Below are 68119 nucleotides of genomic sequence, written 5' to 3'. Positions count from 1 at the left end.
TTAGAATTAGCAAAGATAAGAAATCAGTAGCTAGGAAACCATACCCCAGAACCTTAAGAAAAATACTCTTGGGGTGCCAGGGTGGCTCAGTCAGTTAATCGGCTGCCTTCGGCTCAGGTCATGATCCCAGGGTCCCGGGATCGAGGCCCACATTGGGCTCCCCGCTCGGGGGGGAAGCCTGCTTCTCCCTTTCCTTCTTCCCCCGCTTGTGTTCCCTCTCTCACTGTGTCTCTCTGTCAAATAAATAAATAAAATCTTAAAAAAAAAAAAAAAAGGAAAAAGACTCTTGGTGTATAGATATAGATATAGATATATAATACCTTTAGAGTGTGTGTGTGTGTGTGTGTGTGTGTATAAAATACTTTAGAATATATATATCTTTATATATTATATATTTTCATGTAGTATCTTTATAAAATACATATATACTTAAGATACATATAATATATATATAGGAGTATTATATATCTATATCTACCTATTATCTATCTATCTATCAATAATCTCAGCAGAGAAATAGACATTTTTAAAAAGTCAACCCCAGAATTCTAGTCCGCGTTAAAAGATCCTTCAAAAATTAAGGTGAAGGGCACCTGGGTGGCTCAGCTGGTTAAGGGACTGCCTTCAGCTCAGGTCATGGTTCTGGAGTCCCAGGATTGAGTCCCACATCAGGCTCCCTGGTCGGCAGCGAGTCTGCTTCTCCCTCCGACCCTTCCCTTTCTCATGTTCTCTTTCTCTCATTCTCTCTCTTTCTCAAATAAATAAATAAAATCTTTTTTAAAATTAAGGTGAAATAAAGACATGCAAAAAAAATGCTAAGGGAATTTCTTGAGGCTGATGGATTATGAAAAAAAGTAGAAACTCAAATCTTTAGGAAGGAATGAAAAGTATTGAAAATGGAGAAGTAGGAGTGACCCTTCTTTTCTCTTAATTTCGTTAAAATATGACTGTGTTGGCCTGTACCCCTGAAACAAATAATACATTATATGTTAAGATAAAGCCTGGCAGGGACAAAAACAAGCAAACAAACAATATGACTGTGTAAAGCAATAGTTATAACATTCTATTGCAGTGGTTGTAAAGGATATAGAGGAAGGACTTATGACCACGAATCATAAAGGATAGAAGAGGGTGGGAAACATATACACACATACACACACATGTAACTGCAAATTTTAGACGTTTTACTTGGAGTGGGACAATATTCACTCTAAACAGATGTGTATTGTCAGCTCTAGAGGAACCCAAAGAAAGGGATTCTTGGGAAGCTTCTTCTAGTGGCCTCGGTCCCACCTCCGTATTACCTCCGTATGTCTGGTCCTTTGACCCTTTTCTTTTTTATTTATTTATTTTTTAAGATTTTGTTTATCTATTTGACAGAAAGAGATCACAAGCAGGCAGAGAGGCAGGCAGAGAGAGAGAGAGAGGGGGAAGCAGGCTCCCGGCTGAGCAGAGAGCCCAATATGGGACTCGATCCCAGGACCCTGAGATCATGACCTGAGCGGTAGGCAGAGGCTTTAACCCACTGAGCCACCCAGGCACCCCTTTGACCCTTTTCTGTTCAATGCTGGACCATGCCCTGATCTTTTCACTCCACCAAACAGCACCAATGCAAGTCCGCATGTAAGACAGACTTCAGGGAAAATGTGGGGCAATGACTGATTTCTCCAACACAGAACATCACAGCCAACAACTTACAAATAACAATTCAACATGTTTGTTCTTGGAATTCTTCAGTCACCTAGCCTATTTTTCTCTGATCTACTTTGTCTGGGACCCCCCGACCCCCACACTTGCTCTCACTCTCTGTGATCTTCTCGCTTTGTCCTACTGGGCAGAACATGGTTCTGCGTCTCCTTCAAAGCCCATCCTGCCCATGCCTTGGGGGTCAGCTCCTCACAATAACCATGATCCTCCAAGATGTTCTGCTACAAAAAGATAGTTTTCTCTCTGAAAAATTCCACTACTAGCTTTTAAACCCATTTTCCCTCCTTCCTACATATAGATAACACCATGGAGACATCTCCTGGCTCCCTTCTCTAGTATACCAAGCAAATGAGCTCCAACGCAAATTTGCATTCATCCACTCATCCAGGTTCTGAGCCAGACAAGTGCATTCGAAGCATCAAAACCCACCTTTAATGGCTATGGTTACTGAAGTGTCCCCCTAGGATCCCACTCCCCATCTGGCTTATTTGCTCATCCAAAATATAAATTTCTGAAGCACCTCCTACGTGCTAGGCTCCCAGGGCTTGTCATGTTACGTATACAACTCTTCCTAAGAAGGGTTTTTCAAAAAGCTCCTTGGAGGATTAAGGAAAAAAAAAATTCTAGTATCTAGTATCTCTGGGCACCATCTCCTTGTCACTGATAAATGCAGGGCCACTCAAAGGCCAGCTTAAACCATACAAGACTAACCATAAAAGCTCTGTGCTCCCGGATGCCGGGGTGGCTAAGTTGGTTAAGCGTCCGACTCTTGGTTTGGCTCAGGTCATGATCTTGGGGTTGTGAGATTGAGCCCCTTGTTGGGTTCTGTGTTCAGGGTGGACTCTCTCTCCTTCTGCCCCTCACCACTCCTGCAAATAAAGAAATCAACCTTTTTTTAAAAAAACCAAACCAAAACAAAACAAAACAACTTTCGTGCGAGCCATCTATTGCCGCATAACAAAACACCCCAAAACGGAGTGGCTTTAAACAATACTCATTTGGCTCACAGACCTGCAATTTGGGGAGGGCTTGTGGGAAACAGTTTGTCCCAGCTTCCATCACCGTTATTGGCTGAGCTTGAAGACCATGCTGGGGCTGGGACTGTTGTAGTAGTATCCGTTCATAGGTCTGGTGGTGGATGCTGGCTGTCAGCTGGGACCTCAGTGGTGTCAGGAACACCTATGACCCAGCCTCTGGAGTCCTGCAGAATCACTGTGCTATGTTCCATTTGAAATAAGTCCACATTCCAGGAGAAGAGAATTAGACTCCACCTTTTGATGGGAAAGTGTCAAAAAACTCACAGACATGTTTTAAAACCCCATGGCCTTAAAGAGAAATGTTGCTCATAACCGGGCTGTGTAAGCCCCAGGAAGCTTCCTCAACATCCTCCTTGCCAGTTTTCTCCAAAGATCAGGGTATCCTGCTGCTTATCTCTCCCTCCCCGTCCTCTTCTCCCTCCTCCTTTCCTCAACCCCATCCCCCTCCTCTTTCTCCTCCCTCCCCCTCCTCCCTTTCCCTCCTTCCTCCCCTCTCCCCTCTCCCTCCCTCCACCCAGACAGATGGCCAGTCATCCTCATTCTGTTCTCTTGGTTCTGGCACCTCCGGTCCCTTTTTTTTTTTTTTTTTAATTTTGTTTTATTTGTTTGTCAGAGAGAGAGAGAGAACGCACAAGCAGGGGAAGCGGCAGGTAGAGGGAGAAACAGGCTCCCCACTGAGCAAGGAGCCCAATGCAGGACTCGATCCCAGGACCCTAGGATCATGACCTGAGCTGAAGGCAAACACCCAACCAACTGAGCCATCCAAGCGCCCCACCCGTAGTCCTTTTTACATCAAGTTACACTTAGATGCTCCTGTGTTTCCTTTCCCTGGGCTCCATCCATTGTCAGTTTCCTCAATGGAACCAACAAAGTCTTCCCGCCCAGGGAAGGTGGGAGGGGGTCAGTTGTGACTCTTTACTATTTCTCATGCTGACCCCTGAACTGCGTGGGTCCGCTTAAACATGGATTTTCTTTTTATAAATACAGTGGAGTACTATAAATGTATTTTCTGTTTCTTACAATTTGTTAATATTTTCTTCTCTCTAGCTGACTTTACTGTAGGAAGACAGTATGTAATACATGTAACATGCAAAATAGGTGTTAATTGATTGTTTATGTTGTTGGTAAGGCTTCCGCTCAACAATAGGCTATTCACAGTCAAGTTTGGGGGGAGCCAAAAGTTACCCATGGTTTTTCTTTTTCAAGATTTTATGTATTTATTTATTTGAGAGAGAGATGGAACGAGTGGAGGAGGAGGGGTAGGGGGAGAAGGAAGCAGGCTCCCCGCTGAGCAAGGAGCCTGATGTGGGACTCGATCCCAGGACCCTGGGATCATGACCTGAGCTGAAGGCAGACGCTTAACTGACTGAGCCACCCAGGTGCCCTTACATGTGGAATTCTGACTGCATGAGGGGGTTTGACACCTCCAACCCCGTGTTGTTCAAGGGTTAGTTGTGTGTGTGTGTGTGTGTGTGTGTGTGTGTGGTATGGTATGGTATGTTTATATATTTGAAAATAAACCCAAGAGTTCACACAGTAATTATATTTGCGAGCTGAGCCAGTATTCTGGATAGACTTGACATCTTTGCATGCACATAACCCATGAATGTAAATGAAAGCATGGAATGTATGAATTCAGTGAATGAATGAATCCCTGAATGTACAGAGAGAGGGCACACCCAGGGGAGAGCTTAATGAAGACCCTGTTTACAGAGGCACAGGCAGACTGCAGAGAACCAGGGAAGGATATTGAGACACCCAGGGACCAGTCACAGCAAGAAGCCACCACCTCCCCGAGGTCCCTTGATATCCAAGGCAGTGAGATTTGGCGCCAGAAGGAGGGGTCCCTGCTAGATACAGCTGCCATAAAAGGGACCAGGAACAGCGGAGAAGCGCTTGGCTTAAAGGCACCTCTAACTCCTTTGTCTCCTTCTCTTTTGTCCCCTGCTAGTTCTCCCATTACCCAAACCAAGCAGAGGCCAGAGAGCAAGGGAGCCCAGGAGGCAGCAGTGTCTGTTAGGGGTCAGCTTCTACACAAGGGACTCACTGAGAAGGGCAGAGAATGGAGGAGCAGGAGAGTGGGCAAAGCAGCCAAGTCAGTACAACTCGTTACAAAAATGAATTAGATCATCTTTTGATGGCAACTCTTTCAAACTATACATACACTGGGAGTAAACGATGGGGAGGGGGCCACATATGCAAACAATTAAGAGAAATAGACATTGACAGTCATTGGCATGACAGCCGCTGTTAATTACATGAGCTAATGGAGTGGGATTCTTGGCATGACTTACTCCAAAGTAATTTATATTTGGCTTGGAAAGCAGAATGGTTTTTATAACAGATTTTTCTAATTATGTTTTGCTTATGTTAATATGAGGATTTGATTCCTCAAGTAAATACCACCTGATCACAAAGCAGGATGGCTCAAAAGCACGCTGGGCGCCAGGTGGAAGACAGGCTGGGATTTCACAATTTGCTGCAAACGATGCAAAAGTAAATGGAAGGTTTCGCTTTGGTTTTCCCCGGGGGCTGCACTCTCCAGCTGGTGTGTAGACGCATGAAAGGCAGCTCCTCTATCTCATGCTTCCTCTGGATTCATCGAAAAGAATAACATTCAAACGGCTATGGATAAGCATCGTCCGTAGAAGCTGTGAGAATGCATGTTCCTGGGCCTGCCAGAGCACCGGGTGCCCTTGGTCTGGATGGTGCCTGGGAATCTGAATTCCAGCAAACATTCCAGGTCAAGGAGATGCCGCTGGTCAAGGCATCACGTTTGGGGAAAATGCTGTTCAAAGTGCAGGACATAGTCATGCACAAAGGAAGCAACGTGATGTAACAAAGCAGGGAACGGTTTGGGGTCAGAGCCGGCTTCAATCCCGACTTCGCGGTTAGTTGAGGCCAGTTTTCTTCTCCGTCATTTGCAAGTTCTTTCTCTGTCATTAGGGGTATGCTTGGAAATGATGAATGAAAAGTGAAGATCATGACTGATACATGGTAGCTATCACTATTTGTACCCAGAAGCTTGTTGATTGAGCCTTTCTCAACATAATTGGGTTCTGGGAGTCCTAGCTTAGAAGACCCAGGGACACAGCACCCATGAGGTGTGCCAGGTCGGACACCCAGCCCTGCATCCCTGCGCTCACTGAGCACAGCCCTGAGATAGTAGATTTCATACATTCCATGGTTTTCGAGGCTCCGTCTCCTTGTTTCCACGCAGGAAATTATTATTCATCCTGCAGCATATGGACAACAGGTTTTTACCCATTCTCTCTTGCCTCTGGCATTATACCATCCAACAATCTGGTGTTAACAAAAAATATTAAAACTAGCCATCTTAAATTTTTGGTTCTGGTTCATAATAAAACACCACGAAAGGGAAAATCTTTTGCACAGTCCCAGTGGTGCAGAAACATTTAGAAATGATTCTAAATATAGACTCCCAGATGACAGAGGGGTTGTTTTATGTCATTCTGTGATTTCGTTTTCACAGCATGTTCTATGTGCTGGCATAAAAAATTTTAATGAAGTCAGAATGCTAAATTTAAGTGAACCTTTGCTCTCCTTCATTGCAAAGTACAGCTCGTTGCCATTTAATTGGCTGTGCATCTTGGCATCAGACCGGCAAGCAGCAAACCAAAATCAGACCTCATAAAGCAACAGTCTTGATTATGCCGCAATTCTAAGTACCACTGTGGGTCTTTCCTAATCTTTTATGTAATTGACCTTCATGAATACATGCAAAAAGTGTTTTCAATTGTTCCTCTTAAATCACCCTAATTGGACAGAAGTACGTAATAATATATAACTTGAGGAATCGTTTACATAATCTAATTACTTATCCTTGATGATATAGGATAAGCTCCAATTTTTTTTTTTTTGGTCAATAAATAGCCTACAAATACTGCTTATTATGGGGAACAGATTTATACTGCAAGCTATTCTAAGCAGGCCATTCAAAATGATCACTTATAACTTAGGTACGAAATCTACAGTAACCTGTTAGTGACTGTACAATCCAGAGTAGGTCTGCTAGAACACTAGAACTATGCTTCTCAAACTTAGGGGTACATAGGGGTGCCTGGGTGGCTCAGTGGGTTAAGCGTCTGCCTTCAGCTCAGGTCATGATCCCAGGGTCCTGGGATCAAGTTCCACATCGGACTCCCTGCTCAGCGGGGAGCCTGCCTCTCCCTCTGCCTGCTGTTTCCCCTTCTTGCGTCCTCTCTCTCCCTCTCTCTGACAAATAAAAAAATAAAATCTTTTTTAAAAAAACTCAAAACTTAGAGGTACAAAAAGATCACCTGAGGACACCCCTTCAAAATGTAGGCTCTGGGGCCACCCATAGAGAATCTGATTCAGTAGTCCCTAGGGCAAGGGAGAGATGAAAACAAAAACATGCATTTCAATCAACTTCCCAGGTGATACTGATATAGCTAGTGAAGTAACTAGTCCATTTTTCCTGGATGGGCAGACTCCCAACCTTGCCATCCTCCCCTGGCTGGATGCTTCCAGCTCTTGAACTTCTCTTGGCCTGACCCCATCACAGTCCAATCACAGAATAAGTTCATGAATATCTAGCAGGTTACTAGCTCAAGGATTGCTCAAAGAGGGTAATCCTACATGCCTTTGGGGCCAAATAAAAATGTACTGTTATATGTGTTCTTTGCTTGATCCTCATGACGGCATAGAGTGAATCTTACCCATATTTTATAGAGAAAGGAACTGAGGTTCAGGGAAGGCAGGGTACTTAGCAAAGATCACAGAAGAAAGATAGAAAACCGAGTCTCCAAGCCATGTTTTCAGTCTTCAAATGCATTCTTTCCAACTCCTTGTCAGGAGTTCGGTTGTATTGCCAGGATGTGTGGAGGTGGGTTAAACATTTTTCATAAGAAATAAACTAATTACCTCTCAGAATTAATTTTCTATGCAAGAGGAGATTTCTCTGCATTCACAGAACAGCAGCGACACAGGAAATGATTAAAATTCTAAGAAAACTTTTCCTCTGTCTCTCTATCTCCAGACCTTTTACAATGCTTCCATCTTTTGGTTATGTGTGAAAATAGAAAAACAAGTCGAGTCCTGCGTTGCCTCCGATTTTCAAACCCTCTCTCAAGGGCCCAGGGTCCCCTGGCTTGGCTCCCTGGGGCTGAGCAGAGTCGCTGCTGGAACTGTTTCCCAAAGGATCAGAAGCATGGTCCTCACAAACCTAACCCTAGAATTTCCTTTTGCCTTTTGCAGTGGGGATGGTTTTGTAGTTTTGATGGTCTGCTCAGGCTGTCATAAGAAAATACTATACTGTTCAGTTTCCGGTGAAAGCCCACTTCCTGGTTTGCAGAGAACAGTTTTCTGGGTGTCTTCATGTGCATGGCAGAGAGAGGGAAAGAGGTCTCTCTCCTCTTCTTCTTTTTAGAAGGTCGACATTCCTACCGGTGTAAGGACCCCACACTTAGGACCACATTTAACTTTAATCGTCTCCTAAAAGCCCTTCTCCACTTACAGTCCCTTAATCCCTGGGGGATTAGGGACTCAGCACATGAATTTTGAGGGGGACACAATTCAGTTGATAGGAAATGGAGTCAGTAATTTTCCAGGAAAGCAACTTTGGAAAGAGGCAAGTAGGCAGGTTTCCTAACTGAAGCCAGAAAGTTCTGTGTGAGAAGGTACCCTCCCAACCCTTACTTGGGAATAAGGGATGGTGTATGAAGAAGTCAACGTGTAGGGTTATCGGCCCTCAGGCAGAGCACAAGGAATACTAAGGCTCTGAATCTGCTTCCCTGGTGTCTCAGGCAGAGTTGTAGGCCAACGTGTCTGTATTTATACGTTTCCTGGGGAGGTTTACTTTAGTCAAAATGGCTTCCCTGCTGGTTTCCGGACATATCAAGCAAGCTCTGGCCTTAGGGCTTCCTTGGGCTGGGTTCCCTAGGAGCAGAGCCTGAGACTGGGATTCTCATGCAAGGGATTTATGGAGAAAATCCTCCAGGCATCAGGAGAGGTGGTGAGGGAATCAGGATAGGTCAGAGGAAGAAGTTGGTCAGACGGCAGTTTTTGAAGAAGTCTAGCCTAAGCCTGTCCCACGGGGACCTTGGGAAGGAAAGAGCTCCACATCACGGAGATAATCCTATGCTAGGTTAGGGCCCCCTCCTACCAGTCAGTCATTGGCCACCTCCCAGGCATCTCCAAGAAGGGAGGTTGGCCTAGGGCAATCCGCCAGAGAAGGGGACATGTGTGAACCTTTAGGAGCCAACACCTGGTGCAACAAGGGGCTGGGTGCCCCAGATGGTACAGAGCATTGGGTGAGCTCCAATTGCACCTGCCACAGAGCCTGTTATAGCCGAACCTTCTGCCCAAAAGCTCCCTGTCCCTGCACCCCCCCCCCCAGATAACCTCTTAGATAACTCCCTCATCTCCTCCTGGTCTTCGCTAAAAAATCTCAGCTTCTCAGTGAGGTCCATCCCAGCCTCCCTATCGATGTATGAACTGCACCCAAACCCCCTCACCCTCACCCTCACTCTGGTCCACTTTTTCCTTTCATCCATAGCTCTCATCACCCACACATGCACATAATTCACTTCTTTAGAACGCCCAGTCTTTTTGGCTCATCTCTCCCCATTAGAATGGAAACTCTTTAAGGATAGAAACACTGGTCTAGCCTTAGCACCTAGAATAATGCTTGGCACATATTAGGCATTTAATAAAGGCTCACTGAATTCATTAAGTCTCGAAGGGGTCCTGACCCAAAGCAAAGAGGAGGTCAAGAGCCTAAAGCAGCAGATGATGCCCCAAGGGCTCTAGCCAATCCTTTAGGCATGTAGGCCCTACACCTCTACATGCCTACACCCACTGGGGCCTACAGGAGGGGTACCCCTACCTCCAGGAATACACGGATGATACCATTTGGGGATCCAAATGAATATAAAGTCACCATTACAATGTGCTCTGTGTCCCGCCCAACACAGCTGCTCTGCTGGGGACTTAAATTTTATTTGTCCTTCTGAAATAACCTGGTCTGTACGCCCCCTCAGGAGTTTCAGCTTGGAAAACCATGACCCCGCCCCCCCATGATAATCCCTTACTTAGCAGAATTTCTCATTCAAAGACACATGATGCTTTGCAAACAGGAAGTGAGGCATTTTCACGACTTCCTGGGAGGACGCTTCCTAATGCATGTTTTCAGAAGTCGAGTGACCAGGTCGTCAATAACTACATCCTATCTGCTTGACAAAAAAGGTAACTGGGACAAATCCTGAAAAGCATTAAAAAAAAAATCAAGTCTTCCTAGCCTTCCCCCCAACAAAACAACACATAGGAAATTTTTTTTCTCCTCGCCTGGACAAAATGGGCAAAGAACGTAGACAGATGTATTATCCAGAGAATGGATGACAAATACACAAATAGATGAGAAAATGTTCCATTTTACCAAAGAAATGCAAAGTAAAACAATAGTCAGATACGATGATCATCTATCTAGTGAATTTTTTTTTTCTACTGTACTACCCGAACTGGTAAAGATGTGGTCACCAAGTACTTTCTACAGTGCATGTGGAAGGTACAGGGGAGGCAGCTGATGGAAAGTGTGTGGCCAGCTGTTTCCAGAGACTTTGCTATCTTCGTCATCTTTGACCTGCTAGAGTTAGAACTCTACTGGGACGCCGTCCTACCAAAATAATCTGAAATTCAGGGAAGGGAGGTCTTTTGAAACCAGCCCTATGGGTTTTTTTGTTTTTGTTTTTGTTTTTTAATTTTTAGCGGGAACCCTGCTTACCAGGTCGCTGGCCGTTTCCAGTTTTTGAAGGTGGTGCTTCTGTAGCAGAGGTCTTCCCTTACTACCCCCAAAAATATCCACCCAGACTTCATTTGCTTTGGAAAAATGAACTGAAGTGTGCTGTTTAGTCACCGGAAGGGAAAGCAAATCCCTATGCATCAATCTCAGGGATGTTGTGAAATCACCCCAAATGGGAATCCAGGATCACTGCGGGGAGGGGCAGAGAAGGCTCTACCCACTTACCCCCATGCAGGAGAGCTGCTCTCTTGGTCTGGCCTGAGAGGTCACTGTGGGGTGTGGCAGGGACGATAGCCCACACTGCTGCGTGAGGGGCTGTAAACTCCACAGTCATGAGTCAGGGCCTGAGAAAGGGCCGGGAGAGGCCCCTTTCCCTCTGCCAGGAGTCCTCCCCACACACTCGCTGTCATCTAGGACCTGGAGTAGCACTCTGGCTTCTTCCAGGACATACAGCAGCTCATTTCCTCAGATCCTGGCAAAGGCGAGCAGGACAGGATGGGCATTTTCTGCTTGTAGCCTCTGTAATGGAATTACATCTAAGGGGTTTTCCTGACCTAAAGTTCTAAATTTCCATTTTAGTCAAGGCTCTCTGCTTACGAGAAGAGAAACGAGCTGAGGAAGAGCAGACGCTGGGCTGTCGGGGGAGGGCAGCTCCATCCTGGGCCCTGCTCTCTCTGGACCCTTCCTCGGCCCACCTCGTCCTTGCTCCTGTCCACAGAAGGCTCTTTGGCCCATTCCTGGCCTCCCTGGCTTTGCCTTGTCTTGGCATGGCTGCTCCAGACCCTGAGCTCCAGCTCCCCATATTAAAACCCCTGGAAATGGAATGAGACCCCCTCTCAGGTCTGCATTCATGGCTGGTCCAAAGAGTGGAGTGATAGAAGGGCCCAGTGATGTGGTAGAATCTTAGCCACCAGACCCATGATGTTATCAGAGGGAAAGAGAAGTGGACTTGGGGAGGGGCAGGACCCCTCAAACGTCTCCAGCAGAGTTGGAAGCTCCTTCCTTCCCCAGCCTTCTCCTGGTCCTAGGGTTCCTCCTCTGGTTCCTGGAGCAGCACATGACAAGAGGAACTCGACATGAGAAATGTATTGAAGGGGATGCCTGTGAGGGAAGATGGGAGGGGCGCTGGACAAGGCTGGTCCTCTCATGGCCAATGGGGTGTCTATCTTCGTCAGCTCAGGCAGCAATAACAGGATACCATAGACTGGGGTGTGTGTGTGTGTGTGTGCTTAAATAGCAGACATTGATTTCTTGTAGCTCTGGAGGCTGAGAAGTCCAAGATCAATGTTCTAGAGATTCTATGTCTGGCCAGGACCTTCTTCCGGGTTTGCAGACAGCCATGGGGAGAGAGAGATCATCTCTCAGGTGTCTCATCTTTATATATATATATATATTTTTTTTAAGTTTTATTTAAGTAATTGCTACACCCTACGTGGGGCTCAAACTCATGACCTTAAGATCAAGAGTCACATGCTCTTCTGACTGCACCAGCCAGGTGCACCCTCAGGTGTCCCTTCTGAAAGGGCACTAATTCCGCTCATGAGGGCTCCACCCTCATGACCTTCCAAAGGCCCTGCCTCCAAATACCATCACAATGGTGGGTAGGGCTTTAACACACGAAATTCCCAAAGGTACATTCGGTCCATAACAGCACCCTAGAGGCAAAGGCAGAAGAGGAGTCTCCCATGTCTCAGAAGGTCACCTGTGGTGCTCCGTCACTGGCTGGGGCATCCGAGGGTGGCATGGACAGCTCAGATGTCCGGGTGGATTCAGAGCACAACTGCTGGGGTCGTAAGTCAATTACTCTTCCCCAGTGGGGGAGCTGAGAGGCACGAGTTCAAAGGCCAGACACCCAGGCCCTTCTTTAGTTTAAAAATGCGAAACTCCTCCCCTTGAAAGCTGTACCAGAACAGAAGGCGAGCTAGATTGGTGCGTGATCCCTGGTTTAAGTTGCAGGTTAAGGTTTCTGTTGCTTGCAGCCGAAATCCTCCTAACTTCTGCGAGAGGCTAGTATGGTTGACGTCAGAACACTGACTTAATTAAGGCTGCTTGTCCTTCTAATTCCCCGTGTAAATTATTCCTTGAGGCTCAGGCTTACAAATCTGCAGATCATACAGACATGCAAGGACAAAGATACCCTTAGAGTTTAACAAGTCATAGGAGAGTCCTAGCAAGAATCGAAGATCTGTCTGTAAGATCTTTCCCTGTTACCCCAGTCCCGAGCACAGCAGAGGGGTCCCTAACTCTGGCCTCAACACACACTCCTAAGTGAGTTGGAGCTGAGAATGGTTGAAAAACGACCTTCACGGAGGTGGAGGTCAGGTTGGATCCCAAGGAGATGGGGCTTTGGGAGAAAAGGGGTAAAGAGAATTAAAGAAACTGGAAGGAAAGAGGGAGAGAAAGAGACAGAGACAGAGAGAGAGAGTGACACAGGAGAGAGACTGTGGACGAGCCGTTATGCGCCACTTTGCCCACCAGGGTGTGACTGTGTGGTGCCACGCCCAAGGTCCAGGGCGGGGTCCAGGCCCACAGGAGATCTCAGAGGCAAGCTGGAAAGAGCAGAGGAGCCCTTTCCGAATCTCCAGCTCCTGGCTGACTCTGCACAGGCCAGAGGGATCACTGGACCCTGTCAGGAAGGACAAGGGAACATTTTCCACAATCCTGCATGGCCTTCCCAAGCTCGATCATTCTGCCCTGAACTGGACTGCCCCACACTGCCTGGGAAGCAAGGGCGGTGCGGGGGTTACCCAGGTGGTTGGAAAAGCCATGTGTCCACGTGCAGTCTTGGACAAGACTGTGGGAGCTCTGCAATTTAGCTGTGGGAAAGCTTAGGAGACCGAGGTCCCGTGCACACGATGGGATAAAAAAATTTCCTTATTGGAAAGAAGAGGTGCAGGACAAAATGCTGGCATGCATGTGAGTCACACACCACAGAGTGGTCAGTCCTGCGCTCTGTCCCTGCTGGACACTGCGTCCCTGGCTGGGTCCTCCTTATCTGGAGAATCTGCCTCCCAGAGACAGTTCCCAGGCCCTGGGATTTGCAGAATGGACTGCTATTTCGACTTTAGGTGTTTTTAAAAGATGAAAAGTCCACTTGATACCTCAGCAAAGGTCCATATCTCATAACATGCAATATTCACTTATTTCCTTCATCAGAACCCTTCTCCACCGCTGCCTGCTTTCTCTGTGGATTTATTGCATGAGAAGGCAGTGTGGGGAGGGGCTCTGCTCAGCTGTTGATACCCTGTGACTCTCTCCAATGGTGCCATTTGAAACGGTGTCCCTTCACTTTCCGTTGCGGGGGAGGAAAAAATACATCTAACATAAGGCAACCGTATTTTCCCATATTCCAGGTCTATTCTGATATTTCTTTTTTGTTGTTATTGTTGTTGTTTTAAAGAATTTATTTATTTAAAAAAAAAGAATTATTTATTTGAGAGAGAGAGAGAGAGAATGAGAAGAGAGAGGTCAGCAGGAGAAGCAGACTCCCTGCTGAGCAGGGAGCCTGATGTGGGACTCGATTCCAGGACTCCAGGATCATGACCTAAGCCAAAGGCAGTTGCTTAACCAACTGAGCCACCCAGGTGCCCTATTCTGATATTTCTAATTGTAACATTTGGGTTATGAACATTTTCTCTCACCAACAAATACTATTATTCAGAACAGAGATGAACTCTCTCAGAAGTTCAGGAGGTTTCTTTTTTTCTTTTTTTTTTAAAGATATTTTAATATTTATGTATTTGACAGACAGAGATCACAAGTAGGCAGAGAGGCAGGCAGAGAGAGAGGGGGAAGCAGGCTCCCCGCTGAGCAGAGAGCCCGATGTGGGGCTCGATCCCAGGACCCTGGGATCACGACCTGAGCCGAAGGCAGAGGCTTTAACCCACTGAGCCACCCAGGCGCCCCAGTTCAGGAGATTTCTGATCAAGACAATTTCCCCCCAAAGCCTGGAAACGGGGTGCTGATTAACACCAAAAGTGCTTGGTGAAAAGAGCAGTGTGTTTGTCAAGATTGTCAAGGGGACAACCCTGACTTTGTGCCCATCTGTGGGGGTCCTACCATTTTGCCCGCCCAGCCCTAGTCTTTTCTTGGGCTTGTCTGAAGTATTAATCAGGGTTCTTGGATGGCAAGAGGAAATAAAAACCCAATGTAGGGGCGCCTGGGTGGCCCAGTCAGTTAAGCATTCAGTTCTTGATTTGGGCACAGGTCATGATCTTGGGGTCCTGAGATCGAGCCCCGAATTAGGCTCTGCACTGGGCATGGAGATGGCTTGGGATTTTCTCTCTCCCTCTCCCTCTGCCTCCCTGCTTGTATGCTCTGTCTCTCTCACTCTCTCTGAAAACAAAAAACAAAAAACAAACAAAAAAACCCCACAAAAAGCAAAACAACAACAACAATAAACCAAAACAGTGTAAACCAGCTTTGGTGAAATGCAGTAATGTATTTGTTCAAGTAACCAGACTGGGAAGAGAATAGGACTGGGTTAGTTTCAGGAATGGCTGGAACCAGGGACTCCAATGCCATCAAGATTCTCAGTTTCTCATCTCCTCGTCTCCTTGTGTGATTGCCCCATTTTCTTTTCAGATTAAACTTTTCATGAAACATGGGAGGGAACATGGCGACCCATGAAACCTGATGCGTATCCTCAGACTTCCCCACCCAAAGGAGGAAAAGGTTCCTCTCTCCCAGATCCAGTCTAAAAGTTCCTGTGCAGAACAGTGATCGGCAAGGGTTTCTGTGCTCATTCCTGGGGATAATTTGTGGCATGGAGGGACAGGAAAATGCCATGAATGTAGTCACGAGGGCAGAATCTGCTCATAAAAGAATAGGGGGCTGGGCTTTCTGAACAGAAGATGTGTCCTATGTCTCCCTTCTTCTGAGAACCATTCTCTTCCCTTCCAGCCAGGGGGAGCCATCCTGGAAGGCCAATGCTGCCCCTTCGCCCCATCAATCATTAGATATGGGCATCTGCTAGCCCTACAGCATCCTCTCCCAGGAGTTTAAAACTGGGGCTCAGAGGTGCCAGAGCAGTCTGTGGCTTGCTTGTACTGACAGGCCCTTACAGGGGCCATGTCTTCACCATCAGGGTGGGAAGACTGAGAAACAAAAGAAGCCCAGCTGCCAAACTAGAGGAAAAGGAAGCAGCAACTTAAGGAGGGAAGTGGATGCCAAGGGCTGAGCATTCTGATGGGATTTGCATCCTGATTCCTCTGATTCCTGGTGTCCAGCCATCTCCCCACCCGCTGCGAGCTCTACAGGACACCCTGGATCCATGTATCCCCTCCCTCTCCCTTAAGGAAGCTGAAATTGCACTTCTATTGCTTGTCATTAAAAGCATTCTGCGGGCACCTGGGTGGCTCAGTCGGTTAAGCATCTGACTCTTGGTTTCGGCTCTGGTCGTGATCTCAGGGTCCTGGGGTCGAGCCCAGTGTTGGACTCCCCACTCAGCGGGGACCCTGCTTGAGGATTCTCTCTCCTTCTTCCTCTGCCCCTCCCTTCCTCTAAAATACATAAATAAATCTTTTTTTTTTTTTTAAGGCTTCTGATACTCTATTCATCCTAAAAAAAACAGTCACAACCCTAACGTGCTGACACACAGCACAGCAGCATGGTTAAATGGGGGGAGGGTGTTCATTCTTGCATCTAAGTGTCAGTTCTCCTTAAATGAATCTGAGTTCTGCCTCTTCCTAACTCTGTGACATATACAAGCTACTTGACCTCTGTGTGTCAGTTTCACACCTGTAGAAGGAAAGATTAATAGCACCTGCATCTGTAGGGTGAGAGGGAAAGAAGTTAAACCAGGTGGAGCCCAGTCGCTGGCATGTAGAAATCACTCAGTAAAGTTCAGCTATTATTCACAGTAGGAGACAGCAGAGTATCTGGGAGAAATTTAAACATCTCTTTAAAGATCAAAGAAACAAACCAAGGGAGCTAACTTCCCACAAACACTCTCCCTAGCCAGGGATCATATTCCCAGCTTGTTAGATGCGCTATGCCGAACCCTCCAGCCACCTTTCCAGTATTCGGCGGCCAATAGAGAGGAGAGATAACAAGGACTTCCTCTAAGAAAACGGAGCTCTGCTATAAAGCTTGTGTTGGGGTATAAGGCTAATACCCACCTCAGACACTGTCATTGTTAAAATATGAAATCTGAGTGTCAACATACATAGAGAGTAGATGACGGGACCTGCGTGTGCTTTAGTCTGGCTGTAGAACCTAGGGATTCTTCATGATGAAATTTTCCTGTAGTATCCATACATAGGCAAACTCAACAACACTAAAGAGAACGAAGAAAAGCCAAGGGATAAAAATGCCAAGTAACACATGCCTATAAGGGAGCATGATTACTGTCATAAAAAAGCGATATTTGGAGGGATCTTTAGTGTGTCTGAAAACCTGCGTTGGTTGGTTTCTTGGCCATCCTTTGATTTAGCAGCTACTGTGTTTATACAGCAGACAATTAACACAGTAACATGGTTAACTTAGCTTACTTTCACTTTTAGTGATCTAATTTTGGAAAGAGTGGAAAGGAGTGGAAATAAGGAATTAAAGATCAACAGCAGTTTAAGAAAAAAACCAAGAAATTATATTTTAAAAAAGAATAAGGGGGGGAGACCAGGAAAGAGTCAAACCTCCCTGACACAGCCTCCTGGCCAGCCCATTTTTACTTTTTTTTTTTTAAGATTTTATTTGAGAGTGTGTGTGTGTGTGTGAGCACAAGTGGGCGGGGAGAAGGGGCAGAGGGAGAGGGAGAAGCAGGTACCCACTAAGCAGGGAGCCCAATGTGGGGCTCGATCCCAGGACTCTGAGATCATGACCTGAGCCAAAGGCAACCGCTTAACCAACTGAGCCACCCAGGGAGCCCTCGTTTTTACTTTATATTCCTTAAATAATGCACATTCAGATCTCCCTTCCTGAAAAGTGAGCTCTGTGATCAGGATCCAAGCCTGGGCCATCTGTCTTCCCCATAGGGCTCACCCCTGTGCCGGATCCACACTTGGATTCAACTGTTTATACTTGCCAGTTGAAAGATAAAAGGAATCGGAAAGACCTAAAGGGGGAGAACCAGAGTAAATAGGTCAGTCGCCTGAAAGTTGAACTTGAAGTCCGCCCAGTTGGAGCAGAGCTCACAGATGAGGTCTGTAGACATCGATGGTTAGGGTGAAAGTCTCTGGAAGTTTTTAACAGTGGAAATGCTGTTATGTTCCATCTGGTTATACTTTGGTTATGCAGTGATAAAAACTTTGCACAGAGAAAGTTCTTTGGTGAGTGATGCCTCTTCCTCTCCCCTGTGAGCAAATTTGTTCTTCTTAGCATACTACTACAAGAATCTTGGGATATTTTACTTACACCTTACATCCATTACAGGCAGTCAGAATCAATCTCATAGATGTTGCTTTCCAGCAAAGCATGCTGAATCTTTCAAACACTCATTACTAACCAGAGCAAGACCAAAAACTTCTCTCTTAAGACTCATTATCTAGGGGTGCCTGGGTGGCTCAGTGGGTTAAGGCCTCTGCATTCGGCTCAGGTCATGATCCTGGGGTCCTGGGATCGAGCCCTGCGTCGGCCTCTCTGCTCAGCAGGGAGCCTGCTTCCTCCTCTCTCTCTGCCTACTTGTGATCTCTGTCTGTCAGATAAATAAATAAATAATCTTTAAAAAAAAAAGACTCATTATCTGTCTCCAGAATATTCAGACAATCTAATCTCCTCCTCCTTCCTATTACTCATCCCCATCCAGCCATTCCCTTCAAGGTCCTGGGAATACACCTGAAGCCTTCACATCAGACTGATTTTTGCCAGGATGCCTTCCCTTTTGTGTAATTTAGGAACTAATTATATACCATTTCAAATTATTATTTGTTTTACATGTTCCAGTTGAGCCAAACTGCAGTATTAGCTGGAAGAGACCTGGCAACGGAGTACAGTGGTTAAGGACCCAGCTGCTAGAGTCAAGAGCCTGTGTGGGAACCCAGGTCTTGCCACGAAATAGCTAGCTGTCCTCAAGCAAGTTATTTAGCCTCTCCATGTTTCAGGTTCCTCATCTATAAATATGTAATAAATAAGGATGTAAATAAGTAAGTAAGGATGAAGACGGTAACAGCAGGGGTGTCTGGGTGGCTCAGTTGGTTAAGCGGCTGCCTTCAGCTCAGGTGCTGATCTCAAGGTCCTGGGATCAAGCCCCGCATCAGGCTCTCAGCTCATGTGAGGGCCTTCTTCTCCCTCTCCTTCGGCTGCTCTTCCTGTTTGTTCTCTCTCTCTGTGTCAAATAAATAAATAAAATCTTAAAAAAGACAATGGTAACAGTAGCTAACAATAACCTTACCAAGTAGGGTCGTTAGGAGGATTAAAAGAATTACAGCCTGTGAGGAAGTCAGTAAAGTTCATGGGCTAGAACACCGTGGAAGCTTTCATGCTTATTAGTTATGTCCCACAGAGCTCAGCACCCAGAAGAATAAAGGTTTTCATATATACATATTCATTTTTATAACTTTCTCTTGCATATGTAGTACAAGTGTAATGGGTAATAATTAGAAAACACAATAGAAAAAAACAATGAAATAAAAGATATAGAAAATCTTTAAGATATAGAAAAAAACAATAAAATAAAGATATAGAAAAAAATAAAATAAAAACTGCATGTCAACTGTATTCAAATTGAAACACAAACAAAAACGCACCAGCAATGGTACTGCCTGGAGTTAATACTATCGGTATTTTCATATATTCAAGTCATCAATTAAACAGCATTTACTGGGATGCTTGGGTGACTCAGTCGATTGAGCATCCAATTCTGTTTCGGCTCAGGGCATGATCTCAGGGTCCTGGGATCGAGCCCCGTGTTGGGCTTTGTGCTGAGTGCAGAGTCTGCTTCAGATTCTTTCTCCCTGTCCCTCTCATTCATTCTCTCTCTCAGATAAATAAATAAATAAAATCTTAAAAAAATAAACAGCATTTACTGAGCACACAATATATAGCAAGCTTCATACTCTTGCTGGCTATGATGTTGAGCAAAAAAAGACACACCTCCTGCCTCACAGAATTTACCATGTGGTGGGAAGACACACCTTCATCAAGTAATAATAGAACTATGCAAAGCTGCAAGTGTGATTATTGCTATAAAGGAGAGGTATGCGTATAGTAGGGAGACCTGACCTAGTTGTGAAGGTCTCTGTTATTGAAGGTTGTAAGGCAATGATTACTGAGTTGATTAATACATAGGAATTAACTCGAAGTCAGAAGGGAAGAGCGTGAACAACAGAGGCACAATAAATCCAAACGCCTCTCTGTGGAAGGGAGTATGATGGGTGGAGGGGAGTAAAAAAAAGGACCCAATGGGACTGCAGATAAACCTAGTGGCTTAGGGAGAGGGCACACTTAGCAGAGCTTAGTACCCTTGGTTTAGAAATTATATTTATTCATTTGACAAATTTTGCCTATGAGGAACCAAGGATGTACTCCTTTTACATAAATTAGAGTTTTTTAAAAAAAGATTTTATTTATTTATTTGGCAGAGAGAGTGCAGGAGCACACAAGCAGGGGGAGTGGCAGAGGGAGAGGGAGAAGCAGATTCCCTGCTGAGCAGGGGGCCGGATGTGGGACTTGATCCCAGGACCCTGGGATCATGACCTGAGCCAAAGGCGATTGCTTAACCAGCTGAGCCACCCAGGCACCCTTACATAAATTAGACTTACACCATACACTGTTTTTATTAGGAACATTTTTTGAACAATAAATATACAACAATTTAACCTCTTACTGTTGCAAATATAGTTTCTAATTTTCCACTATTTTGAACAATACTGTGACAGATGCTTTTGTATATGGACATTTGTCCAAACATTTAACACAAATTTCTACAAGCGGAATCGCTGGTTCTGCAAATTTGTTAGTACGTTTTAATCACAAGCTTGTCTGGAAAATCAGCACATCCAACTGTAAAGATTTGATGCTATGTGACGCTCTGGTCTTTTGAGGTTGATACCACTGTTATGTTTGGGGGGGCATTTTTGGTGACTTTCAGAAAACTGCACTCTCATTTTCTTCAGTGTGTGAGAAAGGCCCTCCTATTTCTGACTCTTCCTAGTCTTTCCCACAAATTCTGATCACTGACTGCCCGTGAAGTGTCTCTAGCTGAAGCTCTAGAAGCCTGAGTGACCTACTCCCTCCACAGGAGAGGAAAGGCTATTTTAAATCTGTCTCTGAAGGACCTTCCACTGGATTTGAGCCACACTGGAAGAGAAGCCAGGCTCTGATATTCCTTTCATCTCCTCTGGCCTCCTGTTTCGTCCAGTTTCATTTTCATGCAGTAAATTCACTAATTAGTTAAAGGTAAATGGAGCTCAGATGATTCTATTATAGACCATTTCCATTCTATTGAGTTGACAAATGCCATCGTCTCGAGTCTGTCTTCCATGGAGCACCTTCAGTATCTACTGGCAAACTGTCATTTTCCCCTTTCAAAGTCCTGTTTATGTCCCCACCCTTAGCTTACCTTCTAAGAACCCATTTACTGTTAGGTCATAGATAATTTCTATGCTTCAGAGCTAATCTATTTCCATTTTTCTAAAGCTATTCTTTGCATTCCATTATCTTCGTTGTAAAAAAAACCTATTCCCAAGGGCAATGGGACACTCTTGCCAAAGTATAAAGCAGCCAGACCTTTGGGTAGGAAGATACTGGGGGGTCTAGGTGAAGTTAGGCTTGCAATGTACCAGGCATAGCGCTCACTGCATTACATAGGTTATTCCTTTTAATCTTCACGACAACCCTGTAGGAGGGTATCATGAGGATCCCCGTTTTACAGATTAGGAAACAGAGGCTTTGCAAGATTGCCACTCATCTAGGGTCATTCAGCTACTGTGTGGGGAGTGGCCCCCACTTCTGCTTGTAAACTGAGGCGATAAAGAAAAGAAAGGCAGGCCAAGGAAAATAGAAATCGGCGGGGGGCGGGGTAGGCAGCGAAGGAAGCGTCAACTGACAGACGGCTCCTTCCCTGTCCCCTTCCCGCCGACAGCCAAGGCTCCGGCGTAGCTCGCACGCCTCCCAGCGGCCGCCTCTTGCCGCCTGCGCTTCCGGCCTCGGGAGGGCGTCATTACTCAGCGCCTTGCGCCGCCACCGGCCACGCGCGTGCGTGTAGCGTAAGACGTCGGGTTAGGAGGCGGGCTTTCCGGCCTTGACCACAACCCTTTCCGGCAGGAGCCGGAAGACGGTCCCTGACGGCATAGGCGGCGGCCTGTGCGTGGAAGTGGGCTGTGGGCCGCCGGCCTTCCGGCGTCCGCTGGTCGCCGATGCTGCGGCCCAGGGCAGCCATCCCCTACTCGGATTGGCGGCGCTAAGGCGCCGGGGCAGCGCGCGAAATGTCGTCGGGGCTCCGCGCCGCCGACTTCCCCCGCTGGAAGCGCCACATTTCGGAGGAGCTGAGGCGGCGGGACCGGCTACAGAGGCAGGCATTCGAAGAGATCATCCTGCAGTGTGAGCGGCGGGCGGCCCGGGGAGCGGGCGGGCGGGCTGACCCCGCAGCAGCACGCGGGGTGCCGGCGGAAGCCGTAGGCGGACCCCTGGCGTCGCCTGCGCGCCTTGCGGCTGCCCCACAAACCCTACGAGGCGGACGCCCTAAGCCTTTTTTTTAGATCTTGGTCTCTTTGACTTTAGAGGGCTTTCCCTACTAAACTGTGTGTTCTTGGTGGACAGGCACCGTTCGCGCTTGTGTTTGTAACCCAAGCTTCCACGCCTGTGTACTTAAATAGGGTCCAGAAACGTCCCGTTTGGGGCCTCGTGTGGTTGAAATGGGTCACTGACTTTAAGCATTAACTCACGTAATTAAGATTGTTCTCTGTGAAATATTCAGCCTTTGATTCCTCGGACCTCTCGTTTTTCAGTCCACCTTGGTGTTCTTTAACTGGTACACATTTTGAGTCCTGCTGGTTGGTTGGGACATCATTATTGGAAACTTAAATATGAAGGTTTTCTCCTCTCCCCACCCCTGTCTGCAGTTTGAGTTCAAAAATGTTCGTACCCTTAGATGAGTCTCCCGGAGCATTTCCTTGCTCCCTCCCCAATTTTACGTAACCGATAAATGACACATTTAGGGGTAGAAATGAGCACTCCTCAGTCTTATGGTTCCTTCTACCCTTTGAAGTAAGCCTGACAAAAGTTTGGAGTCCATGTTAATGGTGAGATTCAAAGTAATAGTCGCCTATTAATGAATTCTGATTGTACTAAATCAGTGGTTCCCAAACTGATGTGCACATTAGTATCACCTGGATCTTTTAAAAATTAAAAAGCCCAGATTAGTTAAATTGCAGTATGTGAAGGTGGGACACCGATGGGAGTGTTTTTTGATGCTCCCCAAGTATTTCTAATGTGCAGACTGGTTTGAGTGCTTTGGTAGATAAGCGGCATGTGTTATTTCTCTTTATCTTCTTGAAAATTCTATGAAGCAGGTCCTATTGTCTTTTTTATACATGAGGAAACCATGCAGAGAGAGATTAATAAACTTTCTTGGAGAAGCATAGCAGATTCTTGTTGGAGTCTGGATTTGAACACAGACTTGATGGGTCCTAACTTTGTGTTTTGTTTTTCTCACTGGGGTTCTGAAGAAATGACCCTTCCTTGCTTTCACTGAACCCGCCCTCTTAGCAAAGGTGGAAAGCAGAGTGAGATAATGTGCCGCTCTTGTGCTAATTCCTTGTACTCTAAGAGATCCTTACAGCCAGAAACACAGAAAGCCCCTCCCACTCAAAAGTGATTCCCAGTGGGTTATGTAAATTCAGGTGGTCAGGTGTTTGTTGAATGCTTTGTCTTAAAAGCTAAAATAAACTTACAGTCACATTGGGCTGGAAGTTTGACTCCACACCTTACTGATCTTTTCACTTACCTTTCTGAGTCTGATTTGCTGCATCTGTAAAAGGGGCGAATCTCGCCCTGCCTGCTTCATAAAAAACTGTGTATAAGTGCTTTGAAAGCCATCTACGAAATAGTCTATAAACAGAAGTTGCTATAATTGCATTGATAGAGGTTGGATGGTTTTTCAGCATTGAAAATAGTCATTTTGATGGGGGGGGGATGTAGGAGAAAAATCAGAAGATCAAGCTGGAGAGGGAACAGGTCATTAAATAGCTATGGTGAATAGTGCTTGCCTGAGGGGCTAGGAGCCCAGACTGATATGAGAAAGTTAGGGGGCTGGAGAGAAAGACAGCCTTTGCCTATTAGCCCTTTTGTCTTTAGGTCAGCGATTGATATTTGGGGGGCCATTTTCATTTTGCCTGTGGAACACCTTCACTCCTCTCTTCTTCCCTTCCCAGGCCAGTCAAGTTCAGCTCCAGCCTCTGAACCTAAAGAGAAAGATGAAAAGAGACTGTAAGGACAGATGGCAGCTTCCCTTCAGCTGGATCCTTCTCTTTAGTGAGAGGAACTTTTAGGGAGGGTCCCTCTTGAATACCTCCTATCCTTTGAAAGACCTAATATCTCAGGGCACCCACCTCTGGTGTGACATTTTGAAGATCTTATTAGAACCCTTTGATGTGCGTGAACACCCAGGGTTGGAACCATACTTCCCTGTTCTGCTGAACGGGTTGATTAAATGAACCTAAACCAAGAATATTTCTGTTTCTGCCCAGGAGTTCCATTTCCATATATAAAAGAGAAGTAGAACTCAAGACTCTCTTTAAGAAGAAAAAGATAAGGCCTTCCAGCAGTAATATTCGCTAGCATAAATCCTATCAAAATTTTGTTCTAGAGCAGTTCTAATCTCAGACTTTGAGGATTTCCTACAGTCCCCATCAAATAAAGCTGTTTAGTGAGTTTCCTATGATCAATGTCTTGTTTTGCTTACTGCGCCCTCCCACCTTGCCAGTCCGTGTGTGACTGTCATTCGTAACTACTTGTCCTTTGAATTCCTGCATCATGTTTCCTGTCACATTTGTTACTTTCAGAAGGAAAACTCGTTTTCTTCCTTAGGTTCTCCACTTTTGTATTCTTTGACACATTAGCATCTTCCAAAAAGTCACCTGAGCAAGGAACTTCAGAATAATCTTTGACTTCTTACTAGTAAATGTCTGTCTATGTCACTGCCTGCTGTTAAAATCTGTTATTTTACCATGGCCAATAAGAAAAGGTCTGAATTTTTCATTCCGCTCTTTCATGTGTTGGTTCCAGCTTTCATTTCTGTCTGCTTGCCGGATCACTGCTGGCCCTCCTGCCTGGACTCTGTCAAACCATCCAAGCATATGAGTAAAGATAACTCTTCTAGTCTTTATACTTGACCCTCTGCTATACTTGAGTTCCCCAAGGCCAAGGACTCTCATTCATATTGTATCTCTAGTGCCTTGATCTAAAAATTACATTTTCCAAATGTAATAATAAGGTACATAATGTTTCATTTTTCCACTGGGTTTGTTTTGTTTTGTTTTGTTTGTAACTCCTGAGATAAACATAGGTAAGTGGGGGACATTCTTGTAGGGATGCTTCCACAGGTTCCTTTGGCTGGGCTGCTCCTGCTTAGGCCAGGAAGCATTGAAGGAGTGTATGTTCCTGGGTTTTGGACAGTTGCTACACTACCAAGTGCAGCACCTGGTACTTTGACACCTCATGAAAGTGAAACGTACCCAGTTGTCCCCTGTGGGTTTTTTTGGTCCAAATATTTACAGGATATGAAGTAGTGATAAGGTATACATCAGTTATAATAATGTGTTTCTTCTTTTCCTTTTTAATAGATAACAAGTTGCTAGAAAAGTCAGATCTTCATTCAGTGCTGGCCCATAAGCTACAAGCTGAAAAGCATGACATCCCCAACAGGCATGAGATAAGGTATTTTGAAACTATCCTTTGTTGCTTGTGTCTCTTCAGTTAAAACGGGTCTCAGTTTAGCTGTCACTTTTCTAATTGAGAGGTACTGTTTTTGTGCTCCAGTTTTTGTCAGTTCCTTTCAGATAAGAACTTGTGAAGCCAAGTAACTAAAATCCTTTCTTTGAGGGTATGTACCCACCAAGAAGGCTTTTCAGTAGGTGTTGTAAGTCTGAGAAGTCACTTGAGGCGGGTAACTGGGCCAATTCCTCCGTCAGCCTACAGGGTTCACTTTTTCTGAATAATCACACAAGTAGGCATTCTTGAGCAGATTTACACAGATCTTACTAATACAGGATTGACTGGTACGTAAACATGAAGTGCTTTTTATACAATACAGGTCTGTTTGATGCCTTTTAAGTTCAGTGGTTTTCAACGTATTTTAGTAGAGTGAAATTAAGCTAGCAGGTCGCAGCAAGCTTTATTTATTTATTTTACTCAAAGATTTTTTAAAAAATTTATTTGTCAGAGACATAGCGAGACAGGGAACACAAGCAGGGGGAGTGGGAGAGGGAGAAGCAGGCTTCCCTCTGAGCAGGGAGCCCGACACAGGGTTCCATCCCAGGACCCTGGGATCATGACCTGAGCCAAAGGCAGATGCTTAATGACTGAGCCACCCAGGTGCCCAAGCATTTTTTTTTTTTTTTTTTAAGAAAAATTAGGAAAACCTTGCATTTTAATAGAAAGGATAAGTATTGTTTCATTAAATACGCACATGTGTTCATGATGAGAAGTTTGATGTGTTTACATGGGTCATTCATGTAAACTATTTTTTTTTTAAGTTTTTTTTTTTTTCATATTTATTCATTTGAGAGAGAGAGTGTGTGCTCATGAGCAGGGGGAGGATTAGAGGGAGAGGGAGAAGCAGACTTGTCACTGAGCAGGGTGCCCGATGTGGGGCTCAATCCCAAGATCCTGGGATCATGACCTGAGCCGAAGGCAGACACCTAACTGACTGAGCCAACCAGGTGCCCCGTAAGCTATATTTCTTTTTGAGGGCCATGGTCCAAAAAAATCTGAAGACCAAAATTTATTAGAAACAGTTTAAATAGAGTCATTCTATCATCTTATTCTCTTTTTCCAGATGTTTATCATGTTTCCAGATGTTTGTCATGTTTGCATATTAAATTTGAGGGTCAATATGGGAACAGTACTCATCACTACTCTAGAATCTGTGTACTTTTTTTACATGTCAGATAACATTTAGCAACTGTAAAAACGAGTTGGTATTAATTTAAGGGTTTTTTTAAACCCGGAAGTGTAAGGTGAAGCCAAATTTATTTATCCCTGTAGCTAAATCTGCTGTGTAACTGCCTGCCATCCGTGTTTCCTCATCTGGTCTCCTGGCAGACCAGAGTGGGAAAGAGGAACAGAGGGTCCAGCCCAGGTTCTGTCCTTGCTTAACAATAAATTCAAGAGCTGCTTCCTGACTGTGGCCCTGGGAGGCCTACTGTAGTATTTAAAATATTAGTTGTAGCCTTCTGGTCAATATTAGGTATAGAAAATGCCATTTTACCTTTTTCATCTAAATCAATCAGCTGAAAACTTGAAATATTTTGTTTCTATCTAATTAGACTCTTGGTGACCGTGTTTCTCTCTCCTTTATTGGTCAGTCAAGTTCGTTTGCTTGGAAAGGTGCTATAAATAGATATACAACAACTCTTTTGAGTGAATATCTCTGGAATAGTAATTTAATTGGAGGTCCTTCCTTTCCTAAAAACTTGAGCCCCTAATGAGGTCTCTCCTGACGGCCTTGTTTCTATTCATGGTGCCCTTATTTCCCACAAGTCGTCTGTGATTCCTTTTTCCCTCAGTGTCCTGCCCCTCCTCGTTGGTAGTCACTCACTCAGGCATGTTCATCCTCACTCACACACTCTTGTGCGTCTATCCATTAGTCCCTTGGGGGAGAGCAGCTCAAGCGGGTGTTTGATGGTGCCAGAAGGGTATTTACAGAAGATGGGCCTGGTGGCTTCCTTTGCCCTTCTGTCTCCTTAAGTTCTGTCCATCTCATCCTAGTTATTCTTAAAATACTACCACCTGTGCTTAAAAAGCTTTATCTGGATCTCTTCTCTGCATCCCTCCTGAAGTGTTTTAATCCCTTTGCTTTCTGCGTAGATTACAGCACAGAAGTAGTTGATTCCATTCATTTCCTGTGTATATTTCCTAGGTGGCAGCATCTAGCAAATTGTTAGAAATGCAGAATCTTGGGCCCCACACCAGACCTACCATTTCAGTAAGTTAGTAAGGCCCGTAATCTGTAATCAGATGATCTGAGAACCACCACTTTAGACCATGGCTGCCCAGTGTCCTTGTCATCCATCCACGGCACCAGGCAAGCAGGGAGTGACCTGATGCACTCTAGAAAGAAGGGACTGCTTGTACATTTGCATATTTCATAGTGCTTTGCATTAACATAAGAGGATTTGATGAAAATAATTTCTAGTTCTTCTGCCTAATTTAGGGTGACTTCCTGTACAGTGTGTTCCACTTTCTAATCTCTTGGCTTCTACTTCATGGGTGAAGATTGGGGAAGTATTAGACTGCCTCAAAGGATGAAGTATTAGGATGGGCTTGGAACCTGTCATAAAAGCACCTTTAGAGGGAGGGAGTGTCACACTGCTCCCTTTCCCCTCTTGTTTATGACAGGGCATACGGAAGAGGCTGTTCTCCCCTCCCTTCAGGTGCTGGTGTCCTACTTTTCCAGCGTCTTCCTTGTCCCCATCTTGTGCTTTCCGTGGGTGGTGGTTTAAGTGTCTGTCTTCTGATGGTTCTTCTCTGCAGCTGCAGCCCCGGTCCTGAGCTAAAACGCACAGGTCAGTCACCCGCTGTTTCCGACCTGGGGTGTGAACCCCTGCCAAGCCTCCAAAACTACGTGAACTCTTGAGGGCGTTGAGCTCAGCTCTGGGGCTTCAGATATGTCTGTTTGCTGACAGCTTCCACTTGTTCGCCTCTGGCTTGGATTTCTGTACTTGATGTGCAGACTCTCATGGCTGATTTCCACTCCACACACCCTCTTTGGTGTCCACACCACACTCTTCAGGTCTTTCCCAAACCCCAGTCTCTCCTGTCTCAGTAGGTGGTGCCTGCACCTTTCACACTTGCTCAGGCCCAAAGCCCTGGAGTCCTCCTCCACTCCTTCCTTTCCCTTGGACTCTCTAGCCAACTCAAAAGACAAGTCCTGTGAGCTCTCTCTTCAGAATGGATCTAGGATCTGACCACATCTCACTGCCTCTACTGCTACCACCTTTATCTGAGCTGGACTTTGTAACAGCCCATGAACTGGTCTCCCTATTTCTACCTCTTCCTCCCCACCTCCCCACCCCCGCCGTGGTCTGCTCTCCACCCAGCAACCATAGCAGTCCTGTTAAAACTTAAGTGATTCCTCTGCTCACGACACTGCAGTGGCTTCCAGTCATTGTCCCAGGAGGAGCCTGGGAGGTTCTGCGTGGTCTCCCCACCTCCTCCCTGACCGTCTTCTCTACCCTCCTGCATGTGGAGCTCCACTCATACTTTCTCCGAGGACACCAGCTAGGCTGCCATCTCCAGGCCTTTCTAACACTTGACGTTCCCTGTTCACTTGAGGGCCCAGCCTCCAGGGGCCATGTGGCTGGCTCCTCACTTCTTTCCGGTCCGCAGTGATGTTCTCCTCTCAGAGAACCCTCCTCTCAGGGTGCCCCCCACAGAACAGGAACCCTGTTGCTCTGTCCCCACCTTTACCCTGCTTAGTTTCTCTTCACAGCATGTCTGACCACTGGACTTCACGTATTTACTTACTTACTGTGTCTGCTCTTCACTGTTTATCTGTCACCTGAGAGCAAAGCTTTGTGTTCACTGCCTTCTCCCCAGGTCCAAGGTCAGTGCCTGGCACGTAGTTGGCACTCAAACATTTGTCGAGTGACTGGACCTTGTTGTCTCCTCCATGTTTACCTAAGCCTCATCTGGAATCCATGCTTTGTTCCTGACACAACCTGTGGTTCGAGTTGTGGTTGGTTTATTTTACCATGTCTCGTGTTTCCTACTTTCTACTTCAGGTTTGTAGTGGCTTAGAACCACATTGTCCCAGAGAAGATGAATGGCTTTATTGGCTGTGTTGTCACGTACAGGTTCAAAATTCTGAGGTTACTGTTTCACTGCCCAACTGAGGAGGTTTGGGGTCTGATTTTTTTTTTTCTCTTTCCTCTCTTTTTTGCACATTCCTTCATCTGTCTGGTTTGGGGACTTAGTCCTGGACACGATGGTGCCTGGAATGACAGTCAGCTACAAGAGATGGCCCAGTTGAGGATTAAACACCAAGAAGAACTGACTGAGCTACACAAGAAACGTGGGGAGGTATTGATAGCTGCTCCTCGTCTCTGCTCTGCGCTGCGCAGGCCCTGTGGTGGGGGAGAACAGGCAGGAGGGCGCTTGCACTAGAACTTGCAGCTGTCCTGGCTACCTGTGGCATCATCCTCTCTGGGAATGCAGCATCGGGAAAGCCAAGGGCTTTCCCTCCATCAGCAAGAGAGCAAGCCACTAGGGTAGCTGCTGGTCGCTCCACTCCCAGGTGGCATGAAAGGTACAAGTGGAGAAACTTCTAGGGAAAGAAGCAGGCTTTTCTCCCTGTTCGAGGGCGGGTCTCACTAATACTTTCCTAGGGTATTTGAAAGTGAACCCTGCAATTTCTGGAAAATTCATTAGAAAGGACATTAAAAAAGTCCTGGACTGTATTAATCCTGGGTGGCGATTTGATGGCAAATTATGAGAAAATGTATTTTCTCATCAATGCAGCTGAATTGATCATTTTATCAGCTGAAGTGTGTGAAAGGTGGCTGAGGTGGGGGGACAGATGAGTCCTCAGCAGAAACCTGGCAGTGACCCGTAGCACTTCCCGTCGTTCCCATGAGCATCCTCATCTGCCCTCCCACTCCTCGCTGCCACCCAGCTTGTTTCTTCCTGGGGCCTTGGCCCAACTCTACAGGGCACATTTTCTTTCTTAAAAATAAAAGCACCCCCCCAAAATTTTAAAAAGCACCCACTGTTAAGGTTCCAGCTGAGGTCCTGAAATCTCTCATTGATGCAATTGTTCTCCTTTCCCCCCCAGTTAGCTCAATTGGTGATTGACCTGAATAACCAAATGCAGCAGAAGGACAGGGAGATGCAGATGAATGAAGCAAAGTGAGTAGAGATGATGCCTTCTCCAGGGCTGGCCATGGGGTTGCACTCTGTTTATTGTACTCTTGTGGGCGGGGCCAGTGGTGATTGCTGGCAAATGGTCACCACATGGGACTCAGCAGGAGTGTCACTTCTGTGCATGCACAGCCTGGGATTTTTATCTACCTGCTAAGCATGGCAGAGGCAAGGACAGTGCCCTCAGTCTTCTGGGTTCCCGGCATGCCCCTGGCAAGTACCCTTGGCCCTTGTGAGTGTCCCCGAAGCATTCATGGCTCTCCCTGTGGCCACTGCATAGGAGAGCTAGCGTCTTCTGTGGTGGAGATGGTGCCAGAGTGAGCCTGTGGCCTTTGGGAACAGGGATGAGTTTGTTGGCAGGATAATTCTTGATCAGGGAGAAGCCTGGAATTCCAAATTGTAGGACCTTTGAGCTGGAGGGAAGCCTGGGTTTCCTCTGTGCCTTTTTCCCTTGCTCTGCAGACAGGGGTCTCTAAAGGCTTAGAAAGACATCTTTGCTCATCGAGTGATAGAACCAACGGAAAGTGCAGAATTTCTAGCCCTCTTTTAAGCCCCTGTTAGTATTCTATATAGGCATCAAAAGTTCCCTTTTCAAATCCTGCTTTTCTAGTCCTTCATCGCCTGGGTGAATTTTACCCTAGGTAAAATTCCTCTCCTAATCGACTTGTCCTGTAAACCACTGGGGTTGGTCTTGGCTGAGTGAAATGTTCATAAACATGAGTCCTCCGTGGCACCTGGTGTGATGGCTGACGTTATTGTAGGGGGCCCATGCTCATGGAGCTCCAGCACCTGGCAAGGTGCCCTGGCTCCTCACAGGGTTCCCGAGCAGGCCCATTTCTCTTCTCCACGTCCTGCTTTCAGAATTGCAGAATGCTTGCAGACTATCTCTGACCTGGAGACGGAGTGCCAAGAGCTACGCAGTAAGCTTCAGGACCTTGAAAGAGCCAACCAGACCCTGAAGGATGAGTATGATGCCCTGCAGATCACGTTTACTGCCTTGGAGGAGAAACTGAGGAAAACTACTGAAGAGAACCAGGAGCTGGTCACCAGGTGGATGGCCGAGAAAGCCCAGGAAGCCAATCGCCTAAATGCAGAGAATGAAAAAGATTCAAGGTGAGGCATCAGTCCACAGGTAGTGGTTCCCATTTTTAGTAAAGTAGAGCCTTGTTTTCTGAAAAGACAAAAACAAACCTGGCAGCTCGGATGAGGAGGGATGGCACAAGCTGGCCAGAAAACACTAATAAAATCAGAAATCTCAGTGGTGCATGTAAAAGAGATTTGCGTTTATAAGAACACTTTTACAGCTAAGCGGAGGATTACGTTCCAAAAGGGTTTTGGCCCGTACAATTTTTGCCAGTGAATTCTTTCAGTGTGTCAGGGAGAAAAGCTAATTCTTGAACAACAGAAGGTAAACCAGAATTAGAAAAAGATTGGAATTTCTCCCATCCCTAATTTTATAACACCGTCCACATCCATACCAAGGCTCTGGATAGTATAACAAGACGACTATGGTCTAACCTCACATGAACATAGGTGTGAAGTTCCTAAGTCAGAGTCACTGGTACTTTTTTTTTTTCCCTCCAGTGAGAGTGTGTGTGCCCACACAAGGGGTGGGGTAGAGGGGAGCTGAAGGGGAAAGAGAAAATCTCAGGCTCCATGCCCTGTGCAGAGACTGATATGGAGCTCCATCCCAAAACCCTGAGATCATGACCTGAGCCGAAATCAAGAGGTGGTTCCTTAACTGACTGGGCCACCCAGGTGCCCCAGTACCTTTTTTTTTTTTTAATTTACTGCAGTCCTACTAGGACTTACCCCAGGAATTAAAAGGCGGTGTATCTGGAAATCAATTAAATCTGTCACCTTAGATGATAAGCTATAGGGCCACTATAGTAGACCCCAAAAATGCCATTTGCTCAGACTCAGTTCCCAGTCCTGATAAAGAATTTGGAACAAAAGCTTTTAATAAACACATATATCAGCAACCAACAGCCGATAGTGTTCTTAACAGGGAGACCTTCCATCCTAGACACCAGAGTTGGTCTTGATGGAGGGAAATGTGTGTGTTGAAAATTTCCACGGAGAGTCTAACACACATCAAAACCAGGAACAGAAGGAAGGGCTCACTGTCTTCAACTCTGACTGATGTTTTGGCCATCTGACCAGGTAGGATGCAGAATGGAAGGCCATTAGAAGGGGCGGGGGCTCATGCTTATCCACTTAGAAAGCCTAAGAAAATCCACTGAGAAAACGGACAGTAAATGGTCAACAGATTAGAACATACGATTTTTTTTCTTTTCTTTTCTTTTTTTAAGATTTTATTTATTTATTTGACAGAGATCACAAGTAGGCAGAGAGGCAGGCAGGGAGAGAGGAGGAAGCAGGCTCCCTGCGGAGCAGAGAGCCCGATGCAGGGCTCAATCCCAGGACCCTGGGGTCATGACCTGAGCCGAAGACAGAGGCTTTAACCCACTCAGCCACCCAGGTGCCCTATGACTTTTCTTTTAAAGATTTTATTTATTTATTTGACAGACATCACAAGTAGGCAGGCAGAGAGAGAGAGCTGGAAGCAGGCTCCCTGCTGAGCAGAGAGCCCACTGCGGGACTCGGTCCCAGGACCCTGAGATCATGACCTGAGCCGAAGGCAGAGGCTTAACCCACTGAGCCACCCAGGCGCCCCATAACATACAATTTTAAAGCCCTGTGTCTGTACTTTAGAATTTGAAAAGATGGTTGCAGTTAATCTGAAAGAATGAAAATAGGAAGGAGTCATCATAATGATTACTAATCCTATCAAATAATATATTCAAGTAGATTTCAGAATCTATATAAAAACTGATAACGTAAGGTAGAGATGAAAAATGTGATGCCTGCTTCTTTTATGAAAAATTTCTAGATAGTATGAGGACTTTCCAAACATTTAAAAAAAATAGAAATAAAAAGTGGACAGTATAAAATTTTCCAATTTCTTGACACAAAAACAATCAAAGAGATACAATCATTAGGTAAATATCCTGCCGCGGAGCAGATGAGACAGGCGAGCCCTCCGGCAGGTGTGAAGCACAGGGAGTTGATGAAAGCAGGAGTGCACATGGTCAGGAAAGCTGGCCTAGAGGGCTGTCGGGAGGAAGGGAGAAGCACCTTCACATTGTCTGTGGAAAACCCATTCCACCACCTCCCAAGGCCACCTAGGCATGACCTGAGAAGTGTTCGCACTCGTTGGACTTTATTTTAGGTAAGTCTTAAGACTTGGTCACAGGTATTATTTTGTGATGGCATATTACTCATAGTAATAAAAATAAGCAGTATCTCCCTTGGGGGAGAAATAAACTGGTATTTTCATACCGTGCAGTTTTACAAAGTCATCTAAAAGTACACGTCTTTGGAGTACTTAGTGACCCAAGAAAATACATGTAATTAATGTAACTGAAAATAGGGTAGGAAATGTTTTCATAGGGCATGATCCAAAATTTGAATGAATTTAAAAGATTAAAAAGGAACTATATTGTTAATGGTGTTTATTTCTGCGTAGCAAGACTGTGGCTTTTATTTTCTCATTTTATACTTCTCTATATTTTCTAACTTTCTTAAGTTTCTGTCCTATTACAAAATGAGCTGTCCTTTTTTATTCTGTCTTGTATTTACATTTTTTGTTAAAGATTTTATTTTTAAGCAGTCTCTACCCCCAACATGGGGCTCAAACTCATAACCCCCAAGATCAAGAGTCACATGCTCTGCCAACTGAGCCAGCCAGGCGCCCCTCGTGTTTCAGTAAAATAGCTTGGCCTCTGCTGTGGAGTCCTTATCTTAGAGGCAGTGAACTCACCAGGGTCACCTGGAAGTCAGTGTAGCACGTTGAACACCTGCCAGGGGAGAAGCAGGCAGGCGTTTAGTTAAGGTAAGGAAGGGTCCTTGGTCATCACAGTGGACAGGAGAATGACACTTCCTTTGAACATGGGGTTCGAGGCATATTACATGTCTGCCCTTGCTCCTTTGGAGTGTTTCCCTAGGGATTTGCCTCTGGGTGTATTCTCTTCTGATTGCATAGGCGGACCCTGAGGTTTCTTCACTTTTGCTCTGACTTTACTCCTTGGAAGCTTTCCCTCCTTCCTTATGATCCCAAAGTCAGATGTTCTCCTTCCAGAGCCTTAGTTTACCTGAGCGATAGCATGGCACATTTCATGTTTTGAAGTAGCTGTCCGTGTTCTGCCTCCCTCCCTGTGCTAAGGTAGGTCTTTACCATCACGGTGGCTGCTATGTCGGACACACTTGGGGAATATTTGAACTATTGAAGGTGGTATCTTTTCGGCTGTTCTAATGAAGGAGGGCTGCAAGTGCCTTCTGCTCCCTGCAACACTAGGTCTGTCTTTTATCCTTCACTTAGAGTTAGTGCCTTTGCAGTAAACGAGCTGTTACATGTCCCACGCCAAGATTCTGGTTTTCCCTCAAAGGTAGTTCATAGGTCATCTATTCCAGCTAAGAAAAAATGATTAAACTTTGTCATTTGTCCTATAAAACTTAGTTTTCCATCTTCCTGATATAAAAGTAAGAGTGTAAGGGGCACCTGGGTGGCTTAGTCAGGTAAGTGTCTGGTTCTTGATTTGGTCCTGAGCTCAGGGTCGTGAGATCGGGCCCTGTGTTGAGCTTTGTGCCCAGCAGGGAGTCTGCTTGTCCTTCTCCTGCTCTTCCCCTCCTCCCACTTGTGTGTATGTGCACATGCTCACTCTCTCAAGTAAGTAGGTCTTCTTTTAAAAAATAAAAAATAGGGGCACCTAGGTGGCTCAGTTAAACATCTGCCTTCAGCTCGGGTCACGATCTCAGGGTGCTGGGATGGAGCCCCACATCAGGCTCCCTGTTCGGCAGGGAGCCTGCTTCTCCCTCTCCCGCTCCCCCTGCTAACGCTCTTTTTCTCGCTGTCAAATAAATAAAATATTTTTTAATAAAATGAAAAAATAAAATTAAGAGTATAAGCTGCAATTATTCCTTCCCGTGATTCTCATATGCCACCTAAAGGACGTCTCCCTGTTTTGAGAATTAACACTGGTAGAAGCTTTACAAAAAATTCCAGCAGAATTCTTGGCTGGGGCTTAATAGCAGTGCTAGAATTCCAGATTAGGGGTTCTCCACATACAGAGTGAAACCCCACAGTTAGAGATGAAATTGCCATGGAAGAGAAAACAAGGCCAAGGTTTAAAATGGGGGAGATCCTGAATTTAGGACTTGGTGAGAGACAGAAATTGTTCTGAGAAGGGGTAATAGTGTACTTGACTGTTTGGCCACATTAAAATTTTTCCACAGCCGAAGGGTGCCTGGGTGGTAATCAGCCACCAACGCTTGATTTTCGGCTCAGGTCATGATCTCCAGGTCCTGGGATTGAGCCCCATGTGGGGCTCTGCATTCAGTGGGGAACTGCTTGAGGATTCTCTCACTCCCTCTCCCTCTGCCTCTTCCCCACACTCACTTTCTCTCTAAAATAAATACACAAATCTTAAAAAGAAAAAAAATTTTTCCACAGCTGAGACATCTGTATGCAGCCCTGGTAAGTGGACCCATGTGCATTTTGACAGTTCAAGAATCCCACACCTCGGTTTCCTTATCTGTTAAAGTAGTGCTAGATCTCAAAGCATTGTTACAAAGATTAAATCAGTTAAAACCTGGAAATAACAATACCAAGTAGTCAGGGACAAGTAAATTCTAAGTAAGTCTTAACTATTAACTATTCATGCTCTTGACATGTTGGTGTCAGACTGTTTGCTGCAGAAAGCCCATCTTGACCATGACTGACCCTGGATAAACCTGATGTGCCTTTCTGTCCTGGGAGGCCCCGGGTCACGATGGGCAGGCTCTGCCTTGCTAGGTCACTGCTTTCTCTAATGACATAATCCCTCTTCTGGCCTGTGCTCTGGAATCCTTTATGACAGGGTTCCTTACTGACATTACTGGTGTGGGTTTGGGACTTGGGTATCTTTGCCCAGGGCAGTTATTTGAGATGCACTGAGTATTCAAATATGTTATGAGACCTAGTAGTTTACTGAGAGCTGAAGTGCCGTGCTTTGTTGAAGCCAACATTAACTAGTGGGCTTTCTTCACTAGGAGGCGGCAAGCCCGGCTACAGAAAGAGCTTGCAGAAGCAGCAAAAGAACCTCTACCCATTGAACAGTAAGTAGAACTCTTCCAATCAGAACTGCTCTTAGCAATTGGATTTGCTCTTTTAAAATGTTTTTATCATGTTCTTATTTCTGTAAAACCGTTTATTATAGATTGTAGAAAGGAAACTCAAAGTTCTGAGGGAGCCACTAAACACTGGTTCCCGTCCCAAGGCTGCTGCAGCTCATGCTCCTTATGGGCTGTGGGGCTGTGAACAGATGACTTCGGCACCCTGAACAGGTGCCCACCTTGCTGCTTCCTTCTTGACACTTTGATCCATTTTCTACCCGTCATTGGGCCTCCTGAAGTGTATCGCTGGGCTGGGTTATTTCTCTTGCTCTCTGTTCTTGGTATGTGACTTTGAGTGCAGGTGCGGGCAAACCTTTGAAGCCTAAGTGAAAATGACAGTCTCTTGGAGCAAAAGGGAATGAATCCATTTGGAACTTTCCCTCATCTGGAGTTGGGGTGTAGAGTCTTCCGCAAGATCTCAAGCTTTGTGTTAAGAGTGGTAGATATTTAAATTTAATTTAATTCAGTTAGTGACTAAATTCTGCTTGCTTCTGGTTTATGATGTGTTCCTTTTCTTCTGAAAAATATTCCAGAATATAGTATTAGAATTGTGGTTTACTGCATTTTAAAATGTTGTTTCCTTATAAATGGAGGGGACTGGTTTGAATTCAGTTAGAGGAGTCAGCCACCAGACAGGGTGTTAATTTATAAGAAAAAAAGATTTCCATACCAAGGCTGTGCTTATAGACATTTCTTCTGTATTCTCAGATATGGAAAATAAATCTCAGTTATATTTTACAGACACTACAAAGTAAATAAATGACCTAGAAATGACAGCTTATAAAAGCGACATTTGTCTGCCTCCCTACTGCAGCATAAACAGGTGACTGGGTGTGACACAACTTAGGTCAAGCATGCTGCCCAAGATCTCCTCAGAAGGGGCAGAGCAAACCTAACCTAGGAGTGCCTGACCTTAAAGGCCTGTTCTTAATCTCTGTGTTTCCCAAAGAGCAGAGTTTCTGGGAGCAAAGGGCATTCTTACCTTTGAAAGGTTGTGATAAGCAGTTGCCACATCCTGGTATTTTCTTGTGGCCCTGGGCCTTTGCAGGGTTCCGAGTGTCTTCATGTCTGTCGCATTCTGAAAACATTTACATAGGCTCTGCTTGTGGTCGCTACCCTTGCTGTCTCTGTTGCTCTGCTGTCACGCTTGTATGGACACTAGTGACTCCTCCAAATCAGAACCACAAAGAAAAGAAAGGCTAGCCTTGTTCTCTTTCTTCAGGCATACCTTTGTTCTCCCCTACATCCTGGCCTAGACTGGGGTCAGTTGTGTGGAATCCTAAAATCGATAGCCAAGGGAAACAAATTTTCTTTGACTTGGTTTAACTTGCTTAGTAACAAGTATATGTTTACATAATCCAGATAATTAATCATGGAAAAATTTAGCTCTCAAGTTCTAAGGAGTCTGAACATTAGGTGGTAAAGGCTTGGGTTGTTAGGTTTTATTATTTTACTTCTGATTGCAACTCGGTAGGAGGTCATTAAAACCAAAATAATTGCTTGCCTTCCCCCAACCAGGAACAAGGGGCGGGGTAGATTCCAGAGGTGGTTTGTATCTGGTGGGATAAGGCGGGTAAACAACAGGGCATTTCTGTGGCTTGATTATTTCACATGAAGCATGATAGACTTCCCACATGTCAGAAGCACCAAGTGTTGAAACCTAAGCATAAAATACCCAGAGTCAAAAATGAATTGTGTTGAGATTTTGTTTTCCTGTTTCTATTATTAAGGCAGTATTTAAAGCCAGTGTTAACATAACCATTGACTCTGTTGCCCTTCCAGCAAAAGCTTTCCTTACTCCCCTGGATCTCCTCCTTGCCCTGTCATTTTCTTGTGCTCCAGAGCTGCCCTGGCTGTCGTCTGTGCCATGCTCAGCCCATCTCATGGGAACTGTATCTTGGTGAGCACTGTGATCCAGTTGTTCACGTGTGGGAGCCCTTACCTGTGAACCGGGCCTGAAGGAAGGAATCTCCCTTGGCACTGGATGCATGGTTCTAGGCTTGTTAGATCATTGTTTCCTTGCTTTCCAAGTAGGAGCGATGTTCACACCCCAGAGGATCAAAAAATCACTTAAGTTCTTTTCAGCTGGAATTCTAGATTTGATGTCAATAGGTTAAATGTTTTTTTAGTGTCATTCAGAGTGTGGCCATTCCTGTTTCTCTGAAGAGCCCTTGGCTGTTTCTGTCACAGCCAACTCACGGAGGCCGCGTGTGACTAAGAGATGGTGCTGGTGCTTGCAGGACAGACTTGCCACAAAGCTCCCACGGAGCAGGATCAAAGACTTGGCCTCTTGCCCTTCTTTCCAGGGATGATGACATTGAAGTCATCGTGGACGAAACCTCTGATCACACTGAGGAGACGTCTCCCGTGCGTGCCCTCAGCAGAGCAGCCACGTAAGTAGCTGGGGCGGGCCAGGAGAGGGGCGCTCACGCCGTGAGCTGACGGCACGTTGTGGCGGTGGCAAGAGCCCCTTGCTGGAGCACCCAGCCCCTCCTGCACAGCAGTGGAGATCGTGGGCTCCTGAGTGTCCCCATCTTCCTCAGGTCACCTCCACATGGGACTCAAGCTGTCTGGTGCTGCCACCACCCCCTGAGGGGAGGTGGGAGGAAGTGTCATGGCTTCCCACAAGATGGACAGTTACACCTTGTTGGGATGATTATTTAGATCATACTGTTTACTTCGTACTTGGGTTCCAGGATTTTTTTCTCTTTGCTGACAACTAAAGCAGGACTAAAAGAATGGGGATTGGTTATTAACAGCCAGACACTGTTAGGTCAGATTGAGTCATTGTCTGAAGCACAGTTCCTAAGACAGTTTAATGCGGGGAACCTTGTGTCTTTTAAAACTTTGAAGCTGGGTCCTCCCTCCTGCCTTCCCCCTATTTTCTGATGGTTTGCTCCTCTGAGGGGGTTTCTTGGCTGGGGTTTGGGAACTCGATGGGAAACATACTCCCAGGTACCTATTTTTGTGGACTGTTTTTATTGATGAATTATGGGCAAAATGTTTCTAAGGTTTAAACCTATCCTCCCCTCCTCTTTAGTAAGCGACTCTCGCAGCCTGCTGGAGGCCTTCTGGATTCTATCACTAATATCTTTGGGTAGGTTAGAAAACCTTCACCTTTCCTTGTTAATATGTGTGTGAATATTCATAAGTATTGTATATGATTTATCACCATTTTTTAAACGTACACCAAATTTCCGTGGCGCCAAGTATTCAGATGCTTTGACTTCAGCTTTTCACTTAGCTTCTTCCTTTTTCCTCTGTTTTCTTTCTTTAATCTTGCTGCATACTGATCTGGCCTTACCTTTAGTCTGTCCGAGTCTCCCCTTTTGGGACATCACTCCTCTGATGCTGCCAGGTGAAAATATTCCCTTCTCTCAGCCCGGCATGTGAGCGTGGCTCCTTGATAATTGTGCTGATCACCGCTTCACCCCCTCCCCCTTGTCGGGTGTGCATGTGCCTCCCAGGCTGTTGTGCATGCTCCTAGGAGTGCTGTCAGCTTCTTGAGCGGGCAGTTAGGTTGAGCTCTGCACAGCAGGCACGCTCTCATCCCTCTTTCCTCGGGCACACGTTCGATTCTGCTATGACCACACTGGATGCTGAGGATGGTCTTAACTAGGCACAGAAGTCACCTTCAAATAGTCTTATCAAAAGACAAACAAGCTCCCTCAGAGCGGGCAGTTACATTACGTTGAGAACGTTTTTGCAGCAGTTTATTGGCTGGGGAAGCAGTTTTGCGGGACTGCTTTTCAGTGTTGGGTTTTGGAGTCTGTGAGTTAGCAAGCGAGCGAGTGCAGGTACGTGCTGGATACCTCTCAGGTTGTCGTTTGAGTGAGGATGCCTCTGGTCGGGTGAATTGTTCTGTGGTTCGAAGAGTCTAGGAGGGAGAAGAAGCTACTGTCAAAAGTGCTCTTTGAATCCCTCCTGGACGTTTGGTGGACAGGAAGCCTTGTGCAATCCTAATATTTTCCTTTGTGTTACTTCTTAGGAGGCGTTCTGTCTCTTCCTTTCCAGTTCCCCAGGATAATGTGGATCCTCATCCTGGTTCTAGTAAAGAAGTGAGAGTGCCAACAACAGCGATGTGTGTCTTTGTAAGTACAGTTGAACCCCATGTCCCACCAAGCTTTGTGTGGTAACCAAGCCTGACAGTTAAAGGACCCGTTCTCCACAGCAGCTGGCTTTCTCCTGTTTCATTTAGAGCAATAGCAAGCTTTTACACCTGTTGGCTGTGTCTGATGGAAGGAATTGATACATTTTGCTTAGCTTAGAGGACAGAATTTATTATAACCATTTTCTGTAATACAGGACTGGCTGAGAGAGAATCCCTAGCATGAGAGATGGGACGAGGGAGAAGGAGCTGTGGTTCGTGAGAAGTTACACTAATGCATGTCATTGTTGTCACTGGTTGGCTCCCATCTAGAGTGAGATTCTAGTTAGTAGTCTGTTTTAGAAGGTGGGTAAGTGCACCTGTTTGCTTCGTGAATTATACCCAAATCTGCGTGACTTCCAATCGTTAGAAGCACAAGTTTGGAAGCAGGAGACAGCCCTGGGCAGAGGCCACTGTGATGCTGGGGCTGTCAGCTGGAGTTCAGAGCTGGATGCTAGTAGAAACGAAGAAGCAGGTCCCAGCTTGGGGGAATCAAGTAGAAATGGAACCAGCCTGGAGAAATGAGGGGTACCTGACTCAGGGCTGGCAGGTGGGAGTTTGGAGGGGAAGAGAGAAGCAGAGCAGAGCACAGATAGCTGGGCTGACTTGTGGGTTACATGGGCTGAGTTAGAGGAGCCAGCTTTCAGGGGAGAGAAAGACTTACTATAAAATGGGAGGGAATTTATATGGGAAAGGCTTTCAGTTCCAGCATAAGGAGGAATTGAATAGAGATTTCCACAGAGTGAACTGGCTGAGTGATTTAACCACCTTGTATGTCATAAAGAGAGTCTCCCTCCAGATGAGGAGTTCGATTGGGGACCATTAAGGCCCCTTCCCATTCCACTCCTGCGAGTCCCTGACAGGCCCAAGCACCTTATGGAGGTCAGTGATGATTGGTAAAAGGTCTGATTGCACTCAGTGTCACAGCCCCTTTCTTGCCCTCAACTCCCAGCAGCCCATTGTTTTCTCCCGTCACATTTAAGTCATGTGTATGGGATAATGGAGCAGCTGATAATTGGGGATTCTGTCAGCATGTGTGTCTGAGAGTATACAGTTCACAGCTGACAGATATCCAACAGAGCCAACGATGCAGGAGATGGAGGAGTGGCAGCCATGGGTGTGATGGTGCATGATCTCAAGTTTTCAATCTGAGACCTCCTGAGTAGAAAGATAGCATTAAAAAAAAAAAAAGAAGAAGAAAGAAAAGGAAGGGAATCACATGGAGGCAAAAAGGTTGGTCAGCTGTCTGATAGCTTTTCAGCAGTGGGACACAAGGGCTGGGGCGGGATCAGATCACCAAGCAAAATAAAGTGGTGTTTATATCCCAGTCAATTTAATAATCGTGCCTTTGATAATATTTCAGGCATCTTTTTTAGTCCCAAGCAGATGTGACAGTACGATTTTTGTCCTCCCCAAGTGATGTTTTAGGCAAATGATTGATGACCTGTTTAATGATCTAATATTTGTAATCCACATTTTCCACAGTCTTTTTTTTTTCCCTTTTTATTATGGAAATTTTCAAACATTGGTGTGAGCAGGGAGTTAAAGAACTTCTGGGTCCCATCACCCATCATCCTGCCAGGCAGCCCCAGTTAGCTACATCTGCCAGTTTTCTTCTCTCTGCCCCACACACTTTTGCTGGAGCAATTTAAAGCAAATCTCAGGCATTATAGTTCATCCATAAAGACTTCAGCATCGATAGTCTTTTTTTTTTTCTTTTTTTTTTTTTCTCTTTTTTAAGATTGATTTATTTTAGAGAGGGTAGTGGGAGGGGCGGAGGGAAAGGGAGAGAGAGAGAGTCCCAAGCAGACTCCCTGCTGAACACAGAGCCCAATGCGGGGCTCAGTCAGATGCCCAACTGACTGAGCCTCCCAGTCACCCTCATAGTCTTAATTTTTAAGAGCAGTTTCAGAGACATTTTCTGGTATTTTTTTTTCCCATTCTAGGAGGGGATGCTTTTTACCCCATTTCCCTTCCCATCCTGAACACAAAGAAATATACCATCTTTTCAGATTATTTTTTTTCTAGTTTGGATGCCAGTCTCAGTAATTTCCCTGTCAGGGGGTGCCTGGGAAGCTCAGTCGATTTAGAATCTGACTCGATTTTTGCTCCTGTCATCATCTTGGGGTCATGAGATTGAGTTCTCCGTCAGGCTCTGTGCTCAGCGGGCAGTCTGCTTGGGATTCTCTCCCTTTTCCTCTGTCCCTCCCCCCCCCATGTGCATGCTATGTCTCTTTTGTCAAAATAATTAAACCTTTAGAGAAAAAGATTTCCCTGTAAAGAACTTACTCTTTTTTTAAGATTTTATTTATATGACAGAGCACAAGCAGGCAGAGTGGCAGACAGAGGGAGAGGGAAGAATAGGCTCCCCACGGAGCAGCAAACCCATCGTGGGTCTCAGTCCCAGGACCCTGGGATCATGACCTGAGCTGAAGGCAGACATTTAACTGACAGTCACCCAGGTGTCTCTCCCTGTGAAGAATTTAAAATTCTCCCAGAATGATACCTGTTTCGTTGAAGGCCTGTTGGTGATTAGGCACACTCCTAGGTCACACAACTTGGCAGAAGTCTTTTTCTATAGATGAGCAAATGAGCTGAGACTTCAGAAAGTTAAGAAACTTGGCAAAAGTCACCCTGCTAGTACATACTAGTGCTGTATTGTTTCCAGAGCGGAATAGAATCCCACTGTAACAGTGATGCATAGCAGTAGGCGTGGTATCTGCTCGTATTAGGACTCCATATGAGGATATACTCACATTAGGAAAGCCATAAAGGCTTCTTTTATCATGAAAAGCCATGCTGTACTTTGACTAGATAGTTTAGCATGTAGCATTAACATAATCTGGACAAAAAGAGAGGTGGTTAGTCAGAGACTTAATTTTAAGCCATTAAGATCATAGTAGAATATAGACTGAAACTTTATTTTTCTTAAGGAGAAATGAAATTAATGCAAAGACAAACTTTAGGCAGTTAGTCTACATGGGTTTTTGAATGCTTTTTAAGAAGGTTGCACTGTGGGCACCTGGGTGGCTCAGTGGGTTAAGGCCTCTGCCTTTGGCTCAGGTCATGATCCCGGGGTCCTGGGATTGAGCCCCGCATCGGTCTCTCTGCTCAGCGGGGAGCCTGGTTCCTCCTCTCTCTGCCTGCTTCTCTGCCTACTTGTGATCTCTGTCTGTCAAATAAATAAATAAAATCTTAAAAAAAAAAAAAAAAGGTTGCACTGTGCTTAAATAAATGGAACTGTAACTATAAGAATAAAATTGGGTAGGAATCCAAGTTAGTTTATGAGCGGACCCCCTTTATTTCTGAGTGAGTATCTGATGCCTCTTGTTAGACGTCCAGAGTGTTCATGTGCACTTCCTCTCGGGAATGACAGTGATTGGGGTTGAAGCAGGGTGCTTGTCTTGCAGGATGCTCATGATGGGGAAGTCAACGCTGTGCAGTTCAGTCCGGGCTCCCGGCTGCTGGCCACAGGAGGCATGGATCGGAGAGTTAAGCTTTGGGAAGTGTTTGGAGGTGAGACCCCAGAGTTGCAAAGAGGCTGCGTTGGGGACATCTGGTTGACCTTGCTTTCAGGCAATCTTTAAATCATTCACCTTCTCCAAATATCTAGTATCTTGTTTCAGGAATTATCTGACCAAAGCATTATCACCATCTCAGACAATACACCTGTGTGGATATTTGCGCTGAGTTTTTAAGCAGGGGCTAGAAAATGGTTTTAAGTTATGGATTCGTTAGTGTTTGTGTTTTCTCAGATATAATGAGAACATCTTCCAAGATACTATAGGTTTTAGAAGGAAAATGAAAGGTCTTAAAGTCATAGACTTTAGAATTAAACGATACATTGAGCTGAGGTGTGTGCATTTAATAACACCACTGGCTTTGGCCTAGAGAAAAAGATTGAGGTCATGTCTAAGCTTGAGAATAAAAAGAGGGATGTATCTTCCGGGAAAAATGTATTTAACAAGCAGCTTATCATCAAGGGCCAGAAGATCAAGACCCCGTCTCTTTGATGAGACTTTGTTTCAGAAGTGGCTTCAGAGTATTCAGAAATGGGATGGCATTAAAACAGGAAATGGGACTTAGTGAAATCATCTCTTAGAAATCTGAAGCTAGGGATAGCTCAATTTCGGCATTTTGAGATGTAGTTAAGTCTCATTTTTTTTTTTTTTAAATAACGCAGGGCGAGGAATAAGGCTGAAGATTTTAGTAAGAACTGCTTTGTCAACTTTCCATAGCTGTAGCACTTACATTCCCAGTGTCCACCAAGAAGTAGATCCAGCAGGCCCTTGTCTGTGTTAGTTCCCCTGATCCTTGCCACAGCCCTGTGCAGCTTGAAAGACAGGTATCACCCCTACTTGGCAAGACAAAAACATGAAAACTCAGAGCCACTACTTGATTTGCAGAGTTGATTTTCTTGGCTGGTAACTAATTAGCTTGGCAAGGGGATGGCAGAACCAGGTCCTGAACTGGGTCTGCTGACTGCAAAGCCCCTTTCTTCCCACTGTGGCCTCCCCGAGCTATAGAGCACCTGAAGGAACATGCAAGTGACTACTTTTGGTGTGTTCAGAGCAAGAGCAGTCTGTTGATCCGTTTGATGATAATAGATTATCAATAAAGCACCACATTTGTCTGCCCTGGCCTTTTTTTTTTTTCTTCTTCTTTTTCTTTTTCTGGAAAGTAACTCATTAAATCCCTGGCAAATACAGCTAGTTGAAACCCATGAAAATTTGTGCCGTTTTACCCAGAAATAGTTTATGAATGATAATTGTGAAAACCGTGATAATGCAATAATAAAGCCATATTGTAATAATAGAAGTTTTATGAGATTTGATTTTTTAAAATCTAAGCAGAGCATCTGTTTTGTTTTTGTTCTTAAGATTTATCTATTTATTTATTTATTTATTCATTTGAGACGGAGAGAGCAAGAGAGTGTGCACACACAACAAGGAAGAGGGTCAGAGAGAAAGTGAGAAACAAACTCCCCACTGAGCCCCAATGTGGGGCCCAATCCCAGGACCCTGCAATCATGACCTGAGCTGAAGGCAGACGCTTAACGACTAAGCCACCCAGGTGCCCCAGAGCATCTGTTTTGATTATGTCTTGTGATTAAATAAAAATAACTCTAGAAATACTTTCTACTTCCTGGTAGTGAAAGCACTTCTAAGAAAATTAGAACCAACCTTTTTTTTTTTTTTTTTTTTTTTTTAAGATTTTATTTATTTATTTGTCAGAGAGAGAGAGAGAGTGAGCACAGGCAGACAGAGTGGCAGAGGAAGAAGCAGGCTCCCTGAGGAGCAAGGAGCCCGATGTGGGACTCGATCCCAGGACGCTGGGATCATGACCTGAGCCAAAGGCAGCTGCTTAACCAACTGAGCCACCCAGGCGTCCCTAGAACCAACCTTTAGTAACAGTGTTAGGTTTTTGCTGCTAAAAAGGAAGTAAATGGAAATGAATATTGGCATAGTTGGTGCCAATAAAATGAAAAGTTTCTGCTGGGTCTAAGAAATAACATAGAATGTTTGGCAGCACTTTATATAGTTTTGAGGAACAAATATCAGTTAGGGCCTAATTATAGAGTATTTCTTCTGCAAATCACTTAGTCAGTAGGTTTTTTTCTCCTTGGCTAATATTTACTGAATCTTGGAAGAGACTAAGTCCAAAAGGCCTTTTATGAAATAGTTTGGGGGTCCTGTTTTTTACCCTTTTAAAGTATCAGAAGAATGGCACTTTCTGCCCAGTAGGAACGTCTGTCCTTGCTCTATCAAAATTTTCCAGAAGCTCCATTGGGATGTTGACATACCTTCCCTCCATGCTCTCTAGATCTTTGGGAAGGGTTTTTTTGATTGTTTGAGATCAGTCTCTTACATAGAATAGTATTTATTGGTCATTTCTTACATTTTGGCAATGTGTTAAGTGCCAGAGAAATAGACTGCTATCTTGGGCATAATTTTTGATATTTCTTTCTTTCTTTCTTTTTTTTTTTTTAAAGATTGTTTTTATTTATTTGACAGACAGAGATCACAAGTAGGCAGAGAAGCAGGCAGAGAGAGAGAGGAAGAAGCAGGCTCCCTGCTGAGCAGAGAGCCCGATGCGGGGCTCAATCCCAGGACCCTGGGATCATGACCTGAGCCAAAGGCAGAGGCTTTAACCCACTGAGCCACCCAGGCGCCCCAATTTTTGATATTTCTTAGAATTTACAGTAATATTTTTGTAAAACTCTAAATAAAGACCTTAATTAATGAGTGGATATTGGCCTTTTCTGACTTTTGAAAATCTCATGAGAGCTAGGATCCAAGAAATGGCATTAAATGTGTTACACAGGTATTTTGCAATTAAATTCAGAGGGTGGGCTTCAACCAGTTTAATAATCCTGACCCTAAATGTATTTGACAGCTCCAAACCCAGTATTCATATCATAATTATTACCAGTTAGAAGTATTGAATAAGAGAAAAGGTTGTTCTTTGAGATGTTTCCTATTTTTATGTTCCCTTTTTATGAACTTCTTTTTTAAGATTTATTTATTTTGAAGAGAGGGGTGTGCTTGGGTGGCTCAGTTGGTTAAGTGTCTGCCTTTGGCTCAAGTCTTGTACCCGGGGTCCTGGGATTGAGCCCCATGTCGGACTTCCAGCTCGGCAGGAAGCCTGCTTCTCCCTCTCCCTCTGCCTGCTGCTCTCCCTGCTTGTGTTCTCTCTCTCTCTCAAATAAAATCTTAAAAAAAATTTTTTTTAATTTATTTTAAAGAGACAGGGAGAAAGAGAATCTTCAGCAGACTCTGCTCTGAGCACAGAGCCTGACTTGGTGCTTGATCTCAAGACCCTGAGATTATGACCTGCGTGAAATCAAGAGTCGGACGCTCAGCCAACAGACATCCAGGCACCCGATCCCCTTTTATGAATTTGATTTGAATGGTTCCCTAATTGTTTTCTGAGCTTGCCATCCTTAAGGTACCCTTTAAGAAGGGGCTGAATCACATCATCTTGAGACTTGTACTCTTGTCAGTTTGTGCCTACATCATGAAAGCTCCTGCGTGGGTGTCCAGAGCTGTCTGAGAGCAGGACCCAGGAGCCTGTGCCTGGTGAGGGAGGCTGCGGGGAGGGGAGTGCTTGCAGCCAGTTGGACTGCCAGAATCTTCAGTTTCCAGAGACAGAGGAAGTGTACAGACAAATTCCATAAACTCCAAACTAGCTTTACTGGCATTCTAAGGACTAGCCAGTTACATATAACTTAAAAAAAAAAAAATTCAAACTCTAATGAGAATTCACACAGAGATTGTAAAAAATTTAGTGGTGAGGTTCTATAGAAGTGATTGTTAAATCGACACAAATACTGATCAGACCCAAAGGTGTATTTATCTGAATTAGAAATTTTTACTGAGGAATAGCAGAACTAAAACTCCATCTCTAGACGGATTGACATTTCTTTAAAATTCCTGCACTTCTTTGTAAAGGGAATTGAAGACTCTATAAATTTTTGAAGAGAACAGGGAGCACCTGCGAAGTGCTGGGCCTTGTGTCGGCTTACACACTCGTGGCTCCAACAGCTGCCCAGCTGTTCTCTCTGGTCTCACCTCGGTGTTTGTCCTCCCACTCTCCAATGCTGCATCCGTGCAGGACAGCTGCTCTTCGCAGCCACTGATTGGCTTCCACTCTGCTTTAGGTGCCCCAGTGTAACATAGGTATTGGCCTTACTTTCTTTTGTCTCCTCTGTCTTCCTTTATCCAGATAAATGTGAGTTCAAGGGCTCCCTGTCTGGCAGTAATGCAGGAATTACGAGCATCGAATTTGACAGCGCTGTGAGTATCCCATGAAATGAGTGCGCTTACAGGGGCTTAGAAACCATTTAAGACATCCGGTTCTTGAAATTTAAAAATTACTCAGACGATTTCCCTGCTGTTCTCTGTCTTAAGTCCCATCAGTGTTAGATCAAGATGTAAGGAGATGGTAAATTCTGGGCTGGTTGTGATGGTGTTGCAATCTGGGTGGGGGAGGCAGGTCTGCAGTGCCGCAGCCAGTCAGTTCTCTGCAGGCTTGCTGAAGGTCCCCGCTGAAGCCCGGCGATGCAGAGGGAGTGATGGGTCTAGCTAGGTGCTTGAGAGACAGGCGGGTCTCAGAGCAGTTTTGAGAGGTTGCGGGAGGGGAGAGCCGGTGCCTCTGGGCTCTGCAGCTTGGATAGTGTGTAGACAGTTGGTATTTACTGTTACTGAAGGGGGTGGAGGGGATGGCTGATGAACTTGAGAGGACAGGTTCCAGTTTGAGCTGGAGAGTCTGCAGCATTCCAGCGGGAGGGCAGGATTGAGCAAGTTCAGGAGCAAAGTGGATTTACCGTGGTCAGTGGGTTGACGGACTACTGGGGGGTAATGGTCAGTATTCACATAAGCTGTGCAGCTTTTGAGCATCTAATAAACCTTTTCTGGACTCGATTCTTAGGGAGTTTGTATTGTATGGACTGAAATAATCTATTTTGTCTAAAATTTGTCTCTCCCCCCACCTTATTCCCATAGGGATCTTACCTTTTAGCAGCTTCAAATGATTTTGCAAGTCGAATCTGGACTGTGGATGATTACCGGTTACGGGTAAGACCCAGTTAAGAAAGTTAGTATAACTTCCAAACTTCATGAGGTTCTTAAGACACAAAATGTAGGAAATGGCAGGTTGATTAATTAGGAGAATCATATTTTCCTGAAAATCATACTTGATTACCCCCTGCCTTTCCCTTTCCCCCTTGGGAAAATTTGTTTCCATGTTACATTCTTCCTTTGTCCAAGATGCAGTTTCAGAATGCTTGCACGAGGAAGCCATCACATTTCTCATGAAAGACTCGGAGTGTTCCTGTTCCTAAGAACTACATACTTGGGGCAGGCAGGTGTCCATTTTAGCAGAACTTCCAATGATCCCAGTATTGTTGTAGAAGTTACATTTGCTACGTCCCAAGACTCATAATGACCTCCCAGAGTCTAGCTGAAAGTAGGACATAGGAGTGCATGTGGATACACTTAGGGTTAGCGAGAACCACAACTCTGACACAAGGTGGGAGTAGGTGGCAGGGAAAAGGGGAAGGTCGGGGTCATGTGAAGGAATTCGCATGTGAACCCAAAGTTGTTGAGAAGTCGCTTAGCCTCCACAATGAAGACCAAAACTTGATGTTTATAGTACTTTTGTTCTAGTGAAAAACAAATAGCTTAATTTGGGGACATGTTGGTTTTCTCCTTAAGCCTGAAGCAGTTTTCACATGTGCTCATTAAGAAAAGGCTGTTGAGGGGCACCTGGGTGGCTCAGTGGGTTAAAGCCTCTGCTTTTGGCTCAGCTCATGGTCCCAGGGTCCTGGGATCGAGCCCCGCATCGGGCTCTCTGCTCAGCGGGGAGCCTGCTTCCCCCTCTCTCTCTGCCTGCCTCTCTGCCTACTTGTGATCTCTGTCAAATAAATAAATAAAGTCTTTAAAAAAAAGAGAGAGAGAGAGAAAAAGAAAAGGCTGTTGAAAGATAAGAGGGAGGCTGAGCTTCTTACGAAGAAAAAAGTTTGACACAGGCTTTTGTACATCAGCTTGCATGAGGCATAGTGTTGAGAGTTTCTTCAAGGGAAATCTGCAGAGAGGGGGAGCTGCCGCAGAATGGTCCGTTGCCAGTGGTCTGATGTAATGATGCTGGGATGCAGCTTGGAGAATCTTTGGAAATGCACAGTTCACATGTCTCATAGGCTCTCCATTTTCTTGAAGGAGCTGTAGGGAACACCACCAGTATTAGCTGCTAGTCAGTACCTCATGGGCGGTGATGATCTTTCATTCTGAGTCAGAAGAAGATCCAGGGTTACACATGCAAAGTATGGGGCGGGAAGGTGACAAAGATTACGTTCCCTTGTGAAAGCTGAAGAGCCTGCTCTGTGTTCTTGTCTGAATGCAGGAACAGGGAGGAGGGCCACTGGGCCCCCGTGGGCAGGGCTGGACCTTTTGCTAAAGCAGTAGTCCCATCTGTTTGTCGCTTGATCAAGTTTTCAGTAGCCGCCCTCTACTTTTGCACTCTCAAGGTGGCCTGGCCCGTCCTCACCCAGCATGATAACCTGCTGTGGGCTGTGCTGTGCTCTCCTAACCATCGATCCCTTACTGGATTCTTGCAAAAGGGTTGAATATGCCTGTAGTTCTTAGTTTGCCTAAAGGAAAAGGGACTTTTCTTGAGTGGTTCCGATGGGTCAGACCCAGTACCAAGGTATTGTATGTACCCTACTGCTTTTTTCATCCCCAGGGGAACAAGGAGGGGTAGGTTATGGAAAACCAAGGCTCAGTCAGATAAGCCCACAAAATTGCCTAGAGTCCCCCAGCTACCAGATGAGAATGGGAACCGGGCTCCTTGCTTTTCTCTGTTTGACCTGGATTATTCTAGTGTCTCTAAAGACTGAGGTACAGCAGACCTGTCTCACCATGAAGAGGGACATAGTCTTCCTTACATTGTAGGCCATTGGAGGAGAAAAGCAAGCAGTTGAGGGGTCATCCAGTTGTGCAGGATGATATTTTCCATTGGAAAAGAGTTCTATTCAGGTGGCCATCAGCCCTTGGGTTGGACATATGAAGGGGACCTGCGGGTGGGAGCCAGACCTGGAAGACAAAAATCATAATGTTGGGAAACTTTGTTCAAGTGAGCTAGTCTACAAGAGTGGGCTGAGTTTCACGGGAGAAAGCGCTCAGGGTGCTGGAGCACCAGGCCTCCACTGGGGTGCTGATGGGTTGGGCTGGGATAGTAGCTTCCGTAGCTGGGCTAGCTGGCTTTGAGGGCTTCTGGCCCTCTCTATGTGTATGTGTGATGAAGATCAGGATGAACATCCCCTGGATAAATATCTACTCTGTGACCACAGAACACACATGGAACTCTTAACAGGGTCTAGGAAGTAAATACGCTCCCTCTTGTAGGAGGCTCTGGCTTCTCCTTAGACCCTAGTTAACAGAGGATTTTGGAAGACACAGAGGTGCATGTTCGGAAATCCAGGACCCAAGCCCATAGTTTTTCCGGTAAGGGAATGGTGTTGGCAGAGACCAGCATGCAAGGAGCAGCTGGCTGAGTGCTTGCTTTAAAATCCTTGTAGTAAAGGTGTGCGAGAGACAGCCTGGTATTTACAGAGGACTCCTTTGAAGAGTGGGTGTTTTGGATTCCCTTAAAAATCCAGAAGGTCCTTGCAAAACTGCCTAGCTGCTCTCTAAAATGTGACTTGAGGAACAGGGTTGAATAGCCCACCTTTTTCACTTCTCTAATGTGGACGTAGAAAAATAACCACAGTGACGAGACTGGCTTTCAGATGGTGGTTTTTGCTTCAGAAACATCCTCATTGAGTTCTGCATTTTTTCTGGGGTCAGTTGACCGTTTGGTGCTAATGGTGGTTGCCTGCATGGTGGGTGGCCCTCAGGTCTCTCCTGAGGCACGGGGGAGCACCTGGCAGGGCCCTGGAGAAGAGAGGTTCCAGCTGCTCTGATGTCTGAACACGCTGCCCTATCTCTTGGGAGCCACTGTTCGAAAAAGGAAGATAAAACCTAAAAATTAAATAAATTGAATTGAATTAAATATTGACAAGAAATGTCAGAAACACTGAAGTGGATAAAAATTTTACATAAATCTGATGCACTTGAGATAAGGACTTTGTAAATCATGGAAAAAAGCCTGGAGGAGGCTGTGTTCCATACCTTTGTGAGCATGGAATGGGAGCCCGTCCGCTGGATATCCTCCAAGGATGAGATTTGCAGAAGGCCAGACTTTTTAAAAAGCAAGCTAACACACATAAGAAGAGCCAGGAAAGGGGTGCCTGGGTGGTTCAGTGGGTTAAACCTCTGCCTTCTGCTCAGGTCATGATCTCAAGATCCTGGGATCGAGCCCCACATCAGGCTCTCTGAGCCTGCTTCCCCCTTTCTCTCTGCCTGCCTACTTGTGACTCTCTGTGTGTCAAATAAATAAGTAAAATCTTTAAAAAAAAAAAAAAAAGAGGAGGAGCCAGGAAATAACAGTATCTCTTTTCTTTCTTTCATCAGTCTAGCAGTTTTACCAGAGAAAGCTCTGTGCCCATAGCTGTTTGCCGTAGCACCATTAGTGCTCACGAGATGTAAAGTGACATAGGTGTCCGCTGGGCATAGAAATTTCCATTAGGGACGCCTGGGTGGCTCAGTTGGTTAAGCCACTGCCTTCGGCTCAGGTCATGATCCCAGTGTCCTGGGATCGAGTCCCACATCGGGCTCCTTGCTCAGCAGGGAGCCTGCTTCTCCCTCTGCCTGCCTCTCTGTCTGCCTGTGCTCACTCTCTCTGACAAATAAATAAAAAAAAATCTTAAAAAAAAAAAAAAGAAAGAAATTTCCATTAAATTGTAATTGCCACTTGACAATTATTTAACTATCAGAGTAACTTTGAAGGCTCTTAGTGGTTGGAGGAAGGAAGAACATTAATGCTCCCAGCAGTGGGCCTTGTACACAGGGCACCTTGTTTGGTCCTTTTACCAAAACGGGGAGGAAGAGGTTCTTCTTTCACAGATGTTCGAGCCCTGACTGTTCAAAGCCAGAGCATTGTGACCCCAGAGCCGGAGCATCTTCAGCTGTCACTTGGGAAACTACTTCTACTGTAATGTGAAAATGGCAGTGGATAATTTTATTTATTTATTTATTTATTTGACAGAGAAAGAGATCATAAGTAGGCAGAGAGAGCGGGGGAACCATGTTCCCTGCTGAGCAGAGAGCCTTATGCGGGGCTCAATCCCAGGACCCTGAGATCATGACCTGAGCCCAAGGCAGAGGCTTAACCCACTGAGCCACCCAGGCGCCCCATTAGCAGTGGATAAATTTTTAGGAGTATTTGCACATGAGAACGATGAAAGTATTAACATGCATTTAGTAGTGTTCACAGAAATGAGTGCTCACAAGCCTGTTTATGAGCAGTGTCTCTTTCTCCGGAGTCTGCCAACTGGGATTTTACTGCAATAGGATGAAAGAAAACAGTGAATGTACCCAAAACTTTGATTTCTTTGATGATGTAGTTCTTTTCTCCGAACTTAATTTACCTAGCATGGGGCGTACTCTTCCCGAGTTGAATGTCTCCCCATGAACCATACAGTGTGGATGATCTGTGCTGGGTGGAATCCTTACTCCCGTACTGTATTGAATGTAAGCCTTGTTGAGGGAGTGTTCAGGATCTTACGAGAAGGATCTGTGGGAGGTTTTTATACAGCCATAGCACAGCTACCCCCTGGCTGGCGCATTTGTCTGATGTCGTTCAGTTTCAGAGAGGTTTAAATGTGGGAGAAACGAGTCTTCGAATCTGTGCCAGCTTCTCCCTTCAGAAGGGAGAAGTATGTGTGGGCCTGGGTTTTCTGTTCCTGTGGTGAGGTGGCATTGCTCGACTGAGCAGGGAGGGAAGATTGGTTTCAAAAATTCTCACACTAAATTTTCACAAGAAACTGTGAGATCTTGTCTTTGGGAGTCAGTGTGGAAACCCTGTAAGTTAGCAGTTGTAGTAGGTATATGAAAGCTTTTCAAGGTTTATTTATTTATTGGTTGGTTAAAAAGAAAACCTCAACGAATACCTTCTGAGCCTTTGAGATTTCATACCTAGAAGCATGCCAGCCTGCACTGGAAAGTCCATGAGGAGTAGTGAAAGGTCCGACTCCCAGGGTCCCCTCCCTACACCCTTGGCATCCCCTTGGGCTCCAGTAATGCCGTGATGGGCGGAAGGGTGGCTGGTGCTGGGCAACGCCCCAGGGCTGTGTTCCTTGGCGAGCACCCCCCAGCCAGCTGCTAAGGGGGTTCATTGTTGGGGCTGCTGGTACCTGTGGTTATGGTCTGACACTGCAAGCTGAGATCTCTGATTGAAAAAACCCCCAGGGTTTTTAATAGTTTATTTAGAGAGTCCTGATGTTTCCTTTTGTAAATTATGCCTGCAGGGAACCAGTCTGTTCTGACTTTAAATAGGGTCTGGACTTTCAGAGGCACTGGGTAAAATCCAGGCTTTGAAAAATTCTGTAATTTGATACAATCCAGATTTACAGAGAAGGTTGCAGGAATACTACAGACCTGTGGTATCTGTAACAGTTTATTTCAAAAAGGTCCTCCAACTGCCCATCCCTTTTTTTAAAGTTGGCACTAGTGGTGTTGGATTTTTTTTTTCCTATACGTTATTTGTGCTGGGAGATTTATGCTCTTCCTCTTGATTCCTTACCTCTGAGCCACAGACTTACTTTCTGAGTCCAGAAAGTCGGCTTTCTGGACGTTTTGCCGAGCCACATATCCTTTTGTCTGAATATTCCTGACCATATCTGTGGGTGTTCGGAGAAGCCAGCTCTTCCAGCATGGTGTGTCCCCACGGCTTACCCCGGCTGTGTTCTCTCTCCTAGCACACTCTCACAGGACACAGTGGCAAAGTGCTGTCTGCCAAGTTCCTGCTGGACAATGCGCGTATTGTTTCCGGAAGTCATGACCGGACCCTCAAGCTCTGGGATCTCCGCAGCAAAGTCTGTGAGGAAATTTAGTCTCTCTGTCTGTCTGTACAATTAGACGTTAACCACAAGGTGTTTGTTGCCACACGTGGTACAGTTCGAATTTCAAGTCCGGTTTCGTATTCAGAGTGGCGTTGAGGTAGTGACAGTTTTCCGTGTTTGAGAATGTTTTTAAATAAGGAGCTCCAGTTACTCAGGGTGAGAGGGAAGCAATGCTCCCTGCACGGCCTCTGCTGTGCGGGGGCCTCTGCTCGATGACTAATGTTCGCTTTTCTTTCAGGCATAAAGACGGTGTTTGCAGGATCCAGCTGCAACGATATCGTTTGCACGGAGCAGTGTGTCATGAGTGGACATTTTGACAAGAAAATTCGTTTCTGGGACATCCGGTATACTACCCCAGAGCTTGGTTGGGGAGGCAGATGAGAGGGTCTTCCTGTGGTAGAGCTCTGAAGAGGTTTTGTATACAGGGTGTACTTTTTAAGATCCCTAGAAGTGGCAGAAATGAGCTCTAGTCCACGTTTATCTCAGTAGTTCGATATTTTTTACCATGAAGTAGACGATCGTGTTCAGTGATCACTTACAAGCACACTCTCCGTGCTTAGGAGGCACTTTTTCAGCTGCTAGGAAAATGAAGATGGACAGCTGGGTAGTTGGAAATGTCACAAGTCTACACGGGGTTCGGAAGTAGAGCCAGGCGCCTTAGTCCAAGGACATGAGAGAACACCTGTCAGGATGAGTCTTAAGAAGGGAGTGGGCGTCACACGACAGAAAGCCCCTGACAGACTTCCCAGAGAGGACAAGAGGATAGCCTGGGAGATAGGGCCGTGGGCAGACAGGACTAGCCGGTGGTGGGTTGGGATCAGATAGCTGTTTGTTAAGTGACTTGCTCTTGTAAGCCGTTGGGTGTTTTAACAGAGGACCTCTCTGCACAAGTGAGTAGATGGTGCGGGTGACGTTCAGACGGTGTCCTAGGAGCCGGGACCTCATCCAGCAGTAAAGGAGACGTGGAGGGGAGGGGATTTGAGGGAGCATTCGCACATGGCAGGTGAGGAAGGGGAGGACTGAAGCCAGACCACTGACTGACTTGCCTAGGGTGGGAACTCTGCCCGAGTCCAGCTGCACACCTGGCATCACCCAGCTGGACTTGGGGAGCCCTGGAGCTGAACTTGTAAGGCAGCCTGCGACAGGCCACATGTTTGTCCCAGACCTACCAGAGCAAGTTTCTGGGCCCTTGGCCACGTTGACACGTCATCACTGGAAGAGTACTGAGCGGGTCGAAGGCCTGCTTAGCTTGTGCTGGGCCGAAGCTCCCTGATTGGCAGTTACTATAGCATTTCTCCAAATGGGCGAGGAAGTTAATTCTTCCCCAATTCCAAGTTCTGGTACTTAAACTATAACTATAGAATGTATTGACAGAAAAATAGTAAAAGCAATTCCTGAAGTGATTTTTATAAGGTTGGGACACACTCGCTGTTCTTGAAGAGTATGGCATTCTAGTCGAATTCCCTCCTTTCCCCCTCTTCATGGAGCATGGTGTCCTGGTCAACACGGGGAAGTGCCGACGCTTCCGTGTTCCGTCTTCTCAGACTTCCCGTCACTTCCGTAGATCAGAGAGCATCGTCCGGGAGATGGAGCTGCTGGGCAAGATTACCGCCCTGGACTTAAACCCAGAAAGAACGGAGCTTCTCAGCTGCTCTCGTGATGACCTGCTGAAGATCATCGATCTGCGGATCAATGCCGTCAGACAGACGTTTAGGTAACTGAAGACATGCTGGTTTGGGTTTTATTTGACCCTTGCTGTTTTTCTGGGGGTCACATGAACACCAGAAGCCCTGACCCTGCTCTCTCAAACCCCGAGTGGTGTGAGCTCTCGGGGTAACAGTGCCGTTGTTGGTTTCAGCGCACCTGGGTTCAAATGCGGCTCTGATTGGACCAGAGTTGTGTTCAGGTGAGTAGCGCTTCTCCTGTCCTGCCCCACCCCCCCAGCTGGTGCATGCGGGAGTTGGCGGGGGGGGGGGGGGGGCGGCGGGCATGTGTTCACTGTCTAACCCTGAGGGAGTGTCCAGGAATGACCTGGAAGTTCACCATTAGGGGCCACTATCTCTCTGTCTCCTTCCTTTCTGGTGTTCCTAAGAGCTGTTGGAGAGCTTCTAGGGAAGGTGGGCTCTGTGCAGAAGGGCAGCCCCCTTTCCTGGTTCTCGGCTCTCCCTGCCCAGTGCTTCTCCCACGGGATGCTGAACTGGGGGTGGGCGCTTGACACTTTTCCGGTCTTACTTGTTCTGCAGCCCTGATGGTGGTTATGTGGCAGCGGGCTCAGCTGAGGGCTCTCTCTACGTCTGGAGCGTGCTCTCGGGGAAGGTGGAGAAGGTCCTTTCCAAGCAGCACGGGTAAGGGGAACCCTGGTAGCCCCCCTGAGGTTGTGTGCAGGTGCTGTGACCTCATCTCAGGGGTCCTGCCCCTTTGGGCATGGACTGAGCCCCGGGAGGGCGTTGTGGGCTCGCTGGCTCCGCTGTGAGCGAGGTCACTGAGGGGAGCCTGGGGCCATTCATGCGGTACAGCAAGCAGCTGTGTTTGCTTAGGGATGTGACAGGCTCTCTAGTTAGAGCCCTTCGAGTAGTGGCTGCTGGAGAAGGCTTAGGAAGAACACCTAGCATCTCCTCTCTGCTTCTCCTTCTCCCTTCAGAGCCCCATTCCCCAGGAAATTGGCTGTAAACCCGGATTTTCACTCTTTTTCAGTACTCCCCCAGGCTCTTGTTTCTCTTAGCTTTGTTCTCTCCACCCAAGCTCAGCTGCTAGTTGGAATGGAGACGGGGCTTTCCTCCAGAACCATCTCTCCTTGCTCCCAGGGGCAGTGGCCATTGTCCACTCCCCAGTAGGGCCCCCGAGGCTCTTGTCAAAGGGTAAAGGCTACCGCCTTAGGGTAGACTTGGTTCCACCAGACTCTTTTCGTTCTTTTTGTTTCTAACCTGCTTCCTTCAGTACAGTGTGGGGTTCCTTTGAGTTCCTGTGCTCATTGCCAAGGGCCTGCCTGTGAGTGGCAGCAGTCCTGGTGAGTAAGCCAGGCGCTGGAGAGAGCCTTACTCCCGGAATGCAAGGGGGCCTGGCGTTCAGCTCACTAAGATCTCACAGATGTTTCGACCTCTCCCTTTGAAGCTCGTCCATCAATGCGGTAGCATGGTCCCCTTCTGGCTCCCATGTCGTCAGTGTGGACAAAGGAAGCAAAGCTGTGCTGTGGTCAGAGTATTGATGGCACCTCCGAGAGAGAGAGAGAAAGTCGCTGAAGCTAGAGAAGCACACAGGCTCCTGCGGCGGCTCTGTCCTGGCAGGTGGTGTGTTGGGTGTAGCTTCAATCTCCAGAGACGAGCGGCGTGGTGCATGGCCTGCCTTTGAACAGGATTTCTGAGGATTTTAGCTGAGGTCTCTAATGGCCTGAAAGGATAACACTGAAAAAATCTGGCCCTGCAGTCACTTAGCAGGGGTTCAGGTTCTTGCCTTGATTCAGGTGGGAAACACTACTGGCTCTGATCTTCCATACCTCATCGGGGGGAGCACGGTCACCTGCCGGCTTCCTTACTGGCCGGCAGAGCCAGGAACGCCCCACACGTGCGCGTGGGTGTCAGTTCTCCCTCCGTGCTTTCTCCTGTCCTTCCAGAGTCGGTTCTGGCCCAATGCATGTCCTGTCCCCTTGGGATGGTTTTCCCAGTGAACTCGCTTGAATCATTGGATTAACAGAAACCCAAAAAGGATTACCCCTGCCCTCAGCCCACAGGGACTGCCCTGATTTCTGAGGAGACGACAGGACTGTGGTTCTCCCTGCTGGTCTCTGTCATTATTACAAGGCTCGTTCTCTGATCTCATCTGATTACTGTTGGAATTTCCTTAGGTCTCCTAAACCGTTCTTAGAAAGCAGCTGTTCTTCAAAGCTTCAGGTTACCTTTCTCCCTAACGATGCTATACACTTATTTCTTGGTCAAGAAATAAATCTGTTTGGTTATAAAATACTTTTTGGAAGTAGGAGAGGAAGTGCAGAAACCTCCTTGCAGGGAAGTGGGCGTGCTGTGGGAGTAGAGTGGCTTCCTGCGGCCATCTGTAGACTCCCAGAAAGTGGGCAGGGCTCACGCCACCTTCTTTCTAGGTGTGCCTCTGTGACAGCCGCTGGTGACAAGGGACTGGAGGCCTCGAATGTATTAGCCTGGAGCCAGCAGTTCCGGGTCACTGCCCCTTTGCCAAGCCTATGTGCAATACCCCTCGGTGCTTTAGTGCGAGAAGCCCATTCCAAGAAGCATGGGAATGTCATCTTTAGGTGTCAGGAGTTCGGATCAAGGCCAGGGAAAATCTGGCCTGTGGCGCCTTTTTTTTTTTTTTTCTTTTTTCTTAAAACATTTATCTTTACCATTTTACCTGTGTATATCATTTTAGTTCCTCAGTGACTGAAACACCAGTACTTTCATCACTTTTTAATTTGCACTTTATTTTTTTCCTTCCACACTTGTTCTCTGGACAGCTGTGGGTAGGAGAGCTGGAGCTGGGTGAGGAGGGGTGCCGTGTGCATCCTTCCTCTCTCCCCGGCCCTCCCCCCACCCCCCTTCCAGCTTGCTGCTCCAAGAGCTGAAGGGGAGGTAGAATTCGCAGGCCAGGGTGCATCTTTTATTTATTTAATTATGTTGCCCAACAGAACTTGATTGTAAATAAAAAAGAAATCGGTTATATACTTTTCAAACTCTGTGTCTCTTCATGGTTATTGTGTGCTCCTCTGTCTTTCCGAGAAAAAGCTATTTCTTTCATCTGTTTTCATGGTATTCGTTCATTTGTAAGTAACAGCTATTTTCCTGGGGTCTCTCCTCATCGTTCATCATTCGAGCCTCCATTACCACTGCCTGTAAACCAGCATTCCATTTTCACATCGCATGTAAGTCTTAGGGTCTCATGAATCTCTGCATCTGTCCCATGAGTGCCCAGCGCACTCACGAGACCCCTGCCATCAGCTCTGTGCTGCAGCCGGTGAGAATACCTGGTTCCCCACTGGAGACTTTGTCTGTAGGATCGATGATGAGCCTTACTGGTCTCCTGCTGGTCTCCGGCCTCTTTGCTGAAGGGCCATGAATTACCTCGCAGAGGAGTGATTTGTTCGCAGGGCCTTGGGTTTCTAGTAAGCACCCTTGTGCTGGGACAAATCCTGATCTCCTGGAGCCACCACCCCCACCCCAAGACCTCTGTCCATTCCCTTATAACGACTGTTTGGGACGGGGGGGAGGGGGGCAGCCGAACATCCCTTCGCCCAGCACCTGGGAGCAGGATTCTTTTGTGACCTGAAATCTCAGAGGCAGCCAGCAGTCTCCAAAAACCCAAAGGAGCCTTTTGTAGTCACTTTTAAGAAGGGTAAGTCATTCTTAAAAGAGGCGTGAAGTAAGCATTGTAGTAACATCCAACTATCCTGTTTTCTCTGAACTTGGAGGGGAGCTTGGCTGCTCTCCACTTTGAACAAAGAGAGCTTTTGGTTTGAGATCCATCTGTACCATGAAGCTCTCTTCATGTCACCTGACTGCCCTGGCTGAGTGTGTTTGTGTGTGGGCTCACATGGGCGGTGGAGGAGGACTTCCATCTGACTCACGGTCCTGACACCCGCCCCCGCAATCTGTCAGATCATCTGGGACCCTCCCTGCTGCTGCGGCTTCTGCTGGTAGGGGTAGGAGGTGGTCGCAGGAATTTCTCCATTTCCCAGATGAATCTGGGTGGTGGGAGCTGGTGTGCTCCCTGGTAAGTGATGTCAGCTTTGACCCAGACATGAACATATCTCAGAAGTTGAGGATTTTAAAACATTTTTTAAATGAACTTACGTTCCTAGGTCATTTCCCAAAATAGTGTGATAAATCAAGATCAGTGCCTTATTCTTAAAGTACATGCCATATACGTACTAGCCTTTGTCCTGTAAGTCCTGCAAAGCCCCTCTGCATCTTTCACATCGTGGCACGTAGGAGAATTTGTGTGGACTCTGGGGTAATCTCTCAGCCTAGAGGGGCCAGCCTGGCCCCAAGGGTGGCTTGGTTGGGAAGTTCCAGATCTCTTGGGCAGAGCAAGGTGTGCAGAGCTACCTGTGTTTTTGTGTGGCACAGCACAGCCCTGCTTTTAGAGAACTAGATGTTTTTGAAAGGTGCACTTGAAACCCCTCACCCATGTGGGCACCAGGAAGGAGCGGCCCTGATGAAATTCCCCTCCGAGACTGCCGGATTGCAGAAACCACAAACATTTCTGTGTTCCTGTGAGGCCTCAGATCATAATCAGGAGCCTGTGGCTCTCAAATCTTGTGATCTGTTACAACTTGGGAGTTTCATGGTTAAGTGAGAAGCTCTTCCAGCATCCTGACCCCTAGTGGGCGCCGCGCCTCCAGTCCACAGGCCCCTCCAGGCCCACAGGGTGAGGCTGCCACCAGATGGCCTGGGGCTGGCCACACGGATGCCTTTACTCCACTCTTGTGCCCTATGGAAATGCCCACTCACTAGAAATCCCAAGTTTTCTTTTTTTTTTTTTTAAAGATTTTATTTATTTATTCAACAGAGATCACAAGTAGGCAGAGAGGCAGGCAGAGAGAGAGAGGAGGAGGCAGGCTCCCTGCTAAGCAGAGAGCCGGACGCAGGGCTTGATCCCAGGACCCTGAGATCATGACCTGAGCCAAAGGCAGAGGCTTTAAACCACTGAGCCACCCAGGCACCCAATCCCAAGTTTTCAGGCCAGTAATAAACTTGGGCAATCTTTTTTTTTTTTTTTTAAGATTTTTATTTATCTTTTTTTTTTAAGATTTTATTTATTTATTTGACAGACAGATCTCAAGTAGGCAGAGAAGGCAGGGCAGAGAGAGAGGGGAAGCAGGCTCCCCGCTGAGCAGAGAGCCCAATGTGGGGCTCGATCCCAGGACCCTGAGACCATGATTGAGAAAAAGGCAGAGGTTTAACCCACTGAACCACCCAGGCACCCCAAACTTGGGGAATCTTGAGGAAGGTGAAATATAGCCATTTGTATAGATTCTGGAAGAAAATCAAAGAAAAGTGGTACAATCCAGTAAAATTACTTTTAATCTGCTTCACCTCCACATAATTTGATTTTCGTACCTCAGGGAGCTCTGGCTTCCATAGCACAGCCCTACTGGTTTCCATCTATGCCTCCCAACCCTTCCCTGCCTTCATTCCAGATACTTCCATCCTCTGTGTGCTCCAGCCATGCTGTGCTCCTCAAACACTCCCACTCTCCTTTGTGAGTTTCCCCCTGGGCTACACAGCCGTCGTCGAACCCTGACTGACTGACGGGCTCAGTGAGCTCACCCACATTCAGTGGCCCCAGAATCTGAGGAGGCAGAGGAAAAACGTGTGTAAGGAGCCCTGGTGCATCTACTGCCAGAGTGTTTCACAGCGAACCTGAAGCTTCTCATTTTCTCTGAATCACACAACATGGACTACTAAGAACACCGTGCCATAGTTATACCTCATAGGATTGGTAAGAACTTGGTGTCATCAACTATTCAGTCCAGATTCAAATGTTCCCAGTTGTTTCAACAGTGGGTATTCTACTATGGGCTTGTTTGGATCAGGATTTAACATAACAAACTACCTTAAAATGTAATGGCTTGAAACAGTCATTATTTCTCACAAGCCTGTGAGTGGGCCGGGCTGGCCCAGTTGGGGATGAATGGTAGAGGGTGCCCTCACGTCTGGCAGGCAGCTAGGAGAGCAAGAATGATGCAGCAAGATTGCACCCATCAATGTGCAAGCGGTTGTCTACAATAAGGGCTCCGTTCTGTTCTCCTTTTGGGTCTTTTTTATTCTAGAGCAGTATCTGTTGCTGACTTTTTTTATGCCCCACGCTGGATCTGGTTGACTTTCCCCATAGAAGCAGTATGTGTGTCCCAGATGGGAACAGTGACCCTGTGCACAGCCATATACCAGGCTTCTGTGGCTCTGCCCCGACCCTAGACGTGGAGAGGAGGGCAGGTGAATCGGGCTCTGGGCTTTGTGTTCCCAGAGCAATAGCCTTAGAAGATGGTTGGCAGTTAAGCTTGTGAGCCAGGCAGGGCAGCATGCAGGCTGTGCGCAGTCTGGTTTCTGGTTAGGAAGCCCTCAGTGCTGCCGCTCCCTAGAGTACATGCCCAGATGGTTCTAAGAACCTGTATGTCAATTCTCAGGACCCCCGCTGCCCCGCTGTGGTGCTCAGCATCATGGACGCTCAGTCAAGTTTGTATTTAGTAGGACTGAATCAGCGAAAAGCTAACCAGACAGCCCCAGAAGGGTGGGTCGTTAACCAGCCAATGGGACGAATGATGAGGAGGGAGGGAGAGTAGTTAAAAACCTAAGAATAAACCACAGAGGAAGCAGAAGTGTTGCGTAGATACTGTTCTGTGCGTGCATGTGTAGGTTTCAGGTCACAGTGTAAAAAGTCTATTTCTTTTTTACTGGTTTAAATGTATTGAAATTCACATAAAACTAACCATTTTAAAGTATATTCACAGTGTTCCACTGCCACGCTTGTCTGGTTCCAGCAAAAAAAAGGACATTTCTGAACCTGGATCAGTGTCCATTTTTTCCAGACTTTTTTGATCTATACCAGGCAGCTGATCTACCTGAAGAAAAGCATGGGCACTTGCTTAGCTCGGGCTGCTATCACGAAACACCACAAACCGGGCAGCTCTGACAACAGATACTTCTTCCTTCCGCCTCTGGAGGCTGGTAGCCTGAGGTCAAGGCACCCACCAGGTAGGTTCCCTCCCGAGGCCTTAGCTCAGAGGTCGCTGCTGCTGCCCTGTGTTCACCCGACTTCCCAGTGCACTTGCAGAGTGGAGAGTGGGTGTCTCTTACAGGGACACTAATCCTATCAGATCAAGGCCCCGCCCTGTGACCTCATCCAACCTTGTTCACCTCCCAGCACCTTGTCACCCTGGGGATTTAGGGCTTCCACTTGTAGATTTGCGGAGGGGCGGTGCATGTGCACAAACATTCATTTCCTCTGAAAGGCCTCCCCCTAAGTGTGCTCAGCTTTAGGAGTGAGCAGCTCAGTTTGTGCTCGGCCACAAAATCTTGTATCAAGGGGCATCTGGGTGGTTCAGTGGGTTAAAGCCTCTGCCTTCAGCTCCGGTCACGATCCCAGGGTCCTGGGATCTTGCCCCGCATCGGGCTCTCTGCTCATCGGGGAACCTGCTTCCTCCTCTCTCTCTCTCTGCCTGCCTCTCTGTCTACTTGTGATCTCTATCTGTAAAATGAATAAATAAAATCTTTAAAAAAAAAAAATCTTGTATCGAAGCAGCTTCATGGCCCCTGGAAGCCCCCTAGTGCTGGGACCCATGTGGCATGATGAGGATGAAAAAGAACTGAGGTGCACATGGAGGCGCATGTCAGCCTTGTGGGAGAGGACGAGGGGAAGTGCTGGGCAGAATCCTCCACCCCCCACCCTGCACACGACTCTCCTTTTAAGGGACTCATCTGCACATTTGATGCATCTCCCCAGCCCTGAGAGACAGGGCAACTCACCGGCTCCCCTTCTATAGAGGAAGAAGCAGAAATAGCTGTGAGGCCAGGTACTTCCCCAAGGTCACGGGGGACCCATCAATGGGCCACAGAACCTTGGACTCCAGCCTGGGGCTGTTTATACAGCATGGAAACCTGGAGCACCAAGTGCCATTCTCAGCGCAATACCTCAAGACAGACATTCAAAATCTGACTAGGGGTGGGACCCCAGCGTGGGTGAGGCAGTGGCAATGCCCATGAGAAATGAGCACCTGGGTCCTAGTCACAGATGAGTCACCCGTGGAAGAGATTAGATTAACTTGCAGCAATGGAGGGAAATAGAAGGGAAGCTAAGTCCTTTCTAACAAAGAATTTTCTTATGTGTCACACTGTTTCAAAGAAAGGTGGTAATGATTTCCCCATCCCCGGAAGCATTCAACAACTTCTTATTGTGCATGTTGTGGAGGAGAGCCAAGCAAGGGATGGCATGTGGACTACATTCTTCTTATTTTTGATTTACTTTTTTTTTTTTTTTTAAAGTAGGCTCCACGCTGGGCATGAGCCTCAGTGCTGCAGGGCTTGAACTCACAACCCCCAACCAACAACCACCCTCTACTCCTTAGGCCAGCTGCCCAAGAGGTCCATGTTGGAATTAAAGTGGCTTTTAAAAATTCTGATTCCCTGGCACTCTGTAAATAGAGTTGCCCCAGTCTTTTCCGGGGCTCTCTGCTTCAGGGAAACCAAGGCGATGAGGACACAAGATTTTCATTTTGTAGTTGATGTTTAGCAGGGTGTACCAGTTTTCTTCGTGCATGTGCCCTAATAAAGCCCTAAGACGATAACCTGTCCCTGAAGCCCATAAGCCTCTTAAGCTGCACATCCCCACCCTGCGAGCTGGCTGGCACTGCGTTTGGTACCTGGAGGTGAAGCGTGGGGCTTGGAGCTTCATCTCACTGGACACCGACTTGAGAGAAGCAAGCGTTGCCGTCGCCAGTGGTTCCCAGACTTCGCATTCATAGAGCGTCAATTTCCAAAATAACTCTAGGGAAAGGCTGACAACTTTTTATTTTGACCAAGTAAGGATTTTTTCCTAAACTGCCAACTACTCTCATCTTTATCTTATAAAAGAAAGGACATTTTGTCCTTATGCTCAGTGGCTGCATCCTGAAATATTTATGGGTAAAGTGTCATGATATCTGCAATTTACTTTCAAACTCTTCAAAAGGAAAAAGCAATAGGTGAGCACACGCACCGAAGTGTTCATTGTCAAATCTCACAGAGGACTATGTGGGTGTTTATTGTGTTATTCCAACTTTTCTCTATATTCTGAACTTCACAATAGATTACGGAGAATGCAAAACTCATGGGAGGGGCAGATCAGTGGTGGCTCGAAATTGGAGGAAAATGGAGGAAATGACCAAAATAGGGGCCCAGGGAACTTTTGGGGGGATGGAAGTGTTTTGCCTTAACCATAGTCCTAGTAAAACTCATCAAACTGCACTTTAAAATGGGCAAATTTGCATATATGTAAAGTGTACCTCAATAATGAAAGAGAGAAAGGACATTTTAATATCCAAAAATTGAGGACTTTATAACCTTAGAAGAAAGGAGGACAGTCCTTTACAGTGAAGACATTTGGCTCCATGACAAAGCTTACAACAGTGCCCTTGTTTTTCTCATTTTTCTGCCAAGCAGAAATAAATTCATCACAGACCAAAGGCTAGGAATGACTACCAGAGACTACATTTCCAAAAAGAATGAGGTCCAGTATCCAGCCCAACCCCACCTGCCGGGAACTGGCGGGTCAGTGACTGAAATCCATCAGTCTGCACCCTCCCAGCGACCTGGTGTTAACAAAACTGTGAGAATGGGTGTCCCAAGAGCAGCCACAGCTGCAAGTGGGTCCCAGATGCTGCAGCCCCTCTGACGGGGATACGGAAAGAAACACCCTGGTCATTTGTCTTCCTCTTGTTGGCGTGTTTTTAAGGGGAAAAGCAGATACTCTTTTAAATTTATAACAATGTTATCTTTTAACCTTTCCGCTTTAGGAGAAGTAAGTGATTATTGGAGAAAAATTTTAAATCACAGACAAGGAAAAAAAAAAAAAGTGAAACCTGACATACCCACCATACAGAGACCAGTTAGCTCCTTAGTATGTATCCTTGCAGATTATGCATATAATGCGCGTGTGTGTGTGTGCATATATACACACAGAGTGTATGTGTTTGCAGGGTATGGTCATATTGCACATGCCATCCTATGACTGTGGTGTGGTCACCATCTCTACCTTCCTATTCCAGATATTTCTGTCTTACATGTCACCTAGACCATATACAGATTTTCCCGACGGAACCAAATGTCCTGTAGATCCTATTTTTCAAATTGGAGATCCAGTCTGGGATCACACATTACATCTGGATGTTGAGTACCTTGAGTGTCTTTTAATCAAATACCTCCCTTTTCTGTGACATCGGCTTATGAAAGACACCAGCTACTTCTCCATTCATCGGGTAGCTCTCTTGTGGTGTCTTCTACCTTATTCCTCTATTCCCTGCATTTCCCATAAACTGGAATTGATGTCAAAATGCTTAATGGATTCCTGTTCACTATTGTGGATGCTAAGATGGACCATGGACCTTGCCTGGTCCCCTGTTGTGCAGGCCAGACTTGCACCTCGTGGTGAGCCCTGGATCCATTTGCCATCACTTTGGTGCTAATAGGGACAGCCATTCCTCTCCACCAACTCTTCACCTGATGGTTTTGGCCCCAGTGAAGAATCTTTTTTGGAGTCAATCATTTCATCAGTATTTTAAGATGGGAATTTGCTATCATTCAGCAATGATAAGACCAACAGGTCAGGAAACAATGGCCACTGAAAAGGTAATTTGTTACCGTTCTTGAAAGGAGCGGGCAGCCTGTGCCACACAGGGCCACCTGGGGGAACACCAGGTTTGGTCAGGAGGTAGAGGGATGGAGGAGGGATACATGGGCAAGAGTTTTCTTGTGGTTTCCATGGGGAAGAACTGGTGAGGCAAGATAAGTGGGTTTAGGATTGGAAAGTTTGAATAACTTCATCAGGCTCTGTGATGACGGGCTCTCTCCAGTTGGCTGAATTCTGGTCTGGGGATGATTAGGGTAAGGCAGTAGTGGCTCTGCGTGAGAGCCTGTCCCAAGAGGAACCAAGGCCACTGTGGTGGCGTCTGGGCTCCCGATTGGTTAGTTTGCATATGAAAGGTAGCTGTTTGCAGTCTCTGGGGAAAGGGGTAGCCCCGGGAGGGA

The 68119-nt window shown here is 46.2% G+C and overlaps 1 protein-coding gene across 3 annotated transcripts; it reads left to right on the top strand.

The window, feature by feature from the left end:
• The first annotated feature begins 21732 nt into the window (after positions 1-21732).
• ATG16L1 (autophagy related 16 like 1) lies at positions 21733-60072 on the top strand. Of its 3 annotated transcripts, XM_080799866.1 has the most exons (19): positions 21736-21999; positions 25242-25335; positions 29595-29700; positions 30452-30525; positions 31399-31650; positions 36628-36693; positions 39057-39143; positions 39791-39847; positions 40061-40108; positions 40739-40841; positions 44308-44413; positions 48623-48693; positions 49402-49473; positions 55251-55371; positions 55633-55738; positions 56959-57108; positions 57253-57300; positions 57638-57739; positions 58506-60072. In XM_080799866.1, exons 1-19 carry the CDS (start codon positions 21885-21887, stop codon positions 58597-58599), a joined length of 1872 nt encoding a protein of 623 aa, XP_080655992.1. In that variant the 5' UTR covers positions 21736-21884; the 3' UTR covers positions 58600-60072. The 3 variants fall into 3 exon arrangements, with proteins under 3 accessions (XP_080655993.1, XP_080655992.1, XP_080655994.1); XM_080799867.1 differs by lacking the exon at positions 40061-40108 and having other exon boundaries at positions 21733-21999; XM_080799868.1 differs by lacking the exons at positions 39791-39847; positions 40061-40108.
• The last annotated feature ends 8047 nt before the right edge of the window (positions 60073-68119 follow it).

The sequence above is a fragment of the Martes martes genome (assembly GCF_963455335.1).
Source record: "Martes martes genome assembly, chromosome: 3".
NCBI lineage: Eukaryota > Metazoa > Chordata > Mammalia > Carnivora > Mustelidae > Martes > Martes martes.
This window is presented reverse-complemented; position numbering and strand designations above follow the sequence as displayed.

Bases quoted from the DNA above. Each gene is read 5' to 3' on its own strand.
- ATG16L1 (XM_080799866.1), top strand. From the start codon at position 21,885: ATGTCGTCGGGGCTCCGCGCCGCCGACTTCCCCCGCTGGAAGCGCCAC. The intron at 22,000-25,241 runs GTGAGCGGCGGG...CCTTTTTAATAG, and splicing joins CGAAGAGATCATCCTGCAGT to ATAACAAGTTGCTAGAAAAG. The intron at 40,109-40,738 runs GTGAAAATATTC...GTTACTTCTTAG, and splicing joins CACTCCTCTGATGCTGCCAG to GAGGCGTTCTGTCTCTTCCT.